The 63555-nt window shown below is 38.7% G+C and overlaps 1 protein-coding gene and 1 long non-coding RNA gene across 2 annotated transcripts; one reads left to right on the top strand and one right to left on the bottom strand.

The window, feature by feature from the left end:
- Positions 1-6257: 6257 nt before the first annotated feature.
- On the top strand, positions 6258-18914 carry LOC104236610 (uncharacterized). Its single transcript, XR_713465.2, has 2 exons — positions 6258-6431; positions 18497-18914. It is a non-coding gene; the product is annotated as an uncharacterized lncRNA (long non-coding RNA).
- A 6622-nt stretch (positions 18915-25536) lies between these two features.
- On the bottom strand, positions 25537-27807 carry LOC104231731 (protein FLOWERING LOCUS T-like). Its single transcript, XM_070147461.1, has 4 exons — positions 27550-27807; positions 26983-27044; positions 26763-26803; positions 25537-26380 (listed from the first exon to the last, which is right to left on the bottom strand). The coding sequence occupies exons 1-4, from the start codon at positions 27775-27777 to the stop codon at positions 26154-26156; spliced, it is 558 nt and encodes a 185-aa protein (XP_070003562.1). The 5' UTR covers positions 27778-27807; the 3' UTR covers positions 25537-26153.
- Between the last annotated feature and the right edge of the window lie 35748 nt (positions 27808-63555).

Below are 63555 nucleotides of genomic sequence, written 5' to 3'. Positions count from 1 at the left end.
ATAACTTTAATCCTCAAATCCATAGCCATCTACTACAGATCTGAAGATAAATGTAGTAGGTACTATAGCGCAAAAGTTTACTATTTTTATGCTTCAGTTCTCATTTTCTCTTTACCGACAACAATGGGCAGTTAAGCAGCTATGAACGTGCATCTATCTCTCACACAGTTAGTTGTGGGTGAACCACCTCCAGCAGCTATAAAGAGTGACCAAACCAATAACATACAACATACGTATGCTGCTCAATTGTCCCAACAAAGGCAGCTGCTACTTTGAATAAAAAATTGTTGAAACCAATTGAAATTATTCATGTCGTCCCAACAATCAAGTTTTCAATGAAGGAAAGGATGGAATTCACAAAAGAAGAAGGTTTACATCAAGATATTGTAGTGAAGATCTCTCCAAATGCACTAGATCTAATAGCATTAAGAAATGTACTGCCGAAACTGTTCGGAATCAAAGGACCATCTTTGATTGGTCAACTCGCACCTCGACAATTGCTTATCAGGGTGGATCAATATGAAGACTTCGTTAATTCACTTGCGAGGTTAGTTAACTACTTCAAATACAATGGTAAGGAGCATCAAATCCGAATATTTCCATGGTCCCTTGATTTTAAGGTAAATGAAGAAATGACGAAAGCAGTAGTCTGGATTTCATTGCCTAATCTACCAACAAAGCTTTTTGCAATGAAAGCTTTGTTGTCAATAGCTTTAGTTGTTGGAAAGCCTATAGCCATAGACAAAGCTACCCAGACTAAGTCGCGTCCTAGTGCTGCAAGAGTTAAAATGATTCTTGATTTAATGGACAAATTACCTGAGAAGTTGCATTTGCAATTTGTGGATAAACAAACGGGCAAGATTGTTGAATTCTTTCAAGATTTTTTTATGATAACTTACCATTGTATTGTAACTGTTGCAAACATCAAGGACATGATGAAAAAACATGTCGCAGATTAAATAAAAATACAACAAGGAACGTGCAAGGTCATGAAGAAACGGTTGATATTAATCGTGTAATGCCTGCTGAAGTTTTGGCTTTGGCTGAGGAGATGAGTAAGGTGGAAAAATTACAAGGGGATGCCAGGGATTATTTAATTGCTAAGTCGCAGCAAAAAACTAATGCATCAATTCATGCTGATATTCCAGTTGATCGATCTCTAGCTAGAGTTTCCAATGCAATGAATTTGGTTAGGGAAACAGTGCTTATGAAGGAGACTGGTCAGGTTGTTAGTGCTGGAAATGTTGATGAAGGAGCAGTATTTAATGGTGGTGTAATAGTTCCAGTTGAAGCAGCATTATACAGGATTTCTGAGGAGTTACAAGTAGATGCGCATGCTGTTAAAGATCCCAAGGATAATCGTGTTGCACTTGGGCAATTTCTACAGGAATTAACAAAACCTGCTGTTGCAATTTCTACAAGGGTCCCTAATACTAAAGTTGCTGCTCTTGAAGTAGCTGTCTAAACACCTAGTATAGATGTTGCTGGTATTAGAGGATCTGGTGTTAAAGAGGTTGGGCAATCTTGTAATGGCCAACGGCAGGAAAAGGATCAACAAGTAACACAAGAAGAAGTTAAAAAAAATGAAGCTAATAAAGGAGGAGAGACAACTAATCGTGGAGCTTTGAAACCTACTGTTGTTCTGAAACATACTGTTGATCCAGCAGTAATTGATCCCAAGTTTAAAAGTGCTGGGCAGTTGGAGGTAGTTGTCGCACAAAAATCTGATGCTCAGGGTGTGCAAAATGCAAAAGCTGGAGATTGGTCTGTGGTGCATCGATCACATCCATCTCCAAACAAAGCTACATCTGATCTTGTTCCGAATAATGCAGCAGTAGCAGGGGTTGAGGTTCCTGTCATAGCTAGGGATTCTATAAGGTCTGGCTTAGAGCAACTTCATGGTAAAACTGGGCACCAAACACTGAATGCAAATGCAGGGCAGGTATTTCTTTCATCAAGCACGAATGATGCACCTAATACTCAACAGCAATTTTCATCAAATCAAAACAATTGGACAGTGGTGAGTAAATCACCTAGCAAGAAGCAAACTCGAGCTCTTCAAAATCAGATTATACCATCAACAGTCATTGGAGTCACGAACTCTTTTGATGCATTGGTCAATGAGGGTGATGAGACAAAATCAGTTGGTGGAAAAACAAGAGTTACATGCAATGTAATTCAACAGAAAAATGCAAAGGACTTAGCTGCTAGACTTGGGACTGCAACAGATAAATATCACTTTGATGAGCAAAGTCAAGTACCTGATGATCCTACAACAACAATGCACATTTCCAATACAGAGCTAGATAAAATGGTAGAGAATGCCCATGCATCTATGATGAACAACACAACTCCAAAATATGGGCAACCACAAGCTCGAGGCAGTAACACACAACAACAAAAGTCCAAGAACACAGGTGAACGACTCATTACTTCGAAGGACATTGTTCCTGTTGATGCGCAAAATGCAGAGGCACACAGCTCCAATGCACCTACATTGCACTTCTCCAATCCACAGGTTGAACAAATCATTAAAGATGTTCAAAAAGAAATGATTATGAATAATCCCATGGTCAAACAACCTTTGGTCACCTTAAACAAATCTGTTTTTGAGGTTCCTTTGCAGTCAATGGAATCTTGTGGAGCGGTTGAAGGTGAAACTGGACTACTTATGTTATCAACGGGGAATAACAATGAAGTTACACAAGGAAATTTGAGGTTGATGGCTATCACGTCCGAACTTTGGCTAGATCAACGGGAGGATGATGATGAAGAGGATTGGGGAGATGGTTTTGCTGGTTATTCATCAGAAGAAGCTGATCGTGAGGCTAATCATGATAGTGCAGGTGAGGAGATTGATTCCTTAGCGATGGTAAAATCTGAAAGAATGCCAGCAGCAAGTCCAATGAGCAATTTGAACTCCAATGCTCCTGCTTTTATTCCCAGAAATCCTTCATCTCCAGCTATTCAAAATACAGTAGCTGGAACACCTACAACTACTGTGCAGCAGCAGCAAGTTATTCCCAACACTTCAAATGTTACTCATACTGCTGCTACTCATCAACGTGATCGAGAAGTCACAACAACGAATTTTGGACAGAACCAAATTGTTACAACCATCCCAGATATTTCAGAGGAGGAAAGAAGACTCTTGGATGCAATGGTGAGTTCTAATCCCTTAAATCCTGTAAATCCTACTGCTTCTAGCACTGGAATGTTGAGTAAGAGCAGGAACGAATTGCAAAAAATAGAACAACATCAAAGCAAGACAATGATGACAAATACACAAGGTCAATCTGCATTGGAGACAATTGTTATCGACCCAAATGTTCCACAACCTGTGCACCTGGGGAGAGACTTGTATGAAGACGGAGAGGAAGAAGCAATGTTACAACAGTGTAGAGCAGATGCAGCAAGAAAAGAGGATCTATCACCAATGCATAGTGGCAAAGGTAAGAGGACTCATACACGGAATATTAGTTGGGACGACAAGGTTAGTGATTTTTTAAATGTTAGGCGACCTCCAATGAGAGTTGCCAAACAAAAGAAGGTCGCCCCAACTACATCTACAAAGTCCAATCGTTCAAAAAAGAAATCATGAATTTTGAATACATCTTGAAGAATTGGGATTGTGATGAAAAAGAGTTGCAAATTGAAGAAATTACAAGTTCGGGCAAGAAGGGACAACATTTTAATTCTTTCATCATTTTATTCTACCAGTATATTAGTATTCTCATTTGTAATATCATCACAGAGTATGTTATAAACTCTGTGATGATCATTGAATATTTGGTACTTTCCAGTTCTTATTTTTTATATGCATGTTAGTAGGTGAGGCTATTCAAAGCCTCAATAGGATTAGTAAGGTAAGGTTTAGCCCGGTATATCCACACGACTATGAGATTATATGCCCTCGTGAGACTTTGCCGGCAGCTACACCATGAATCCTCTATATGGGGCTGCCATTATAAGGCAATGTGAGGCGCATATGAGTGATTATATAGCCAAGGCATATGGTAATAATACCGGTACTATTGTCCCCCTTATTTGTACTTTTCCTAATTATTGTATTTTTTTTCTTTTATTAATAAAAAACTAGCCCTAGACGCTTGCCTAGCGGATTGCCAAAAAAAAAAAAAAAAACCTAGTCATAATAATCTAAGAATATAGGGGTTTGAAAATATCATAATTAATCATGGACCATATCGAAGTAGCATTCTTCACAAGAGACACAGAAAATTCTCATTCGAAACTTTTACCTTAGTAGTGAAACCAACCCACAAATATATCGTTTTCATACTTTTGCAATGGATTCCCCATTACAACTTTGCATATTTATTTAGGAATCCAGCCGTCAATATTCTATATTGATTATGAACCACTTGTATTTTGCAATCATGTGATGGTCCAATATCTCATCAAAATAATATTCACTAAAACTTTTTGGGATACTAGATATATTGCAAATATGCAATTCCTGATAAAGGTTTTTGCGACAATTTTTATTGCCCTTAAATACCATTTTTTTGTTGTAGTGTTGTGAGTATTATGCTTTCCTAATTTTTTTCCCATGTATTCCTCTGATTTTTTTTTTTTTTTTGGGTATTTTACTTAAGTCCTAATTAGGTATGCATAATATTTCAGCATTTGCAAGTACTGAGAAAACTTGTTGGATAGAGAGCAAACCTTAAGTAATAGGTCGAACATGTAGAGCACTAATTATTGTGCACATTTTGTGAGAAGAAGGGAGAAAAATTGTACCAATTATGTGTCATATGTTTAAAACCAGTATTTTAAAAGGCATTTTCGGGGCGAACCCTAAGGCGAGGTGCACCAAAAATGCCCCGAAGTGATAGAGGGGGGAAAAAGTCTCAAGAGGCGTACGCCTATAATTCGAGACGTATGCATGGGCGTTGAGGCGAGTTTTTCAGTAAGGCGTAAGCCCAAGAAACTTTTTCAAATTAAAATAAAATTTATTGAATAAGTCCTTAATATAGTACCCTAAATTCTCAAAAATTACCTTGTATTTACTCTAACGTATTAAATTTAAAACACAAGACCTTTTTTTATTGGGAGAAATTAAAAAATAGCCAGATTTACAACTAGTCGTTCAAAAATAGCCCAGTTTCAAAAGTAATCGAAATTTAGCCACTTTTCATGTAAAGATAATCTGAGCGAAAACACTGTTCAAAACCCAGAAAATACGCCAATATATTATACTGGGGTTCCAACATAAGTATGCTTGAACTCCAGCATATTATACTGGAGTTCCAGCATAAGTACACTAGAACTCCAGCATAATATACTAGAGTTTCAGCAAGTATAATTATCCAGTATAATATACTAGAGTTTGGAGCACCGATGCTCCAGTATATTATACTGGAGTCAGCAACGTATACCGGTCAAGCATAATTTTTTAGTAGTTCATATACAGGTGCACCGAACTCCAGTATATTATACTGGACCGGTCTCTGTTGCAGCAAAATAGTGGTTATTTTTCATTAAACGTTGACTATTTTTGAATGACTAATCCGAAAATTAGCTATACCGTGCTATTTTAACTTTTTTATTGCTAGAAGCCCAAATTTATGGTCTTTCCCAACTCTTTATCTTATCCCCTAATCTGTTACTATATCTCCTAAAAACAACAAAACTCAATTTTTTTTTTTGCAAAATACAAAGGACACTCCATCATAGCAGCAAGTTCAAAGTTCAAATTACAAGTTAGTCATCCTTTTTGTTCCTCCATATAGAAAACTTTATTCTTTTCCGCTCAAATTATTTGTGCTTGTAAGTAACATATAATAGATTATTTTGACTAGTTTTTTGTAAGGATGGAGCACATCTATATATTTTTTTTAAATTGTTTATAGTTTTCTTCAATTTTTATGCAATTTTACCTATTTAAAATTTTATTGTAATTATATTATTTTATGAAATAATAAAAATTAAATACACATGGGGCTTACGTCTTGTGCCTCGGGACTTGCACCTCGCTGAGGCATATGTAAAATGCCTCGCCTTACGCCCGCTCCTTTTAAAACACCGGCTAAAACTACTAAAAAAATAAGAATTCGTTAGAAAATTCATCGCTAACTATATCGCTAAATAATTCGTAACTAATAGATTTTTTGTATAATTCGAAATTGACATTAATTCGCTGCTAAATCAATGAATGTTGTTGTTTACCGATAAATTTTATCTGCCACTAATTCCTGTTTATTTTCTTTTTTTGTGAACATTTCTATTAACCGCGAGTAATTGATAAGTGCCCTTGTAGTCTTCAACTTGTTTCTTCCCTAATGTTTTAATCTTTCACTCTCTCATTTCTCTCAGGCGATTCTCATATATTTTAATACTTACTTTGCTATATAGGTATTTCAAGCACAACAATTTCTCAAGTTTTATCCGCCAGGTGTGTGTGTATTCATGTAAGTGTTTTTACTCATTTCCAGTTTAGTTATTCTTTTCTAGATTATGAGTATTTTATATGTGGTAGCTATAGTTTTTGATAAATTAGTTAGGCTTTCTAAATATCCTAATTAAATTTTGAGTTGTATGTTGTTAATTCCGCTATAATATGGTAAAGAATTTCATTATTATCTTAGAAAAGACTAACTAGAAGATCTAATTACCCAGAAAAATTGACAATGTTTATTGTTTTCTGTCATTAATTTGAAATGATTGAATTTTTCCAATTTGATTAAGGGCCATAAATTCTGGATTTTTTGGCTTCATCTTCGCAATCGAATATAGAACATACAAAATGCCCCTTAACTTTTGAGAATCTTTAAATACTGCTCTTTTAGGCTCAATTATGGTCATATTTTTGCTGAAGTTGGATTTCATAGGTTATATTTCAATACCTAGTAATTACCACAATGAAGTTATTTAATGATGGATGCAACGAGCAAGGCTTACTAATAGGTTGTTTAACCAAAAAATGGGATTTCGGTCAAAGCTTTAATTTAGAAGAACTCGGATTACTGATAATCAAAAGAATATATAAAAGAAAGTAATTTGGCTAGCAATAATATAATCAGAAGAAAAACAAGTAAATTAATATATTCAGATAGTATTTCTTGCCCTACAATTGATCAGTTATCTCCCTTTTATAGCTATTTGGGAGATATGCGTTTTGCCCTTATCATAATTAGGCTATTATGAGTAATTAAAGAGGTTGAATGCTACGTTACACAATTATTATATTTAATACAGATTCTCTAACGTATTCAGTATTTAATGCTCATTAAATACTGTATCTGTACTCCCATATATTGTCAGATTCATTCTCCTTGATTCCTGGACCTAAATGACTTAAATAGGTATGGGCGGCGAGTCCTTTGAATATCTGCCTGTGCCTCTTCCTTTGCCTTTGCTTGTATCTGTTGCAACTCGTGTCTCTTTGCCAGCTGTAACTCTTTGACGAGTCTACGTGTCTTGACACGTCATCTTTATTCCACTTTAATATGTAAACTCAATTTTTCCCAATACAGATGGTCCCCCCACTTGCCACTTATTCATCAATTGAATATTTGGGAAGTGAATTTCATTAAAACGAGAATTTTTGTCACCATTAATGCTATGACAATATTGACGCTTCAATTGTCACTTCCATTTAATGCTCTTCACACGTGTCACCTTTTCATTAGTTCTGCAGTTTTGCAGCCCCTTTTAAGGCTTTTTCACAGCTCCACTATTTACGAAGCATCAGTTATCATTATTATGGTACTTCCATCATTACTCTTTTTCCTTCGGTGGTTGCTTATCAGTATAAATATAATTTCTTTATTTGTCTTTTCCACATAAAGTTTACTGAATATTCAATCTCTCAAATCCCTGTTTGCTTCTTCATCGTATCATCCTCCTTCGTCATGTCTTCTTCAAATTCTAACTCTAGAAGGGTTCCCATAGTTGATACCTTCCCTAATGCCCCCATTAGAAGCAGAAGGGGAGGTAGGCTTCGTAATTTAGGATCTGTTCACGGCTCTTCCACTCCTTAACCTAGTTCTGGCCCTTCTTCTAGAACTAGGGGTTCATTTTCACAAAGATCTTCTTCAAGAGGTAAAGAACCTTCTGAACCTCTTCGTGAGCCTACAGTAGAGGAGATAGTTCCTACGGAACTATCTTTTTATCATGACAAAGAATCTCTTAGGAACCAAGTCTCTAGTTTAGATCGTGCTGATATTTATCCCACTCAAATTACAGAAGGTTTGATTTCTGTAGTTCGTAGAGACTGTCATTGGAGTAGTGATTTCCCTTTTATTATCCCTAATCCAAATCAAAGAATCACCTCTTACATGACATGACTTTCTTTTGTTTATACATACCCTTTCACCGTAGGGTTTAAACCATCTATTGACCCTGTTATTGTCACGACCCATTTTCTGAACAAGCCGGGACCGACACTCAATTACTAAACATGACCGAACAAACCATCTCTTCTTATTAAATCTATTATAACTCCAAACTTTATATGTAACAAGGTAATACTCTAACCAAATACTTTTGATTAATTTAAACATTTACATAAATCAACTTCAAAACTTTATTCATAGTAACCAATAAAATACTACTAAGTTATAATCAAAAACATCTGAATCTTAACCCAACGACTATGTCTATGAAGCCTCTACTGATAAACTGATGCACTACTTAGGACATGAGATTTCCTGGCCAGTTCTCTAAGTAAACAAAGGAATAGCTAAATAAAAATGACTCTAAGGAATACTCCACGAACAAAAGCGGAGCTCACCAATAGCACTGGAAGAGAAGAATTCCTAACTCGTAGCCTGCTCGCCTGCAAATCCGGTTCCTACATTGTACCGCAGACCAACGTAGGTTCCCAAAAGAGAACGTCAGTACCATCCATTGTACTCAGTGAGTCTCAACAACCGGGGGAGAAACTTTAATAACATATACATTATGAGCAAAGGTTCTAAATGCATGTAAAACATAAAGCTTATAAGAATAATTCTAAATAATTGCATAATAGCAGTTTTTTTGAATATTCTACAAGAAATTCTTTTCTTTTTCTTTCTTAAAAAAATATACTTCACTTTATACTTTGGGAGTTCCAACTATCCTGACTTAATTCTATATCAGTCACCGTGTGATCGGCACGGGTTCGATCCCAACCTTATCGAATAGGCCCAATCCACGAGGTGTCACTCGCTTTATGGTTCTCAACACTCATGTATCATATCTTATCATGGCGAAGTAAATTCTCAGCAACGAGACTCTCGGCTCGTGTGCTCCCTACTTTGGTACAAGTAGTTTCAGGAAGTCAACGCCTTGGTCAGGACCCTAGGCCTGGACGATGACCCCTTCTCAGAATAAAGGATACTCCCAAAAATTTCTTCTTTCTAAAACTTCTTCTTGTGACTTTGCAAGTCTAAATCTTTTATACATACTCACATTGGTATCCTTAAATGTAAGGCATGACATAAGAATGGAATAAACATTCAAAAGTATTTATAAAGATTATTGATCCTTCATGAATTTTCAACATGAAGATGGCATATAAGAATAACATAAAAACCTAAAATTTATGCACATAAATCCAAATAATCATCTAAACTTTAGCTAGAAAATAATTCTAAGCTAATAGGCACTTACTACTCTAATTAAGTATATATTAACTCTTTTATGCAATTCATCAAATACCTTGTGTGCGTGCTTTTGTGAGTTAAATCACTTTAGTAAAGGGTTATATCAACTCACCTCAAAACTCCTTGAGCCAATACGTAGACCCCAGTCCAATTTATACTCGTCAAACAATCGATTCTACAACAACCAATACATTTTAGTCAATTTTAAAGTTTCACACCTAAACATGGAATTTACTATTGATATAGAGGAAGAAGAAAATTAACTATTCAATTCTTACGTGTTACTACTTTAGGATAATTGACAATAGGAAATTTTTTATGCCTGAGTTCGAGAATAAGTGAGTTATAATGAACCCTAGAATTTTTCCATGAGTGAGCAATTCCTGGCTGCCTCTGTTCGTAAGGCTTTAAACGTTTTCTATGCCTGTCGTGAATAAACAGAACATTAGTTCTGTATTGCTTTAAGGCTTTAAGCCTTTGCTTTTTGAATGACACACGTTTCTTACCCTTTCCAAGGCTTTAAGCCTTTTTTTTGTTTTATTATTTTTGTCTTTTTGTTTTGTTTTGCCTTAACTAATAATTAATGATACCTACTTTTAAATATAACTGATATTAAAATTATTAATTTTCCCCTAATTATATATCCAATTATTTATATATATATATATATATATATATATATATATATATATATATATATATATATATATATATATATATATTTCATTATAGGCAAGATAAAATAATAGTAATAATAATAATTCAGTTCTATAATTAGCGTATCTTGAAACTTTTATAAATTTGAGGAGTGTTACAATCTTCCCTCCTTAAAAACATTCATCCTCGAATGTTGCTAGGGCCTTTTTTCTTAAGCTAACAATCATTCTGTTAGGTCCTTGAACCTCTTAAGTTTTCCTAGCACTACTCACTTTTCCAAAGGACTCAAAATTTTGGCTAATTCCCTAAATTTTCAAAATTTTCGGCAGAGTTTCCCTTGTAAATTGGACTATCCAAAAAATATCCCTGTCACAAATACCACAACTACACCACCAACAACCAAATATACCATAACAGGCCATTCATAAGCACCATACACAACTCATAAATTAATTACTCACACTCTGGCAAGGAGGTACCACAATAACTAACAAGAATCTAAAGCACAACACTTTCTCAAAAGTAAATCACTTTAATGAATTAAATATACTCTAGCATAAACTAAATCACTACAACAACTAAATATAATCTAGGAAGGACATAAACACTTGCTAATTGTATTTAATAAATGAAATATAAATGTCAAGCCAAACCTAGGTTTACATACCTTGTTACTCAAATAAATAAGGATACTTCTTCCTCATATCTTCCTCGACCTCCCGCGTAGCTTCTTTTGAGTCATGATTACTCCACAAAATTTTTACCGATGCTATATCTTTTGTTCTCAACTTCCTTACTTGTCTATCGAGAATTTCTATAGGTACCTCTTCATAAGTCAAGCCTTCTTTAATTTCTAATTTATCGGCATGTATTGTATGCGATTTATCATGAATGTACTTTCTAAGCATAGACACATGAAAGACAGCATGAACAGAGGACAACTCAACGGGTAGCGCTAGCTTATAAGCCATGTTTCCTTTCCTTTCTAGAATTTCATAAGGTCCGATAAATCTAGGGCTAAGTTTCCCTTTATTACCAAATCTCATAACTCCTTTCATTGGTGAAACTTTCAAAAACACCTTATCACCAACCATGAACTCTAACTCACGATGTCTCTTGTCAGAATAAGACTTTTGACGACTCTGATCCGCTTTAAGTCTTTCTCTAATTAGCTAAACTTTCTCCAAGGCCTCACAAACAAACTCTAGACCAATCAACGACACCTCTGCTAGTTCAAACCAACCCACTGGAGACCTACATCTCTGCCCATACAACGCTTCATAAGGAGCCATACCAATACAGGCCTGATAGCTGTTATTATAAGCAAATTCTATAAGTGGCAAGTGATCATCCCTATTACCTCCAAAATCTATAACACACGCACGCAACATATCTTCGTGAGTTTGAATGGTCCTTTCTGCCTGGCCATCGGTCTGTGGATGAAAAGCGGTGCTTAAATTGACCTTTGCACCTAATCTTTTCTGAAATGCCTGCCAAAAATGCGCCGTGAACTGAGGGCCTTTGTCAGATATGATTGAAACTGGAGTACCATGCAATTAGATTATTTCTTTGATGTACAACTACGCATACTGCTCTACGGAGTCTGTCGTCTTTACTGGTAGGAAATGCGCGGACTTTGTTAGTTGGTCTACAATAACCCAAATTGAATCATGTTTACGGTATGTGCGAGGTAAACCTACTACAAAATCCATATTAATAATCTCCCACTTCCACTGTGGTATCTCTATGTATTGAGGTAGGCCACCAGGCCTCTGATGCTCGGCTTTGACTTGCTGACAATTTAAACATTTAGCCACATGATCTGCTACTTGTTTCTTCATGCATTTCCACCAATACAACTCTTTCAAATCTAGATACATTTTGGTATCACCTGGGTGGATAGATTACCTCGAACTTTGAGCTTCCTCCATTATGGCCTTCCTAAGACCATCTACATCAGGCACACATAACCGATCATTCAACTTCAAAACTCTGTCACTTCCTAGAGTGAAAGCAGTGATTTCTTTGCTTCTGACTCCTTCTTTTAATTTCACTAAGTATGGATCTTCGTCTTGCTTAGACTTAACATGTGCAACAATGGAGGATTACGCTAAGGCATAAGCAGTTATATCTCCTTCTTCGGTTTCATCCAATCTAATTCCACCATTTGCTAGTTTTTGAATTTCTCGACCCAAAGATTGCCTTTGTGCTGCAAGATGGGCCAAGAAACCCATTGACTTCCTACTAAGTGCATATGCTACCACATTAGCTTTGCCCAGGTGATAAAGGATATTGATGTCATAATCTTTCAATAGCTCGAGCCACCTTCTTTGTCTCAAATTTAGTTCTTTTTGCTTGAAAATATACTGGAGACTTTTGTGATCTGTAAACACTTCAGAATGCTCGCCATAAAGGTAATGTCGCCATATTTTAAATGCAAACACCACTTCTGCAAGCTCCAAGTCGTGTGTGGGGTAGTTTTTTCATGAGTCTTTAACTGCCTGGAAGCATAAGCAATAACATTTTCATTTTTCATAAGAACACAACCAAGGCCCACCCTGGAGGCATCACAATACACTGTAAACCCACCCAAACCTGTCGACAAAGTTAACACAGGTGCAGTGGTCAACCTCTTCTTTAACTCTTGAAAACTCTGCTTACAAGTGTCTGACCATTGGAACTTAACTGCTTTCTGAGTCAACTTAGTTAATGGAGCTGCAAATGACGAAAATCCCTCTACAAACCTTCTATAGTAGCCAGCTAACCGTAAGAAGCTCCTAATTTTGGTTGGCGTTGTCGGCCTAGGCCAGTTCTTGACTGCTTCTGTCTTCTGAGGGTCTACTTTTATTCCTTCGCTAGATACCACATGGCCTAAGAATGCCACTGACTGCAACCAGAACTCACATTTTGAAAACTTGGCATAAAGCGCATTCTCCTTCAAGGTCTGCAAGGCTATTCTAAGGTGTTCTGCATGTTCTTCCTTGCTCTTAGAATATACCAAAATATCATCTATAAACACAATAATAAAGGTATCCAGGAATGTCTTGAAAACTCTGTTCATGAGATCCATGATTGCAGCTGGAGCATTTGTCAACCCGAAGGACATCACTAGAAATTCGTAGTGCCCGTAGTGAGTTCGAAAGACTGTTTTAGATATATCCTCTTTTCTGATTCTCAATTGATGGTACCCCGACCTCAAGTCTATTTTTGAAAAGTACTTTGTACCCTGGAGTTGATCAAATAAATCATAAATTCTTTGTAGTGGGTACTTGTTCTTAATGGTAACTTTATTCAACTACCGATAGTCGACACACATTCTGAGAGACCCATCTTTCTTCTTGACAAACAGGAACGGGGCACCCACGGTGAAACGCTCGGTCTGATGAAACCCATGTCAAGAAGGTCTTTTAATTGTTCTCTCAACTCATTAAATTCTGCTGGAGCCATCCTATAAGAAGGTATAGATATGGGCTGAGTGCCTGGCATGAGATCAATGCCAAAGTCTATGATTCTTTCGGGATGAAGTCCGGGAAGGTCAACTGGGAAAACTTTTGGAAATTCTCTAACAACTGGAAAAGACTAAAGAGTTGGTGGTTCTGATTCTGGATTAATGATGTGAGCCAAATAGGCGAGACACCCCTTACCGATCATTCGTTGTGCCTTAAGATAAGAAATAAACTTACCTACAAGCGATGTTGAACTACCCTTCCACTCTAAGACTTCTTCATTTGGAAATTGGAATATGACTATATTGGCATGACAATCTAACATCGCATAGCAGGAAGACAACCAGTCCATACCCATGATCACATCAAAATCCACCATTTCTATTTCTATGAGATTGGCTTTGGTGTTGCGACCTTGGACCGAAACTATACAACCTCTATAGACTCTGGTGACTTTCACTGACTCGCCAACTGGAGTAGATACTAGGAACAACTTACTAAGTTGTTCAGGTTCTAGTCTGAGGTTAATGGCAAAGTATGGAGTCACATATGAAAACGTTGAACCTGGATCCATTATGGCATAATCATTATGTGAGTAGACTAAATGTATACATGTAATAACTTCTGCAGATACTTCTGCACTCTGACGATCAAGTGTAGCAAACAAATGGGGTTGTCCCCCTCCCTGAGTAACTCAGTCTGCACCTTTTCCTTCTCCATGCCTCGGTCTGATTATGAGAACCACGAGCCTGAGGGGGTGCAACTGCAGTAGCTGAGGAACTAGAAGGACGAGTTGATCCACTACTGAAATTACGTCGCAACTTTGGGCAGTTGGCCTTTATATGACCAATGTGTCCACAATGGCAGCAACCATGAAACCCGAGCTTGTACTAACCTGAACGTTGCCGCTTACATGTTCCACAAAGACTTTGCTGGTGTGAATGTTGCTCAGCAAGACTCTGGCTATGTGAGGATGATGTCCTAAAATTCTGATTTTGGCGAGACTGATTTCTATAACTCTGAGTACGTCTGAAGGATGGCCCACTACCTGACTGATGACTGGACTGAGCTGGTGCTAATGACTCCTTATTAGAGGAATCCCTTCCACCTCCGCTGGATGTACCATTAAACTTTCCCGTTGTCCGGGCCTTCTTGTTATGCTCTTTTTCTTCTCTCCTTAGTTGTCTGTCTTTCTCTAAGTGCTTGGCAAATTCCACAATAGAGGAGAAGGCTTACATCCCTACTACTGCAGCTGATATCATATCCTTAATATGGTAAACTAAACCGCCAACAAACCTGCGAATCTTTTTTGCTTTTTCAGTCTTCAACATGTGAGGAGCATGTTTAGCTAACCTTATAAATTCCATGTAGTACTCTTGCACACTTTTATTCTCTTGCTTGAGCTATTCGAACTCTGTAGCCTTAGCTTCCCTATCCTCTTCTGGGATAAAGTTAGCCATGAAGGGCTCTTCAAATTCTTCCCAAGTAGGCGGACCATCATCTTCATCTCTTTCCTTTTCCCACATATCAAACCAAGCGCCGGCCACATCTCTAAGTTGGTAAGCAGCTAGCTCCACAACTTCATCATCAAATGCTTTCATCACTCGGAGGGCTTTCTTGACACCCTCCAACCACAACATCGGATCTTCATCAACTATAGAACCATGGAATACTGGAGGACTCAACTTTAAAAATTCATTCACTCTTGAGGACTCAGAATTGCTCTATCTATTTGATTGAGGTGGAATCTCATCTCTTCTCTCATTCTGGTTGGCCATAAAGGCTTTAAACATCTCCATAGCACTGTTGACAACATTAAACATCTGACCCACCTCGGGAGATATAGTTGCCTGAGTCGGGGCTGCTGTTGGGGGCGGTACTGGATCCTGAGGTACTAGATCATCATGATCCACCCCTTCTTCTCGTTCAACCCGGGGTATTTGGACTCCCTTTATGGATTTGCCCCTCCTTTTCTGAGTCGAAGCCTTCTTGGTTCTACCTTGAGCCACAATAGTAGAAATAGTTTCTTGAGTAGCATCCTGAGTATCGGTGTCAGAGTTGCGAGTATGAGCCATTTCTATGAGTTTTGGAGAAACGAATAAATTAGATAATTTCTTAGAGGTAGACTCTATTGCACGATCTAAAGTATGAAAAAAGAGACTTTTCCTAAATTCTTGTAGCTTCATGTTTATAAGTATGGCGCGCTTCATACACAGAAACAAGACTCCACTAACACGGCTTCATAGACCCTTAGGACTCCATAAACCTGAGGCTCTGATACCAAGTTGTCACGACCCATTTTCTGAACAAGCCGGGACCGGCACTCGATTACTAAAAATGACCGAGCGAACCATCTCTGCTTATCAAATCTATTATAACTCCAAACTTTATATGCAACAAGGCAATAGTCTAACCAAATACTTTTGATTAATTTAAACATTTACATAAATCAACTCCAAAACTTTATTCATAGTAACCAATGAAATACTGCTAAGTTATTATCAAAAAACATCTAAATCTTAACCCAACGACTATATCTATGAAGCCTCTACTGATAAACTGACGCACTGCTCAGGACATGAGATTTCTTGGCTAGTTCTCTAAGTAAACAAAGAAATAGCTAAATTAAAATGACTCTAAGAAATATTCCACGAACAAAAACGGAGCTCACCAATAGCACTGGAAGGGAAGGAAGTCCTAACTCGTAGCCTGCTCGCCTGCAAATCCGGTTCCTACGTTGTACCGCAGACCAATGTAGGTTCCCAAAAGAGAATGTCAGTACCATCCATTATACTTAGTGAGTCTCAACAACCAGGGGCAAAACTTTAATAACATATACATTATGAGCAAAGGTTCTAAATGCATGTAAAACATAAAGCTTATAAGAATAGTTCTAAATAATTTCATAATAGCAATTTTTTTGAATATTTTACAGAAATTCTTTTCTTTTTCTTTCATAAAAAAAATATACTTCACTTTATACTTTGGGAATTCCAACTATCCTTTATTCTTTCTCAGTCACTATGTGATCGGTACGAGTTCGATCCCTACCTGATCGAATAGGCCCAATCCACGAGGTGCCACTCGCTTTATGGTTCTCAGATCTCATGTCTCATACCTTAGCATGGCTAAGTAAATTCTCAGCAACGAGACCCTCGGCTCATGTGCTCCCTACTTTGGCATAAGTAGTTTCAGGAAGTCAACGCCTTGGTCAGGACCTTAGGCCTGGACGATGACGCCTTCTCAGAATAAAGGATACTCCCAAAAATTTCTTCTTTCTAAAACTTCTTCTTGTGACTTTTTGAGTCTAAATCTTTTATACATACTCACATTGGTATCCTTAAATGTAAGGCATGGCATAAGAATGGAATAAACATTCAAAAGTATTTATAAAGATTCTTGATCCTCCATGAATTTTCAACATGAAGATGGCATATAAGAATAACATAAAAATCGAAAATTTGTGCACATAAATCCAAATAATCATCTAAACTTTAGCTCGAAAATAATTCTAAGCTAATAGGCACTTACTACTCCAATTAAGTATATATTAACTCTTTTATGCAATTCATCAAACACCTTGTGTGCGTGCTTTTGTGAGTTAAACCACTTTAGTAAAGGGTTATATCAACTCACCTCAAAAATCCTTGAGCCAATACGTAGACCCCAGTCCAATTTATACCCGCCAAACAATCGATTCTAGAACAACCAGTGCATTTTAATTAATTTTAAAGTTTCATACATAAACATGGAATTTACTGTTGATATAGAGGAAGAAGGGAATTAACTATTCAATTCTTACCTGTTACTACTTTAGGATAATTGACAATAGGAAATTTTATATGCCTGATTTCAAGAATAAGTAAGTTATAATGAACCCTAGAATTTTTCCGTGCGTGAGCAATTCCTGGCTGCCTCTGTTCGTAAGGCTTTAAACGTTTTCTATGCCTGGCGTGAATAAACAGAACATTAGTTTTGTATTGCATTAAGGCTTTAAGCCTTTGCTTTTGAATGACACATATTTCTTACCTTTTCCAAGGCTTTAAGCCCTTTTTTTTGTTTTATTATTTTTGTCTTTTTGTTTTGTTTTGCCTTAGTTAATAATTAATGATACCCACTTTTAAATATTATTTATATTAAAATTATTAATATTCCCCTAATTGTATATCCAATTATTTAAGTATATACACACACAGACACACACACACACACACACACACACACACACACACACACACACACACACATATATATATATATATATATATATATATATATATATATATATATATATATATTTCATTATAGGCAAGATAAAATAATAATAATAATAATAATTCAGTTCTATAATTAGCGTATCTTGAAACTTTTATAAATTTGAGGAGTGTTACAGTTATTCTTGAGTTCTGTCGTTTCTTCAATGTTTGTTTGGGTCAAATTGGCCCAATCATATGGAGGGTTGTTGCCTATTTGAGGCATTTTACCAACCCAACCGGTGTTCCCTTTACATTCCCTCATTTGATTTACCTTTACTCCCCTAGACTCTTCCGTAATGGTGTTTTCACACTAGTAGCCAGGAGCAAGAGAGTATTGGAGAGCCCTGAGGATCACAAAGACCGTGGCTGGTATGCCAGGTTTGTTGCTGCCCCCACTATTGGTTTAGTGGGTGATAATAATGTTCCCTTCCCTGAGAAGTGGAATTTTGCACGCAAGTCTTTTTAACTTTCTCATACCTTTTTTTCTTCAAGTTTGTCAACTTTTCTAATTTTGCTTTTTTTTTAGCAACCACGGGAGTTGTGAAAGACGTTCCCAATTTTCGTGATTGGGTAGAAAAGTTATTGAGGAAGCTCATCAAACTCAAAATTTTCCTTCTCCCGTGGCCGAAGCTTCCGTGAATGTTGAAGTCGATACGGGTATCCCAACTATTTCATGCCTAGTCGAGCATGTTGCTATAAGTCAAGTTGAGCCCGCAACCGTTGATACTACTGCCCAAGTTGAGCTCGTTGCTGGTGATGCTCCTGCTTCAGTATCTTCAACTTATCAGTGACCAGCTTTAGTTGTTTGAATATCTTTGTTTTGGTTTTATTCAGAAAATTGTGATCAAACCCTTGGTTTCATTTGAGGGTTTATTTTGAAAACGCAAGTCCCCAGACCTTTTCATGGGGCAATTTGTATAAACAATTCGTAGCTTTACAACTAAGTTCGTACTTAGTCTTAAGTTTTTTAAAAAAAAATATTAATAAGTATTGTTGTTATTACCTTGAACTTCTGTTTACTTTATTCTTGCATTTATTTCTAAGGACTTATAGAATAATTTGCATTTTCATTCTTCAAAAATGCTTTTGTTAACCTCATGACTAATTAATTTAAACATGAGTTTTATAAAAGAGGGCCCTTTTATATTCGACACTTAATGAAGAAGACGTCTCAACTCCATAATGGTGTTTAACATAGGATAAAAGAAATAGGAACACACACGTTTCTTTTAAATAACTTTGACAAGTTTTTATTTAAACCTTGTCTAATTTTGAATAACTCTTTACATTATTTGAATTACATCTATAACTTTCTCGTAACTGTTTTTCTTGTAATAGATTTCAAAAAGTAAAAATAATAAATACGAGGTTTTTATTTATAACCCGTTTCAGTACATAGCTTTTACCCTTACTATAGTAAGGTTTTCTTTGGCCTTAGTTCGTGACTTTTACTCTGCACTTGACTTTTTCAGGCTTGAACTTTGATTTTTCTCAATCTTCTTTGTCTTCTTTATACACATACCTGTGTATATTATGTAGTCCCCCAAGTATTTGAGTGTTGAAGTATAAATCCTCGAGCACTTGATTATTCCTCTCATTTGGTCCTTTCCCTGAAAAAGGAAAAACATACAGGACTCGGAGGTACGATTATAGATGAAGAATGCTTAATCCGTTTTGAATTTCTATCAGCATATTTGTAACCCTGGGCCGGGAAGTTTAATGTATTCCACGTGCCTTGCAGGTCGTGACTCATCATTTAGTACGAGCTAGCTTTTTGCCTATCATATAAAATCGTTAGTAAAATTTTAACAATTCGAAAATAGAATTTTAAAACATAGATACCTGACCGTGGGTATTCCTTAGAAGTAGTATCTCTTCAAATGAATAACATTCCAATGTAAAGGTAGTATTTTGCCATCCATTGTTTCCAGTTCATATGCTCCTTTACCTGCAATATCATGAATTCTATAGGGTCCCTCCCGTGTTGGACTTAATTTCCCCGAGTTAGATGCCTTCGTAGATTGAAAAACCTTTAATGAGCATGAAGTCCCCAATTTTGAAGAATCTGAGGCGTGCTTTTCGGTTGTAGTATCGTTCTATAACTTGCTTCTGTGTTGCCATTCTTATTAGTGCACCTTCTCTTCTTCCTTCAAGTAAATCAAGATTTACACGCATTTCATCGTCATTAGATTCTTCAATCGCCTGTGAATCGTGTACTTGTCTCTCCTATCTCAATTGGAATTAAAGCTTCAGCTCCATAAACCAATAAAAACAGTGTTTCTCCTGTACTTGTTTTTGCTATTGTGAGATATGCCCATAAAACACCAGGTAATACTTTTGGCCAATTACCTTTGGATTCCTCCAAACGTTTCTTTAAATTGTTGATAATGACTTTGTTTGTTGACTCATTTTGCCCATTACCCACTGGATGATAAGGTGTGGATGTAATCCTTTTGATTTGCCAACTTTGAAAGAACTCTGTGATTTGAGCGCCTATAAACTGAGGGCCATTATCAAACACGATTTCCTTTGGCATACTGAATCAGCATATGATATTCCACCAAGTGAAATCTCTAACTTCCTTTTCTCGCACCTGTTTGAATGCTCCTGCCTCTACCCATTTAGTAAAATAATCAGTGAGTACGAGGAAAAATTTTACCTGTCCTTTTGCTTGTGGTAATGGACCCACGATATCCATTCCCCATTTCATAAATGGCCACGGTGCAATGACCAGATGTAGTAACTCCGCAGGTCTATGCATATTGTTACCGTACCTTTGACATTTATCACATTTAGCCACGAAACTCTCTGCTTCTTCTTCCATTTTAGGCGAATAATACCCTGCCCTAATTAGGGTTCTTACCAATGATCTTCCTCCTGCGTCTTCCTCCTGCATGATTCCCACAATGTCCCTCGTGTATTTCTCTCATTACGTATTCCGTCTGAGAAGGTCCGAAGTATCTTGCTAAGGGACCACCGAACATTTTTCGGTAAAGATTGCCTGGCTTTAGGCAATACCGAGCAGCCTTTTTTCGAAGCGCATGAGCTTTTTTCTTATCTTCAGGGACGGTACCATACTGCAAAAAAGAAACAATCTCGTTCCTCCAATCCCACGTTAAGTTATTAAAATTTACCTCATTCTTGTCGGGGTCGAGAACTGAATGAAACAAATGAATAACTGAAGCGTTTGCATCACTTGCCACGTCAGCCGCATATGCGAGATTAGCTAGGGCGTCTGCTTCAACATTTTCATCCCTTGGTATTTGTGTAACTTTCCAATCTTGAAATTGTTTTATCAAATCCCGTACCTTTTCCAAGTACTGTTGCATCCTTGCTTCCCTGGCTGTATAAGTTCCCAGCATTTGATTAACTATGATTTGTGAATCACTCTTAATTATAATCTGATTTATGCCAAGTTCTCGTGCCAATTCTAAATCTACAATCATAGCCTCATATTCCGCCTCATTGTTAGTTATATAATGACATTTTATGGCTTGTCGAATGGTTTCACCCGTAGGTGGTACCAATGTGATCCCTAAACCTACACCTTTTACATTAGATGAACCATCAATGAATAACGTCCAAGTTCCTGGGTTAGCTCCATTGAACACCTGTAATTCTTTTTCTGCTTCTAATTGCATCCCTTGGCTAAAATCAGCCACGAAATCAGCTAACACTTGAGATTTTATAGCAGTTCTATGTTGGTATGTGATTTCGTATTCACTCAATTCTATATCCCACTTAGCCAATCTACCTGCTAACTCATGCTTATGCAATATATTACTTAAGGGATAAGCAATTACTACAGTAATAAGGTGACACTGAAAGTATGGTCTTAATTTCCTAGATGCCATGATTAATGCAAGTGCAAGCTTTTCTAACTGAGGATATCATGTCTCTGCATCTAACAAAGATTTACTAACATAATAGATCGGAGATTGTTTACCTTGGTCTTCTCGGACTAAAACAACACTTACCGCTACTTCAGAAACAACAAGGTAAATGAGAAGTTTTTCCTCAGCCTTTGGTTTTGCCAGCAATGGTGGATTTGATAAGTACGTTTTCAAATTTCTGAGCGCTTGCTGACATTCCTCATTCCATTCAAAATGATCCTGCTTTTTAAGAGGTGAAAAGAATTTAAAGCACTTTTCTGATGATTTGGAAATGAATCTTCCCAAGGCTGCAATTCTTCCAGTTAATCTTTGAACTTCTTTTTTACTTGATAGCATATCAGGGATTTCTTCAATGGCCTTAATCTATGCGGGATTCACTTCAATACCACGGTTAGAAACAAGAAAACATAAAAACTTACCTGATACAACACCAAACGCACATTTATCGGGATTTAACTTCATATTAAATTTGTGCAGAATTTGAAAAGTATCAGACAACTGTGATATGTGATCTCTCGAATGCTGAGTTTTAACGAGCATATCATCTATATAAACCTCCATGGTTTTTTCCCAAATGTTCTTGAACATTTTAGTAACCAGCCTCTGATATGTTGTACCAGCATTTTTGAGACCGAAAGGCAATACTTTATAGCAGTAAGTCCCTTTGTCTCTTATAAATGAAGTTTTTTCTTCATCTTCCGGATCCATTTTGATCTGATTATAACCTGAATATGCATCTAAAAAGCTTAATAGTTTATGCCCTGCAGTTGCATCAATCAACTGATCTATATGTGGTAGGGGAAATAAATATTTAGGGCAAGCTTTATTAAGGTCTGTGTAATCTACACAAACTCGCCACATACCATTCTTCTTTGGAACTACGACAGTATTGGCTAACCAATTAGGATATGTTACCTTGCGGATGGATCCAATATTTAGCAATTTTTGAACCTCTTCTTGAATCACCTAATTCTTGAAAGTTCCTTGCTTTCTTTTCTTTTGCTTGATAGGAGGGTATGATGGGTCTTCATTTAATTTGTGAGTCATCACCTCCGGTGGTATCCCTGTCATGTCAGTGTGGACCAAGCAAAACAGTCTACATTAGTTTTTAGAAATTCAATTAACTTACCTCTCATGCCTTGGCTAAGATTGGCCCATACGTAGACTTTCTTATCAGGCCATTGAGCGAATAACACAACATGCTCCAATTCCTCATTGTTGTTTTGATATTTTCGTTTTCTTCTGGTTCTTGAATGGTGTCAGGCCTTGAATCCACATCTGTTCGTCCTTGTTCAGTTGAAGTTTGTGTTGTGGTGCCCTTAACTGTCTTCTGTAATTGCTATTTTCCTTCATTTTTTGTACTTGAATTTGCTACAGAATTGATGCTCCTAGATGTATGTTGATCTCCATGAATTTGACATACTCCCCAAAGTGATGGAAATTTAATGACTTGATGCAAGGTTGAAGGAACAACATCCATTTCATGGATCCATGGTCTCCCAAGGATCATATTGTAAGCCATCTCCATATCTACTACTTGAAACTTTTTATCTTTGATGACTCCTTCTGCGAATGTGGTGAGTGTTACCTCTCCTTTCGTCACAACACTAGAATTTTCAAATCCAGGTAGAGTATTGTCTTTGGTATTATTCTATCTTCTGCTTGTATCTCACGTAATACTCTTAGCAAAATAATGTTCACGAAACTACCTGGATCAATGAAAACTTGTTTTACATTAGTATCATGTACAATTAGAGATATTACTAGTGCATTGTTATGAGGGGTTAATACGCCATCTGCATCTGCATCATCAAATGTAATGCTTTCTTCCTCTATGACATGTCACACCCGTTTCCCTTGGGCAATTGTAACTTTGGAAATTTTGTTAGTTGTAGTGGATGATATGCCATTGATGCCTTTACCTCCGCTTATAATGTTGTCGGTTCTTTTGGGAGAAGGTGGCTTCGGGGGCTCCTGCCTGTTCTTCATGTAAGCTTGCTTACCTTTCTCACTGAACAACTCAGTAAGATATCCTTATTTTGATAAATGATCTACTTCACTTTGTAAAAACCTACAATCTGCCATTTTATGCCCATGGTCATTATGAAACTTGCACCAATGATCAGGGTTGCGCCTCTTTGGATTCGATATCATCTCTTTTGGCCATCGTACCTTATCTCCCATGCTTCTCAAAATAACTACGAGCTCGGAAGTGCTCACATTGAAACTATAACCGCCAAATCTCGCCTTCAAATTTCTATCATCATCTCGTGACTCATAGGTATTTCGATTCCTTGATCTGTGATCATACCTTTGATTGTCCTGCTTTGATCGTGAGTCTTTTTCCGCAGGTCCCATGTATGGCTCGTACCTATTTTTACCGGATCTTTTTTCGGTCTCCGCACGTCTCAAACTTACCTTTTCTTCCTTTTGAAGTCGTGGAATAATATCTTCTTCTATCCTCAGCTTTGTGTTATACCTGTTGTAAATGTCATTCCACGTTGTAGCTGGGAGTTCACGAAGGCTTTCTTTGAGTCGCCTCGTAGCTTCTGAGCTTTTTTCATTCAAATTGCTTGTGAAAGCTATAGCTTCCCAATTATCTGGTACACGTGGTATCGTCATTCTTTCACGTTTGAATCTATCCACGAACTCTGTAAGCAATTCTGAGTCCCCTTGCTTGATCTTGAAAATATCTTCCATTCTTTTTTTGACTTTTTGAGCTTCCGAGTGTGCTTTGATGAAAGAATCTGCAAGCTCAGCAAAAGAATTTATAGAATTTTTGGGTAAAAGAGAATACCAAGTTAATGCTCCCTTGGTGAGTGTTTCACCGAATTTTTTGACTAATATTGATTCGAACTCCTGCTTAGTCAAATCTTTGCCTTTTACGCCTGTTGTGAATGCAGTCACGTGTCTTGTGGGTCTGTTGTTCCATCATATTTTGGAATATCAGGCATTTTGAATTTCTTTGGAATTAGGAGGGGAGCCGCACTTGGCTTCCAGGGTTGCTGTGAATATTTATCCATGTCTATCCCTTTGATTACGGGAGGCACCCCGGGTATTTGTTCTATGCGGTCACTTTGCTCCTTGAGCAGTTTCTGCAATGTTAGTACTAAATTTTGTATATTAGAATTGACTAAGTTATCTCGTTCTCCCTCTTGTAATTCACTGGGGGTTCTACCACTACCTGAATTAACAAGCCCGGACCGAGGGTTCTCCAAAGTGTTGTTATTTGGAGTGGGTGTTGTTGGTAGGTAACTGGCTAGCAAAAGCCTCAAGAGCTTTATTGACCTGAGCAGCAATTAGTTTTTGCAAAGCTTCATCGATAGCTTCAACATTTTCAAATTGAGCGTTTCCATTTGTATGAGATCCGTCAGGAGTGCCTTCACGAGACTGCCGAGGAGAGCCTCGTGGAGAAGGGACCGGGTGTGAGTACCCTGTGGATCTCCCTGAAGTTGTTGGTTTCCTTGGATGCTGTCATTATTGTTCGACATGATTGATGCAACAAGGAAAGTTAAGCCAAAAGAGAATAGATTATCAGATTCCCGATAACGGAACCAATTTGTTTAACCAAAAAATGGGATTTCGGTCAAAGCTTTAATTTAGAAGAACTCGGGTTATTGATAATCAAAAGAATATATGAAAGAAAGTAATTTGGCTAGCAATAATATAATCAGAAGAAAAACAAGCAAATCAATATATTCAGATAGTATTTCGTGTCCCTACAATTGATCAGTTATCTCCCTTTTATAGCTATTTGGGAGATATGCATTTTGCCCTTGTCATAATTAGGCTATTATGAGTATTAAAGACATTGAATGCTACGTTACACAATCATTGTATTAAATATAGATTCTCTAACATATTCAGTATTTAATGCTCATTAAATACTGTATCTGTACTCTCATATATTGTCAGATTCATTCCCCTTGATTCCTGGACCTAAATGACTTAAATAGGTACGAGCGCCGAGTCCTTTGAATATTTGCTCGTGCCTCTTCCTTTGCCTTTGCTCGTATCTGTTGCAACTCGTGTCTCTTTGTCAGCTGTAACTCTTTGACTAGTCTACGTGTCTTGACACGTCATCTTTATTCCACTTTAATATGTAAACCCAATTTTTCCCAATACATAGGTAACATGAAAAGTTATATTGCAACTAATACAAGTATCATATGCTAACCAATATTTAATAATAATTATATAGCAAACAAAGTGCAGATATTTCTGCAAAACTTTTTAGTAAGATTTCACGACATAATAACAATAAAGCTTTATATATATATATATATATCTTTAATATGCGCGGCGGCCACCAGTACCACTCTCCCTATGGCAATTGAAGTAAACAGCAGCAACAGGCAAACCAAGATTGTAAAGTTCTGCAAAGTCTCTTGTGTTGAAATTCTGACGCCAACCTGGCGCATACACAGTTTCGCGACCCAATTGTCGAAACAACGCGAAAACAAAGCGATGAATTCCCATTGATGGTTGTGGACTCTCGTAGCATACAACTTCATTTCCTGGAGTGCAGCAAAATATAAAGTAAAAAGGATTTTAGTTATATATACACTGATACAGTAAATAAATTTACATTTTAAGTGTTTATAATATGTTGCCTATAATAGATCTGAGTAGGCTATCAATTAAGCTATTATCTTATAAATGAAACCTAACCGTGCAAATATTTTTTACCGTGTGAGTGCATAACACTAAAACTCTACCTGAAAATGTTGATTAGTCCAAAACCCATCTAACCTAATGAGTTGCTTCTTTTTTTGGTTTGTGTTTTTTTGGTGGGGTGAAGGGGGAGTTGGGAGGTTTGTAAATGACAAACTAATTCGCAAGCAGAATGGATTTTAGTACAAAGAAGTAATTCATGATCTGTAATATAGGAGAATTTACCAAAGCTTGTATCTGTAGTTGCTGGGATATCTGTGACCAGCCTGCAAAAAAATTAATAAAGCTAGTATTAGAAAGAAAAAAAGAGGGTGGGGTTGGGTGGGGGAGGGGGTAGGGGTACGTAGATGTATAGTGATAGTGATTTACTTTTAATGAGCGTTATAAATTTAAAAAGGAAAACTACAAGAAGGGTTATGTGGTGAACTTATTAAGTTAGACTAACCAGTGTAGATACTCCCTCAGGTTAGGGTTGCTTGGGCTTGGAGCATCAGGATCCACCATAACCTTGGGGAAAAAGAGCACAAAATCTTAAATGTCTTAAATAAATTCCACATTAAGAAAGATAGAGAAATTAAAACTAAACACCACCGTTTATATATATACTCCTTCCTTTCCATTTTACTTGGTGGGAATTGGAATATGATGTCAAACTGCTTAATTTTCAATGTGAATCATATATAACTTAAAGTTTTAAAAATAAAATCTACATATTTAGAAACTACATAAAAATTACTATAAGTGACAATAGTTAATAATTCAAAATATTTAAAAGGTATTTGAAAAAATTGTATGACCAGAATGTCGTGGGTTCAAGCAACATAAACAATCTTTTGAAGAAATACAAGGTAATAAGACCCAATGGAGTCTGATGCTTCCTTGGGCTCCGCAGAGATGGAGCTTCCAGGTGTCTCTTTTTTATTTTAAAAAAATTGCTATTAGAGAAGAATCTTTTTAATTTTCGAAATAGTAATAGTGACATATAAAATAGAATAGAAGGAATATAATTAACCAGAGTGTAAAAGTTGCGAAGATCATCCCCTCCAATTTGAACCCTAGGTTGCGTAACAATTTGAGAAGGTTTCAAGCCGCATGCATTGTTGACTTCCTTATTATTATAAACCACTCTAAGGTCAACAGACCTTGTGAATGGATCTAAAACATCTCCTACCACACCACCGACTATCAAAGGATCTATTCTTGGCATGATGATAGAAGATGTATTATATATTATCACCATACACTAAAATACTTCACTTTTCTCTTTCAAAGTTATTGCAATTCGTGATCAGAGGAGGAGCTAGCTATGGCTATTTATATGAGCAGTATTGTTGATATTGTGTGGTGCCTATATGCTTAATTGTTTTTTGTACTATGCCAAGAATCCTACCTTTTTATGGTATTCTCTTACTAGAAAACCTTATTCTTAGTTGATGCCGATCTTTGTAAGACAATGAACTGAGGAGAATATGCATCTCAAGTTCAGGTGACAAATGTGTGGGTTAGATTGTGACACTTTAGGCGAATCTAAACACAGGAGAAATGTTAGGTATATAAGTAAACAAGCTTTAGACTCTAATAATGCGTTTTAAAACCGTGCGGGCCTCAGCCCAAAGCGGACAATATCACTAGTGAGTTGGGATGTTACATATGGTATCAGAACCACTCACGTGGAACCTTGAACGGTGGTGGAGTTTGTATGAGAACAAGATACGAACTACGCACACTATTCGAAGTTTCGAAATACAGAATTTAAGTTTAAAACTATAAATGACCTATCATAATCATGTCATAGACAAGAAAACGTCATGGATTCTGTGAACCTAGTCATAATAATCTAAGAATATAGAGGTTTGAAAATACCATAATTAATCATGGACCAATATTGAAGTAGCATTCTTCATCAGAGGCACAGAAAATTCTCATTCGAAACTTTTACCTTAGTAGTGAAACCAACCCACAAATATATCGTTCTCATACTTTTGCAATGGATTCCCCATTACAATTTGCATATTTATTTAGGAATCCAGCAGTCAATGTTCTACATTGACTATATTATGAACCACTCGTATTTTGGAGTTGAGCCGACGGAAGCGGGAGTTGAAGTGAGGCTTGACTCTCAAGTCATTTCCAAGAAAGATAGTTTCAAGTACCTTGGATCGGTTATTCAGGGGATCGGGGAGATTGACGAGGATGTCACACACCGTATCGGGGTGGGGTTGATGAAGTGGAGGTTAGCGTCGGGAGTTTTGTGTGACAAGAAAGTGCCACCGTTACTAAAAGGTAAGTTTTATAGAGCAGTGGTTAGGCCTGCCATGTTGTATGGAACTGAATGTTGGCCGGTAAAGAACTCGCACACCCAGAAGATGAAAGTAGCAGAGATGAGGATGTTGAGGTGGATGTGCGGGCATACAAGGATGGATAAGATTAGGAATGCAGATATTCGAGAGAAGGTGGGTGTGGCCCCCATGGAGGACAAGATGCGGGAAGTAAGACTCAGATGGTTTGGGCACATTCAGAGGAGGAGCACTGATGCACCGGTGAGGAGGTGTGAGCGACTGGCTGTAGTGGGCACGCGGAGAGGTAGAGGGAGACCTAAGAAGTATTGGGGAGAGGTGATCAGACAGGACATGACGCGACTTAGGATTACTGAGGACATGGCCCTTGATAGGGAATTATGGAGGTCGAGCATTAAGGTTGTAGGTTAGGGGAGAGGGTGAATATTTCTACAGCACAACTGAGAGAGACTATCTAGTTAGGAGTTAGACTAGGAATGTCAGTGGTCGTCTATTGATGCAGGGCTTTACCTTCTAATTGTACTATACCAGCCATCTATTTCGTATTTCGTATTTCATATCCTGTATTTCATATTTCGTATCTCCGATATATTGTTGTTATTTTATTACGTATTTTTATGGTACTAATATATTATCTCGTATTGCTTTTTTGAGCCGAGGGTCTTCTGGAAACAGCCTCTCTACCCTTCGGGGTAGGGGTAAGGTCTGCGTACATATTACCCTCCCCAGACCCCACTTGTGGGATTATACTGGGTCGTTGTTGTTGTTGTTGTTGCGATGGCCCACTAAAACATTTTTGGGATACTAGATACTATTGCAAATATGCAATTCCTGGTAAAGGTTTTTGCGACAATTTTTATTGCCCTTAATACCATTTTTTTTGTTGTAGTGTTGTGAGTATTATGCTTTCCTAAATTTTTTTCCATGTAATCATCTTGATTTTTTATTTTATTTTTTTGGGTATTTTACTTAAGTCCTAATTAGGCATGCATAATATTTCAGCATTTGCAAGTACAGAGAAAACTTGTTGGATAGAGAGCAAACCTTAAGTAATTGGTCGAACATGTAGAGCACTAATTAATGTGCACATTTTGTGAGAAGGAGGGAGAAGAATTGTACCAATTATGTGTCATATGTTTAAAACCAGTATTTTAAAAGGCATTTTTGAGGCGAGCCTTGAGGCGAGGTGCACCAAAAATGCCCCGAAGTGATGGAGGGGGGGGGGGGGGGAGGCAAAAGTCTCAAGAGGCGTACGCCTATAATTCGAGACGTATGCACGGGCGTTGAGGCGAGTTTTTCAGTGAGGCGTAAGCCCAATAGACTTTTTCAAATTAAAATAAAATTTATTGAATAAGTCCTTAATATAGTACCCTAAATTCTCAAAAATTACCTTGTATTTACTCTAAAGTATTAAATTTAAAACCCAAGACCTTTTTTTTTTTATTGCTAGAAGCCCAAATTTATGGTCTTTCCCAACTCTTTATCTTGTCCCCTAATCTGCTACTATATCTCCTAAAAATAACCAAAAGTCGAATTTTTTTTTGGCAAAATACAAAGAACACTCCATCATAGCAGCAAGTTCAAAGTTCAAATTACAAGTTAGTCATCCTTTTTGTTCCTCTATATAGAAAATTTTATTCTTTTCCGCTCAAATTATTTGTGCTTGTAAGTAGCATATGATAGATTATTTTGACTAGTTTTTTGTAAGGATGGAGCACATCTATATATATTTTTAAATTGTTTATAGCTTTCTTCAATTTTTATGCAATTTTACCTATTTAAAATTTTATATTGTAATTGTGAGTACGTGATTTTTGTTTTACACGACAATCGCTCCAAAAGAATTAAAAAATAATAACAAATGGTCCTGCTGTACTAATTGGATTTTTACATGGCACTTTGTTAATTATTTATGATTTTTGCCCATTTTTATTAAAACAAAATACAAAAAATGTGTGTGTCATGTGCTGTTTGAACCGAAATCCGGTTGTTAAATAAAAAAATCATAAATATGCATCTTTGTTCCGTGATTGTTGTTTTGTTCGATCTTGCCTGCTTTAAATATTTTGATATATGTGTGCAAATAATTGTATTAAGTGTTTATGAAATTTTATTTTTATTTACTTAGGTTTTGTTTTAAAAATAAAATAAAAAAAATATATAAAAATAATAAAAAAAAAGGAGATGCAGAATGGGGTTTAAAACTCGGTTGGGCCTATTTTTATTTTTAATTCAAAGCCCAAACTCAAACCCAAAACCCCATGTGTAACCCGGTCCACACCAGCTGACACCCAGAACGTCCAAACGACGCCGTTTTAATCCAATCTGATCTGGGCCGTTGATCTCAGATTGATCAACGGCCGAGATCACTTCCCCATAACCCATAAACAAAACCCGACCCATTCCACCCGGACCGACCCAAACCCCTTCAGGTTGAAACGACACCGTTCCCCATCAGCCAAAAGATCTTGACCCTTCATCTCACCCCATCCAACGGCCAAAAATCGATCCCTCACTAACTATATAAGCCTAGAACCTTTACCCTGCCTCCCCCCTATCCAATACCCCGGCCTTCGTCTTCACAGACCCTTCCCCTTCAAACCCTAGCCGCCCCCATCTCCCTTCACCAGAAACCCGGCGGCATGAACGCCGGTGACCTTCACCTTAACACCCTAGAATCCCCTTGCCATCCTGAACATGGATCTGTTAACTACTTAACTCGAATCCCTTCCCACCTTCTCGAATCTTCGTTTGATGATTTGAGTTGGAACTTGACTTACACCGTTTAACCCCAGTTTCACACCAGACACTCCCCAGACCCCCCTCGTGACCAAACCATGCTTGGATTGGTCCAAATCTGACCAGGGAAGCATGAATCCCAGATCTGATTTTTGGAACCATAGGGTTCCTCGTCGATGGTCCGTGTCTTGTTCAAGCCGAAGAGATTAAGGTCTAATGGACCTTAATCGAAGTGTTTCTCATCTGAGAAACACTTCGATTAAAGTCCGTTCAGCCTTAAGAAAGGTCTGTTCGAGTCCAAGCTAGGGTCTTTTGATTTTTCGGGTTTTAAGGTGAGTTTTGCTTTCTTTTCTTTATTTGTTTTAGTCCATGAGATTGTTCTAAAGTTTGTTCATGTTTCGTGAAATCTGTGTTTTGAGTTTTATCAACTGTGTCCTGCCCACTTTGTTTGAACCTACGTGTTTGATTAGGTCCCTTTTCTGTTCACTGATAATGGCATGTGTAAGCTGTACAATCAAATGAATATTGAATTGGTTCGTTCATTTAGTTCCTAGGGCCTTTCTGTGTTAACATTGCAATATGAACCCCTTGTGTGATACTGTTAAATGTCTGATTTTTGGTTACGATTGTACATGTTATGACTAATATAGTCGAGTCGACATGTGTCGTCAATTAGTTTCAATTGCCTGAACAATAACAAATCGATTTGCTTCTGGACACATTTGTTTGAATCAATTAGGAACTGAGTTTGTTTACTTATAGTTGTTAATTTGAATCAGAAATGTAAAAGGAATGTTTGTTTAACTTCTGAATTGGAGGGCATGTGCACTTGTGCACAACATGTGCATTTGTGCACCACAGGTGCATTTGTGCACAGCCTGTGCCCTGCATAAGGGCTTTTGAATAAAATAATTGACAGCACATGCTGTCAGATATATTCTGCTGCCCATTACCCTGCTTTAGTTTAAGAAGTATTAAACCTCTTTCAAAAGAGTAAGTCTGCCAGGGAATGTGATGGGGTTCTAATACTTAAATAGCTAAGTGGAACTGAAAAGAAGAGAGCACATGGGAGGGTGTTTGGTGATTGATGAACAGGCTGTTAAAGGGCAGACCTTAGGCTTATAAAAGGAAGAACTTCCATCAGAGAGGGGGGGACTGAACATATTTGAGAACTAAGTTCTGAAAGACAGAAAACTGGAAAAGAATTCTCTTTGATAACACAGACAGGCAGAATTAGAAATTACATTTTTTGATTTGCTGTTTTGATTTCACTAAATCTTGACCTGTTTGTGCAACACTGATTTCTCCCAAATCCCAACTGAGTCTGCTTGGTTGTTGTTGTTTTACTCGGGAACTTGGTCTAGTTGGGGTCTTGATCCCACTCCAATTGTTTCGTGAGTTGTTGCTGCTGCTATTCTGTTTCCTGTTGCTGCTGCTATTCTGTGTCCTGCTGCTACTGCTAATTCTGTTTCTTGCTGCTGCTGATTTCCCTATCTTCTTCCTCTTCTCCTTTGCATTTTCAGTATTTCCAGGTACACATCTCGAGTCTCACATTGGTGTAGCTGATTGTAACATTGAAAAGCATGAATAGAAAGATTTGAAGGAGTTACAATCACCTGTTATTTACTGACTGCCTCTTCATAAATGTTGTTAAGTTGTGTAAATTTTAGTTTATAGCTAATAGAGAATACATTGGTAAGTTTGTACTTAAGTAAAGTTTATGTTAATCTGAAACTGCGGTATTTGATTCGTTTAGTTAGCATACAGGATGTAAATACGATCCATGGAATGTGACACTATTTATACAATTGTTAAACTTAAACTCATTCTTTTAGCATGTTTGAATAGGTAGGGGCAAATGGCTGTTAAATCTAGCCAAATATAATACAGTTTTGAATCATCCAGTTTCGATTTCTTTAGGCAGTTTATAGGACTAGTTTTGAACATCATCAGTAACATCTTTTAATAAGGAACTCTATTAATCCTGTTTAAGCAATTTGATTTAGATTCAACTTAAGGATGTTGTCGGATTAAGTATTGCATTTCATCAATCTCATATGTAATTTCTTTGTTCAACTAAAGCATTTTCGTAAGGTATGACGTCTTTTCACTTTATAAGTAACTAATCAGAAATTGATAGGAGTCCGGTTTAGGCCAAAGCATATACTTCGATTAGCATACATCTTTCTTTCTTCTATTTCTGGAAACAAAATAATAGAAATGTAGTCACTTTAGGATATCCTCTTCTAAAATAATGAGACGAGCCTCGCTAAATAAAAAATGCAAATTGCGGGGCCCTCAACAACTAATCATAATATTTAGAATTCAGGCTAGGCCGTTTAGTGAATCTCATGGCCTTCTCAAAAAATAATAACGCGTTAGACTCTTTAGGCGCGGCTTAATTAAATCATATTCTTAAATTCGGGTGCACATTGATGTGACCCAAATCCAAATCTCAACGAAGTCAAAATGTGTTGACGATCACGGGCGCATTGATTGTGACGTGGTTCGAGATGCATTTTCACGACGTTGCAATTCTATAAAAATAAGTGATAATGATAAAAGCGGTTTAAACTTAATAAAAGCACGTAAGTCATAACATGTATTTAAATCAGATATTTAGCCATTATAACAATTTAAGCGACCGTGCTAGAACCACGGGATTCGAGGGTGCCTAACACCTTCCCTCGGGTCAACAGAATTCCTTACTTAGAATTTCTGGTTCGCAGACTTCATTTGGAAAAGTCGAAAATTTCCTCGATTTGGGATTCAAGATAAACCGGTGACTTGGGACACCAAAAGCCAAACCTTTCCCAAGTGGCGACTCTGAATTAAATAAATAATCCCATTTCGAATATTGTCACTTAAATTGGAAAAACTCCCTCGCGCATTTAACCCTTTGGGGCGAGCGCGCAAAAAGGAGGTGTGACAGCTCTGGCGACTCTGCTGGGGACATATTAACCCAGAACCACTGGTTCAGGGTTCAAGAATTCGAGCTTAGAATAATTGTTATATTTGGCTTTATTATCTGATCTTTATTACATGTTTTTGCATAACGTGCTAAATGTTGTCTTTTACCGCTTTGATATTATCTGAACTGTATATAAACTGTGCCGAAACCCTTCTCTTCTTACCTCCGGGGAGAAGCTCGCTGGTCGAGACTCCCTATTCTGTTAGTGTCAATACCTGAAATAAGAAAGAGGTCGGACAAGTTACAAAGCCGGACGATCTCGCGGGTCCCCGGTACGTAGCCCCCTCCTCGACTCGAGTTGTCCGCTCGGGTACACAGTCTAGAACAAATACCCAGGTTACGAACCTAGAATAACTTGACTTCATGCCGGATCCCTAGTAGGAACGCTTATTTGCATCATGTTGCATTTGACTTAGGGGACTCAACACAGGGGTTGGGTCCGTCTAGGACTAGCAACCTGAAATGAAAAGACCATCATGTTGCATTCCTATCTGTGTTGTGCATTTATTTGCTTCGGTTCCGCATGCCGACCGGTTTCTAAAAAAGAAAAATAGCAGCGTAAGGAGATAATTACTTATTTTGGAAAAATAAAACCAATGTCCAAGTAGTGTCAAAACCTCGCCGGAATTTTTCTAAAAAAAAAGAGATAATAAAAACAAAATTTGTCTTCTTAGTTTGAGTTATTAAAAAAAAATAATATAAAATTTTTTCTTTTTTTTATCACTTCCAAAATCAAAAAAAAGAGAAGGTATTTATTTAAAAGTAAAAAAAAAACGGAAATTCATAATTCAAAAAAAAATGTTGTCTCTTTCGTAGTACCCCTTTTATAAATTCAGACTAATAGTCCAAATATTTCCTAAAAAAAATAATATTTTCTTTAGTCTTTATCTCTTTGCAAAAGAAAAAATATAATAAAAATACGTATTCTTGATTTCTAGGTTTATTTGATTTTTTTTATTTACGATATTCGAGAACTACGCCGGTTTGATTCTCACCGGATGTGAGATACGTAGGCAACCCTCATCGGTCCAACCCCACATGTTGCTAAAATAGCCAAAAATCAATCAATAAATAAAAACGTGTCAAATTTTAAATTTTGCCATAAATAAGTGGGGTGGTGTCCAACCTTCCCTTTTGCTAAAAATAGCCAAAAATATATGTCAAATTTTAAATCTGTCATAAATAAGTCGGGTGATGCTGTTTTGTCGTAAATAGCCGAATGTTCCCGAAAGGAACGCCGGAAGGTTGACTTTGCATAAACAGCCACCTTTGGGTCATTTTTTAAGGTTTGGTCCAGTTGACCCACACAACCTTAAAATCTTTGTCACTGAGGCGTTGAAAGGTCGTGTTGGCAATATTGAGTTTTCTAATTTGAAAAAAAAACGATAAAAAGAGTCATAAATAAGTCAGGTGATGTTGTTTTGTCATAAATAGCCGAATGTTCCCGAAAGGGACGCCGGAAGGCTGACTTTGCATAAACAGCCACCTTTGAGTCTTGTTTAGTATTTTTGTCCAGTTGACCCACACGGCCTTAAAATCTTCGTCCTCAAAGTGTTTAAAGCCGTGTTCAAAACTTGATCCCCTTTGTAAAATATTTTTGAGTCAAAGTCATTTTTGTTGAAATCACCTTAATAAATGTGCAGGATGAGCACGATGCAAAATGAACATTTTTCAATAATGACCAAAATCCCTGTCAAGTTACGGCTATGGTGGAATGATCTAGGTGCTGAAGGACAAAATGAGGTCAAGAAATATCTGAAAGGTCTTGTGGGTTTGTTGGAAATCCAGCCTCGGGGAGATATCATAAGAGCTTTGGTTACCTATTGGGACCCGGCGCACAATGTTTTCCATTTCTCTGATTTTGAACTCACCCCGACTTTGGAAGAAATGGCCGGATACATCGGGAATACTGAACTTCCCTTGAGGCAAAAATACTTGGTCGCCCCAAGAGTTGTCACGGTACATAGGTTCCTAGATTCATTGAAGATACCTAGAACAGTCCACAACCCGGATCTGGCAGCCAGATTTTGTACTCCATGCTTCATATATGATAGGTACGGTCATGAGGGGGGATTCAATAATCCAATCAACAAACTGTGCAGCAAAGGAGTTCGTCAGAAGTGGGACAAGCACAGACGGGTAGCGTTCATGATGATGTTCCTGGGCCTTCTGGTATTTCCAAGGAAAGACGGAAACATTGATTTGAAGATATCCGGGGTCGTCAGCACTTTACTCACGCAAAGTGACAGTACTCTCGCGCCTATGGTGGTATCTGACATCTTTCGAGCTCTTACAGCTTGTAAAGCTGGGGGAAATTTCTTCGAAGGTTGTAACTTGCTCCTACAGATATGGATGACCGAGCACCTCTGCCATCATTCCGAGATTTTGAGCCATGGTTCCCCGGAAAAGACTTGCATAGAAGAATCTTACACGAGAACCAAAGAGATCAGTTTGCCCAAAGGAGTCCTGGCATGGACCTCGTTCTTTCAAGCTCTTACTGCCAGCCAAATACAATGGACGCTAGGATGGTTGCCTGTTGATGAGATCCTATATATGTCGGCAGCTAAAACTTATTTCTTACTGATGGGGCTTAAGAGCATTCAACCTTACGCACCCTGCCGAGTTTTGAGACAGTTCGGAAGATGCCAGACAGTACCTCATGAGGAAGATCTTAGCACTCAAGCAATTGAGATAAGTCCTAACGGACAATTCCCAGAAGCAAAGATTCGCCAAATCTGGAGTGAGTGTCAATATTTGAAATCAGATACTTGCGTGCGGGATCGAGCCAAAGGAGAGACAGCGCCAGGTTACCTTGCATGGTATAGAAGGGAATTTGAGCATGAAAGGCCGGCTAAGAGACCCCACATCCGGAATTTCACCGAATCATCGCAAAGGCAGTGGGATTGGTTAGCAAAGGAAAGAGGCTATTGCGCCGAAATCAGCAGGTTAAAGCAACAAGTAGAAGGCTTGAAATATGAGCACAACGTGCAAGCTGCTACCAATCTGGGAGAGCGGAACAGGTTAATTCAGGAAAACGAAATGCTCAGAGCCCAGATCAAACAGATAAGGGTGGATGCAGATAAACAGCCAAGGCGTCGATCAGACGAGCAGCTGATAAAAAGGTTAAAAAGTGAAATCAGGGAATGGCAAGATGGTTTGGAGAAATCTGAAAACGTCATAGCGGAGCTCAGGGCACAGTGGGATACAAGAACAGATAAGCATCGCCGATATTTGAATCAATTGGAAGGCGACCACGAGAAAACTGTTGCTAAAATAAAGAGAAAGATGGCTGCACTTGAGATCAAAGCAGCTAATCAGGCCAAGGATTTCCAAATTGAGAGCAGATACTGGTACGACTCAATAGCCCAGATGAAGTTGGAAGTACGGCGACTGAAGCATCAGCATATACAGGATACTCAAGTATTCAAGATATGTAGCGATCAGATAAAACGCCTACTCGTAGAGAAGAAGCAAACCAGAGATAGGATCAAGGCCATTGCCCATGCCATCACCAGACGATGTCTACGATGTGAGAACATGTCCAGCGTTACCGTCCTCTCGGCAGTGATGGGTTATGTCAAGCAGACTATGCATGAGCTGGAGCAACTTGAGAGGGATATCACGCCTAGGACCGCGGCGAGGCCGAACGATGCCCCGCGGACACCAATTTTCAAAACCATAATGCACTCATAAGTCAAGCCTGTATCTTAGCATCTTCTGCCTGTTTTTCCATCAGGGTGATTTTTAGTCTATTTTGAGTCTAGGTTTATTTTCAAAGTTTGCTCTTTCTTTTGCAAAATGTAGTTTGTAATAGACCATTTCAACAATAAAGAGGTTGCTTCTTTTACGCTCATTTGTGTTTTTCGAACTACGTAATGATCTGATTCACGTAGGCATCGTGATACGTAGGCAATCCTCATCGGATCCGGTCGCATTTCTTTTACTGCAAAATAAAAAAATAAAATAAAAGAAAAACAAAAAAAAAGAAGAAAAAGAAAAATATAATAAAAAGGGGAAAAACTAATAAAGAGGAAAAATGTCGGAATGACGCATGCTCTCGTAGCAAACATGTAGTAATTCACTTAACTGTATAGGTGCATCATGACCAACGTGAGATCAACTACCTGTTATTAGCTGCAAATTAACCGTGCGTTTGTCGTTGAGTATCCAGGGTTTTGAAAAGACGGTTGGTTTGGTGACAGTCTGGCCTCGCACTCATACTTCACGTGGTCAAGGAGAAGTGTTCAACTACCTGTTGTTAGGACCAGAAGCAGTACTCACACTTACTTCACCAGGTCAAAAGGAAGTGTGGAAATGTCTTCAGAAATTCCATTGCAAACAATCCCTGTTTCTGAGGAGAGCTCAATCTCAGCCGTCCTCACACCTGAATCCGCAACTGCGGAGGAAAATAGAATCCTACGGCTCCGCATGTTGGAAATGTTGGACGACTGGAATAATGGGAAAGAACCGCCAAGTGTCGTCCCCGGATTCCCTGAATTATTCTCCAGGTCGAGTGGGACTTCTAATGTCCCCATAAATTATCCTGCTACCCCATTCGGGTACCCAGCCACCTCAGCCTTCTCTGCTGGATCGCCTTCTGAGCCTCATCCCCGAATGTCATCCACTGATGCAAGCATGAACATCTTTACTGCATCGCCTTGCCCGATTACGGCACAGCCTACCACGTACAAGCCAAGCTTTGACTCATCCTCTTTTACATTCCAAGCACCATCGTTCTCAATGGAACCAACTAGGTTCGCTACCAGCACTAATCCTCTACCGCCTCAGTGCGAGCTTGCACCCGGGCAGGATCAGAACCCCAGAATTGCAGAACAAAATGAGATTGCCAAGAGAATGAGAAGCCTTGAACAAAGTTTGAAGAATATGCAAGGATTGAGCGGACAGGAGAGCGTCTCTTACGCCGACCTGTGCATGTTCCCTCACGTGCACCTGCCAACGGGTTTCAATACCCCAAAGTTCGAGAAATACGATGGGCACGGTGACCCCATTGCACATCTTAAGAAATACTGCAACCAATTGCGAGGAGCCGGCGGAAAAGAAGAACTGCTAATGGCATATTTTGGGGAAAGTCTAGTAGGGATAGCCTCGGAATGGTATATGGACCAGGAAATGTCCCGATGGCATATATGGGATGATCTCGCCAGAGATTTTGTGAAACAATTCCAGTATAACATCGACATTGCGCCAGACCGAAATTCTCTGTCGAATTTGAAGAAGAAACCTTCAGAAAGCTTCAGAGAATATGCTATTAAGTGGCGTGAACAGGCGTCAAGAGTAAAGCCTCCCATGGATGAAGTGGAAATGGTCACTACCTTTCTCCAGGCTCAAGAGTCTGACTATTTCCAAAACATGATGTCAGCCATGGGTAAGCCATTCGCGGAAGCGATCAAGATTGGAGAGATGGTGGAAAATGGTTTGAAAACAGGTAGGATTCTGAGTCAAGCAGCCATAAGGGCGACCTCCCAGGCCATCCAAAGCGGGTCCGGAGGAACGACAAGAGGGAAAAAGAAGGAAGAAACGACTATGGCAGCCTCGGAAACAAGGGAGTATCGTCATCCCAGGCCCCGTTTTCCGGAAAGAACCCCACAACACTACTACCCCCACTCAAATTTGGCATATGCTCATCAACCTTATATGGTCATGAATGCCCAACCTTATACCCATCCACCACAACAAGCCAACCGAGGCCCAGCTCCACCTCCCAGAAATCAGCTTCCTTACCGCAACCACTATAACCCACAACCCCCGCAGAATAACTTCCGCCCTCAGGAGCCACCCAGAAGGCGGACTTTCACGCCCATCGATGAACCATACTCAACTTTGTTCCCAAAGCTGGTCCAGTTGGGTTTCTTGCAACCAATCCCTCAAACAAGGCAAAACCCGACATCACCTTCTTACAAAGCTGGAGTCAGATGCGCCTATCATTCAGGGGCCGAGGGACATGATACAAATGACTGCTGGTCGTTGAAAAGAGTGGTCGAAAATTTGATAGAGCAAGGGAAAATAGTGCTAAGGGACGAGGAGATCCCGAATGTAACTAACAATCCATTACCTGCTCACAATAATGGGCCACTGATCGGAATGATTTGTGAAGACAAAGAGTTCGACCCCGCTCTGAAAGCCATAATTGCCATTGTCGACACAGGGAAGAGGCCCGAAGTAGACCAGAAACCAAAAAAGGGGGAGGAGGCCAAATCTATAAAGAAAGTGCATGAGAAGAAGGTGGAGAAGAAAGTGGTACCGGTAAAGGGTGGGGTTCTTTACATACCACGAGGTCGAGCTGAGAAGACGCAGAACTTTGGAATCAAAAAGACAAAACCTATGTACGTGCCGAAAGGGGCCTATGTGGTCCGGGGGACGATTCAACCACCTCGGCTGAATGAGCCAGTGGTTATCGGATGCGTGCCGCAAAAGCCAATGACCAACCCATCCACAGTGCCGTGGAATTATCAAAAGACATTGGTAATGTACAAAGGAAAAGAGGTCATGGGAGAACTTCCAGAAAATACTTTCATTGGAAGGTATTCAAATACCCAAGAACTGAACGACGCCACACAAAGGCGCTTCCCGCCAAAGAAGCCCGTAAGTGTTGAAGAAGCGGAGGTGTTCTTCCAACAAATGAAAATGCCAGATTACGAAGTGATAGATCAACTGCGAAAGTACCCCGAGCAAGTGTCCATGCTGTCATTGTTAATGAGGTCGACCGAGCATCAAAAGATCTTACTGAAGACTCTGAATGAAGCATATGTGCCAGTTGAAACCTCGGTAGAACAATTAGAGCGGATGACAGAAAGATTCTTCGCCGTCAACCAAATCTCTTTCAGCAAGAACGATCTACCCCCGGAAGGAGCGGCACACAACAAGGCTTTGCATCTAACAGTTAAATGCGAAGACTATTATGTCAAGCGGGTAATGTTGGATGGGGGCTCAGGCGTTGACATTTGCCCGCTCTCCACGCTACAAAGAATGGAAATTGGGACCGGAAGAATCCGACCCAACAATGTCTGCGTAAGGGCTTTCGACGGCATCAAGAGAGATACCATGGGAGAAATAGACCTGTTGTTGGTCATAGGACCAGTCGAATTTCAAGTAACCTTCCAGGTGCTCGACATGGATACATCCTACAATTTTCTCCTTGGCAGACCTTGGATCCATGCGGCAGGAGCCGTGCCTTCCACTCTTCACCAGATGGTGAAGTTCGAGTACGAAGACAGAGAGATCATGGTCCATGGGGAAGATGAGCATGCTATTTATCGGGACCCATCCATCCCATATCTGGAACCGAGAGAAGGGAGCGAACATACGGTCTATCAAGCTTTTGAGATTGTACTGGCAGAGCAGCACGAAGAGGGAATACCCTGCCCCCAGCCTTTCTTGTCTAACGCCTCGGTTATGGTGTCCAAAGAGATGATCCGGCACGGATTTAGGCCAGGGAAGGGGCTTGGACGAACCCTTCAGGGAATAACAGAACCCATTACCTTGCCAGTCACCAAGAAACCTTTTGGACTAGGTTTCAAACCTACTCCAGCAGACGAAGAGTGGGCAAAGAAAAGGAAAAATGAGGGTTGGAAGTTACCTCGACCACTGCCGGATTTATATGCAACTTTCATCAGGCCAAGGTACGCTAAAGAAGAAGATCATGAGGTCTTCACAGCTGAGGAAATCGAGGAGATATGTGGGGCGATGAGAAAGATGCTCTACGAGGTCCACATGGTTCAACCAGGTGAAGGCACAAGCATTGCTGAGATGATGTACATGGGGCCGAACGCCAAACTTCAAAACTGGGAGGCTACGCCATTCCCGACTAGACGGAAGTCCGGGTAGACCTGTCCTGCCACCTTTCCTGTGTCACAAGTTATCTCCAGGACATAACTTGAACGTTTTCTTCTTTTCAATTGTTGTTTTGAATTCCTAAGTTGTAAACATTGTTGTCTTCCAACTTTCCAAAGAAAAATAAAAAAAAATCATCATTGCTTTCCCATTCTTTCTTTTGTTCTGATTTTTGTTATTTTTCCTTTTATCTTTCTTTTCAGTCATAATAATGCGGCTTTAAATATGACATGCTTGCGGACTTCACGCCCAGATCACAATGAGCTATTTAACTGCGAATTAATGAACCCAGAACCAGAATATGATGCGGAAGAAGCTTTTAGGGAGATAAACCGAGAGTTGGAATATTTCGAGAATAAACCTAAGCCAAATCTGAATGACACTGAACCGGTAAATTTAGGAACCCCGGAAGAAATCCGGGAGACCAAGATAAGCATTCACACGGACAAGAAAACGCGAGAGGCGATAATTCAACTTCTTTTTGAATTTAAAGACGTGTTTGCTTGGTCATATGATGACATGCCGGGACTAGGTGTTGATCTAGTGGTTCATAAATTGCCGATTCATCCTGATTGTCCTCCAGTTCAACAAAAGCAACGAAAGTTCAAAACTGAGGTCAGTGACAAGATTAAAGAGGAGATCACCAAACAACTGAAAACGGGAGTGATTCGGGTAGTCCAATATACAACATGGTTGGCGAATGTGGTTCCAGTACCAAAAAAGGACGGGAAAACTCGGGTATGTGTAGATTACCGAGATCTGAACAGAGCAAGTCCTAAAGATAATTTCCCGCTGCCCAACATCCACATCCTCGTTGATAATTGCGCCAAACACGAGATACAGTCTTTCGTAGATTGTTACGCTGGGTATCATCAGGTATTGATGGATGAAGAGGACGCCGAGAAAACTGCCTTCACCACGCCTTGGGGCACCTACTGTTACCGGGTCATGCCATTTGGTTTGAAGAATGCTGGGGCTACTTACATGAGGGCCATGACTGCCATTTTCCATGACATGATGCATCAGGAAATAGAGGTGTACGTGGACGACGTGATAGTCAAGTCCAGGACACAGGATAATCACATCCAAGACTTGAGGAAATTCTTCGAGAGATTAAGGAAGTATGACTTGAAGCTAAACCCAGCCAAATGCGCTTTCGGAGTTCCGTCGGGCAAACTTTTGGGCTTCATCGTAAGCAGGAGAGGTATCGAGCTAGATCCAACTAAGATAAAATCCATCAGAGATCTGCCTCCCCCGAGAACAAAGAAAGACGTGATGAGTCTGTTGGGCAGGTTGAACTACATCAGTCGGTTTATTGCCCAGCTGACAAGCACGTGTGAGCCCATATTCAAGCTGTTAAGGAAAGATGCGGCGATTAAATGGACAACTGAGTGTCAAGAAGCCTTTGATAAAGTCAAAGAATACCTTTCGAATCCCCCGGTCTTGGTCCCTCCAGAACCGGGAAGGCCACTTTTCTTGTATCTGACAGTCTTGGAGAACTCTTTCGGTTGCGTCCTCGGGCAACACGACGTAACCGGAAAGAAGGAGCAAGCAATCTACTACTTGAGCAAGAAATTCACCGGCTACGAGGCCAAATACACTCTGCTGGAAAGGACATGCTGCGCTCTCACATGGGTTGCTCAAAAGCTGAGACATTATCTCCAAGCCCACACTACGTTCCTCATAAGCAGGTTGGATCCTTTGAAGTATATATTTCAGAAACCAATGCCTACTGGGAGACTGGCTAAATGGCAAATCTTGCTTACGGAATTCGACATAGTCTATGTCACTCGCACGACAATGAAAGCCCAGGCGCTAGCAGATCATTTGGCCGAAAATCCGGTCGATGAGGAATACCAGCCATTGGATACCTACTTTCCAGATGAAGAGGTAAATACTGTAGAAGTAATCTCGGAGGACGCTCATGTTTGGAAGATGTTCTTTGATGGAGCCGTGAATGCCAAAGGTGTAGGAATTGGGGCAATTTTGATCTCGCCCTCCGGTCAGCATTATCCCGCCACAGCTAGACTGCGTTTCTTTTGCACGAATAATACAGCTGAGTATGAAGCCTGCATCATGGGCATGCATATGGCAATCGATCAGGATGTCGAAGACTTATTGATTATGGGAGATTCTGACCTGATTATCCGACAAGTCCAAGGTGAATGGGAAACTCGGGATGTCAAACTTATCCCATACCGACAGCATGTAGAGGACCTCAGCAAGCGCTTTACATCAATAGAGTTCAGGTATATCCCGAGGTGTCACAATGAACTGGCAGATGCACTTGCTACTTTGGCTTCAATGCTACCCTACCCGGGCAACGCCCACGTCGATCCTTTGGAAATCCAAATCAAGGAAAGACACGGTTACTGCAATGTAATCGAGGCGGGATCAAATACGCAGCCTTGGTACCATGACATCAAGAGGTTCCTGAAGACACAAGAATACCCCGAGCACGCTACTGGAGATCAAAAGAGGACCATTAGGCGACATGCAAGTGGTTTCTTTCTGAGCGGTGAATTGTTATATAAGAGGACCCCGGACCTCAATCTCCTAAGATGTGTCGATATCGAGGAAGCGAGGAAAATCATGCACGAAGTACACGCAGGTGTGTGCGGACCTCACATGAACGGGTATGTCTTAGCAAAGAAAATCCTTCGAGCAGGTTATTACTGGATAACCATGGAAAAGGATTGCTTTAGCTTCGTTCGGAAGTGTCATCAGTATTAGGTGCACGGTGATCTGATTCATGCACCTCCCACAGAACTGCATCCCATGTCTGCGCCTTGGCCATTTGTCGCATGGGGCATGGACGTCATTGGACCAATCGAACCAAAGGCTTCGAATGCATACAGGTTTATACTGGTTGCCATAGACTACTTCACAAAATGGGTAGAGGCTGTCACTCTCAAGTCGATCACTAAGAAAGCTGTGGTGGATTTTGTACACTCAAATCTTATTTGTCGTTTCGGTATTCCTGCAACTATCATTACAGATAACGCAGCAAACTTGAACAGTCATTTGATGGGAGATGTATGCGAGCAATTCAAAATAACGCATAGGAATTCTACGCCTTATCGGCCAAAGGCCAACGGCGCTGTAGAAGCAGCAAACAAAAACATCAAGAAGATTTTGAGGAAAACCATCCAAAGTTCCCGACAGTGGCATGAGCAGTTACCATTTGCACTGTTGGGGTATCGCACTACGGTACGCACATCAGTAGGAGCGACTCCTTATCTTCTGGTTTATGGGACCGAGGCTGTAATACCGGCAGAGGTAGAAATTCCTTCGCTTCGAACCATTGTCGAAGCAGAAATCGAAGACAGCGAGTGGGTCAAGACTCGGTTAGAGCAATTGACTTTGATTGATGAAAAGCGAATGGCCGCGGTTTGTCACGGACAGTTGTACCAACGAAGAATGGCCCGTGCTTACAACAAGAAAGTCCGACCCAGGAATTTCGAAGTAGGTCAGCTGGTACTGAGGCGTATTCTGCCGCATCATGAGGAAGCAAAAGGGAAGTTTGCTCCAAATTGGAAAGGCCCATACATCATAAGGAAGATATTGTCGAGAGGAGCATTGTATTTAGGTGATATCGAAGGAAACGACCCCGACACAGCAGTAAATCCGGATGCAGTCAAGAGATACTAGGTCTGAATTATACTCCAGCAGTCTTGACGCATTTGAAACGACGAAGGATTTATTCCCCGCTACTCCCCAAACACTACCCAATTCTCTCTACCAACCTTTGAGCCGCTTACAAAAAAAAAGAAAAAAAAACCAACAATTGATTGAGCCTGAACTACGTTTGACTTGATTCCGAAAGGATACGTAGGCAGCCTCTCCCTGAGGTTCAGTCACACCAACAATAAAATCCCATTCGCCCTGAAATGGAAACCGGGGCACGTCGAGCAGTTGAGAAGTTAGTATTATCTACCTCTCTTTACCAAGCACAAGCCTTCAAATCAATTACCAAAGATGGTGGGGAACCAATAAGCGTCACAAATGGAGACCGGCACACTCTGAATTGAGAGAGATAAAATGAGAGAGTCTCGTCGGTGAAAACCTTCGGGCACCACGAGGCGACGGGAGTAGAGAAACCAAAATGAGAGAGCTTGTTTAGTAAAAACTCACAAAGAGTGCTATCAAGCGATGACAGGAAGAGAAATGAGAGAGGTCAGCCGGCGAAAACCCGCAAAGGGCGGCTGTTGGCCGAAAAGAATGACTCCACCCCAAGGAGGTCTCGGCAAAGTTCCACCGGTTTGGAATCACAGATCCGTTCTGGTTCAGGGAAACGCAAGTTCATGGAAGGTCAGGCGTCCAGTCCAAAGAGCATGTCATGTCATTTAAAGCCAGCGTTATCTTCCTCAGATAAGTCTTTCTCGTCCCAAAAGGGACACTCCCTTCCTGAAATTTGTTTTCTCCTTTCTTTGTTTCTTTTCGAATCTCTTTTATGTTTTAACCCCAAGTTCAGGATACACCGGAGAGGGTAGGTGGCAGGTTTGTTTTCACGGAGTTCCGTTTCATGAAGGAAAACACCCCATTTCGTTGGTACGTCTGTCCAAACTTGATGAATCATGACGTTTGATGGCGTTCGAAGTAAAGAGGAAAAAGAGAAATTTCCCCCAGCAAGTCCGCCTTCGGACGAATCCCCACAGAGTCTCTCCTTGTACAATCCTCCCACAGAGTCTCCCCAATATAAAAATAAAAAAAAGAAAAGAAAAAAAATCCTGTTGGAATTTCCCCAGCACATCCCCAGCGAGTCCCTTTGTAAAAATTCCCCAACAAGCTTACCCCAACAAATCCTAGAAAGCCCGCTTTGAAACAAATACCCAGCATGCCCCATTGTACAAAATCCGCACAAAGAATCCACTTTGTAAATATTCCCCCTCAGAGCTTCCTTTTGTACAAATCCCCACCGTATACCTCCAATAAAACCCCCGTTGAGAACCTCCAAGCAAAACGGGACAAAAAAAAAGAGAAAGAGAGAAAAGAAAAAGAGCCTTGTGAGGCGAATCATCACGGAATCTGGAAATACAAGCCTGAGCAGTCTAAAAGGTTCCGACATATGAATCAAATCAATGGCGGGACTTCGCAACAGAAATGAAGACGCAACAAAGCAACCGGGAACGATCAAGGTCACCAAACCGACCGTCATTTCCGAACTAACAAATGTTCTTTGTCTGAAAAGTTGAAACAGGTTTAATCCAAGACAACCGTGCAAGAAGCAGGTGTCGCCCAAAGAAGAAGGTACATGGGTACAAGAAACATTTCGGCAATAAGGAATTCACTCGAAAGGTAAGTTTCCACGAAACTCCCTTTTATCTTCTACTAAAACAAGAAAATTCAAAAAAAAGAAAGAAAAGAGGTTAGTTGTTGTTCTCGAATTTTGCCCCCAGCCATCAGCATTAGGGTTTTGAACCCTAAACTGAACTTTTTTCATTCAGCCAGCATTAGGGTTTTAAACCCTAAACTGAGCTTTTCCATGCAATCAGCATAAGGGTTTTAAACCCTAAACTGAATTTTTCCCTTTAATCAGCATTAGGGTTTTAAACCCCAAACTGAACTCTTTTCCTGTCAGCCAGCATTAGGGTTTTAAACCCTAAACTGAGCTTTTCCATGCAATCAGCATTAGGGTTTTAAACCTTAAACTGAATTTTTTCCATTCAGCCAGCATTAGGGTTTTAAACCCTAAACTGAGCTTCTCTTTTCAGCCAGCATTAGGGTTTTAAACCCTAAACTGAGCTTTTTCCTTTCAGCCAGCATTAGGGTTTTAAACCCTAAACTGAGTTTTTCCTTTCAGTCAACATTAGGATTTTAAACCCTAAACTGAGCTTTTCCATGCAATCAGCATTAGGGTTTTAAACCCTAAACCGAATTTTTCCCTTTAATCAGCATTAGGGTTTTAAACCCCAAACTGAACTCTTTTCCTGTCAGCCAGCATTAGGGTTTTAAACCCTAAACTGAGATTTTCCATGCAATCAGCATTAGGGTTTTAAACCTTAAACTGAATTTTTTCCATTTAGCCAGCATTAAGGTTTTAAACCCTAAACTAAGCTTCTCCTTTCAGCCAGCATTAGGGTTTTAAACCCTAAACTGAGCTTTTTCCTTTCAGCCAGCATTAGGGTTTTAAACCCTAAACTGAGCTTTTCCTTTCAGCCAGCATTAGGATTTTAAACCCTAAACTGAGCTTTTCCATGCAATCAGAGTTAGGGTTTTAAACCCTAAACTGAATTTTCCCTTTAGTTAGCATTAGGATTTTAAACCCTAAACTGAACTTTTTTCCCATTCAGCCAGCATTAGGGTTTTAAACCCTAAACTGAGCTTTTCCATGCAATCAGCATTAGGATTTTAAACCCTAAACTGAATTTTCCCTTTAGTCAGCATTAGGGTTTTAAACCCTAAACTGAACTTTTTCCCCATTCAGCCAGCATTAGGGTTTTAAACCCTAAACTGAGCTTTTCCATGCAATCAGCATTAGGGTTTTAAACCCTAAACTGAATTTTTCCTTTATCAGCATTAGGGTTTTAAATCCTAAACTGAACTTTTTTCCCATTCAGTCAGCATTAGGGTTTTAAACCCTAGACTGAACTTTTTCCATTCAGCCAACATTAGGGTTTTAAACCCTAAACTGAGCTTCTCCTTTCAGCCAGCATTAGGGTTTAAATTAGGGTTTTAAACCCTAAACTGAATTTTCCCTTTAGTCAGCATTAGGATTTTAAACCCTAAACTGAACTTTTTTCCCATTCAGCCAGCATTAGGGTTTTAAACCCTAAACTGAGCTTTTCCATGCAATCAGCATTAGGGTTTTAAACCCTAAACTGAATTTTCCCTTTAGTCAGCATTAGGGTTTTAAACCCTAAACTGAACTTTTTTCCCATTCAGCCAGCATTAGGGTTTTAAACCCTAAACTGAGCTTTTCCATGCAATCAGCATTAGGGTTTTAAACCCTAAACTGAATTTTCCCTTTAGTCAGCATTAGGGTTTTAAACCCTAAACTGAACTTTTTCCATTTTAGTCAGCATTAGGGTTTTAAACCCTAAACTGAACTTTTTCCATTCAGCCAGCATTAGGGTTTTAAACCCTAAACTGAGCTTTTCCATGCAATCAGCATTAGGGTTTTAAACCCTAAACTGAATTTTCCTTTTAGTCAGCATTAGGGTTTTAAACCCTAAACTGAACTTTTCCTTTCAGCCAGCATTAGGGTTTTAAACCCTAAACTGAGCTTTTCCATTCAGCCAGCATTAGGGTTTTAAACCCTAAACTGAGCTTTTCCATGCAATCAGCATTAGGGTTTTAAACCCTAAACTGAATTTTTCCTTTAGTCAGCATTAGGGTTTTAAACCCTAAACTGAACTTTTTTCCCATTCAGCCAGCATTAGGGTTTTAAACCCTAAACTGAGCTTTTCCATGCAATCAGCATTAGGGTTTTAAACCCTAAACTGAATTTTTCCTTTAGTCAGCATTAGGGTTTTAAACCCTAAACTGAACTTTTTCCATTCAGCCAGCATTAGGGTTTTAAACCCTAAACTGAGCTTTTCCATGCAATCAGCATTAGGGTTTTAAACCCTAAACTGAATTTTTCCCTTTAATCAGCATTAGGGTTTTAAACCCTAAACTGAACTCTTTTCCTGTCAGCCAGCATTAGGGTTTTAAACCCTAAACTGAGCTTTTCCATGCAATCAGCGTTAGGGTTTTAAACCCTAAACTGAATTTTTCCTTTAGTCAGCATTAGGGTTTTAAACCCTAAACTGAACTTTTTTCCCATTCAGCCAACATTAGGGTTTTAAACCCTAAACTGAGCTTTTCCATGCAATCAGCATTAGGGTTTTAAACCCTAAACTGAATTTTTCCTTTAGTCAGCATTAGGATTTTAAACCCTAAACTGAACTTTTTTCCCATTCAGCCAGCATTAGGGTTTTAAACCCTAAACTGAGCTTTTCCATGCAATCAGCATTAGGGTTTTAAACCCCAAACTGAATTTTTCCTTTAGTCAGCATTAGGGGTTTTAAACCCTAAACTGAACTTTTTTCCCATTCAGCCAGCATTAGGGTTTTAAACCCTAAACTGAGCTTTTCCATGCAATCAGCATTAGGGTTTTAAACCCCAAACTGAATTTTTCCTTTAGTCAGTATTAGGGTTTTAAACCCTAAAATGAACATCTCCTCAGCTAGTCGGTATTAGGGCTCCAACCCTGAACTGAGCATTTTTATCTTCCTTCATCAATTTTATGAACTTCCTGGCGAATAATTCACGAAATTTTCCTAGTGAAACTGGGACAGAAAATTTCGTTCGTTTGTTTGTTTTCTCCCGCAGGTCTAACCTCGAGCCACCCGATTCGAAATGACCCACGAGATGAGTCTCAACTCAGAATCAAAGAAGAAAAAAGACAAAAAGAAGATGTCCCGAGAATATCAAAGTAAATGGAAGGCGGATCGACTCCAACATTTGACTAAGGTCCTGAACTCTGCCAGTCGCGTTTCACTCAGTATCCCAAAGATTGAACAAGTCGCCGCAACTCGCAAGCATCAAGATTCGGATCAAAGTCTCCAAGCACAATCAGCTAAGACCCAAGATCAAGTCGCAAAAGAATCATAGATAGGAATCTTGTAACTCGCAGTTGACATGCATATAAGTAGTTAGTTCAGTTCCAATTTTCCTTTGGTTGTAATAAGGCGGTCAGTGACGCAGCAGTGGCAACAGCAACAGCAGTAACAGCAAGCATTGCAATCCCATGGTAGTCCCAGCTACCAAAATTTTCCCGAACTACATTGACCTGATTCCTGTTTAGCCCAGGATATGTAGGAAATCTTTGAAGCAAGATTCGGTCAGATCTTTCAAAAACATGCTTCACACGGAGTAGTCCATAGGCAAAAATCGCTCATACACGCTCACTTTATCTTTGCACGAAAACTCTTCGTGTTTCCGAACAAAGAGGGGCAGCTGTGAGCACGTGATTTTTGTTTTACACGACAATCGCTCCAAAAGAATTAAAAAATAATAACAAATGGTCCTGCTGTACGAATTGGATTTTTACATGGCACTTTGTTAATTATTTATGATTTTTGCCCATTTTTATTAAAACAAAATACAAAAAAATGTGTGTGTCATGTGCTGTTTGAACCGAAATCCGGTTGTTAAATAAAAAAATCATAAATATGCATCTTTGTTCCGTGATTGTTGTTTTGTTCGATCTTGCCTGCTTTAAATATTTTGATATATGTGTGCAAATAATTGTATTAAGTGTTTATGAAATTTTATTTTTATTTACTTAGGTTTTGTTTTAAAAAAAAATAATAAAAAATATATATATAAAAATAATAAAAAAAAGGAGATGCAGAATTGGGTTTAAAACTCGGTTGGGCCTATTTTTATTTTTGATTCAAAGTCCAAACTCAAACCCAAAACCCCATGTGTAACCCGGTCCACACCAGCTGACACCCAGAACGTCCAAACGACGCCGTTTTAATCCAATCTGATCTGGGCCGTTCATCTCAGATTGATCAATGGCCGAGATCACTTCCCCATAACCCATAAACAAAACCCGAACCATTCCACCCGGACCGACCCAAACCCCTTCAGGTTGAAACGACACCGTTCCCCATCAGCCAAAAGATCTTGACCCTTCATCTCACCCCATCCAACGGCCAAAAATCGATCCCTCACTAACTATATAAGCCTAGAACCTTTACCCTGCCCCCTTATCCAATACCCCGGCCTTCGTCTTCACAGAGCCTTCCCCTTCAAACCCTAGCCGCCCCCATCTCCCTTCACCAGAAACCCGGCGGCATGAATGCCGGTGACCTTCACCTTAACACCCTAGAATCCCCTTGCCATCCTGAACATGGATCTGTTAACTACTTAACTCGAATCCCTTCCCACATTCTCGAATCTTCATTTGAAAATTTGAGTCGGAACTTGACTTACACCGTTTAACCCCAGTTTCACACCAGACACTCCCTAGACCCCCCTCGTGACCAAACCATGCTTGGTTTGGTCCGAATCTGACCAGGGAAGCATGAATCCCAGATCTGATTTTTGGAAACTTAGGGTTCCTCATCAATGGTCCGTGTCTTGTTCAAGCCGAAGAGATTAAGGTCTAATGGACCTTAATCGAAGTGTTTCTCATCTGAGAAACACTTCGATTAAAGTCCGTTCAGCCTTAAGAAAGGTCTGTTCGAGTCCAAGCTAGGGTCTTTTGATTTTTCGGGTTTTAAGGTGAGTTTTGCTTTCTTTTCTTTATTTGTTTTAGTCCATGAGATTGTTCTAAAGTTTGTTCATGTTTCGTGAAATCTGTGTTTTGAGTTTTATCAACTGTGTCCTGCCCACTTTGTTTGAACCTACGTGTTTGATTAGGTCCCTTTTCTGTTCACTGATAATGGCATGTGTAAGCTGTACAATCAAATGAATATTGAATTGGTTCGTTCATTTAGTTCCTAGGGCCTTTCTGTGTTAACATTGCAATATGAACCCCTTGTGTGATACTGTTAAATGTCTGATTTTTGGTTACGATTGTACATGTTATGACTAATATAGTCGAGTCGACATGTGTCGTCAATTAGTTTCAGCTGCCTGAACAATAACAAATCGATTTGCTTCTGGACACATTTGTTTGAATCAATTAGGAACTGAGTTTATTTACTTAAAGTTGTTAATTTGAATCAGAAATGTAAAAGGAATGTTTGTTTAACTTCTGAATTGGAGGGCATGTGCACTTGTGCACAACATGTACATTTGTGCACCACAGGTGCATTTGTGCACAGCCTGTGCCCTGCATAAGGGCTTTTGAATAAAATAATTGACAGCACATGCTGTCAGATATATTTTGCTGCCCATTACCCTGCTTTAGTTTAAGAAGTATTAAACCTCTTTCAAAAGAGTAAGTCTGCGAGGGAATGTGATGGGGTTCTAATACTTAAATAGCTAAGTGGAACTGAAAAGAAGAGAGCATATGGGAGGGTGTTTGGTGATTGATGAACAGGCTGTTAAAGGGCAGACCTTAGGCTTATAAAAGGAAGAACTTCCATCAGAGAGGGGGGACTGAACATTTTTGAGAACTAAGTTCTGAAAGACAGAAAACTGGAAAAGAATTCTCTTTGATAACACAGACAGGCAGAATTAGAAATTACATTTTTTGATTTGCTGTTTTGATTTCACTAAATCTTGACCTGTTTGTGCAACACTGATTTCTCCCAAATCCCAACTGAGTCTGCTTGGTTGTTGTTGTTTTACTCGGGAACTTGGTCTAGTTGGGGTCTTGATCCCACTCCAATTGTTTCGTGAGTTGTTGCTGCTGCTATTCTGTTTCCTGTTGCTGCTGCTATTCTGTGTCCTGCTGCTACTGCTAATTCTGTTTCTTGCTGCTGCTGATTTCCCTATCTTCTTCCTCTTCTCCTTTGCATTTTCAGTATTTCCAGGTACACATCTCGAGTCTCACATTGGTGTAGCTGATTGTAACATTGAAAAGCATGAATAGAAAGATTTGAAGGAGTTACAATCACCTGTTATTTACTGACTGCCTCTTCATAAATGTTGTTAAGTTGTGTAAATTTTAGTTTATAGCTAATAGAGAATACATTGGTAAGTTTGTACTTAAGTAAAGTTTATGTTAATCTGAAACTGCGGTATTTGATTCGTTTAGTTAGCATACAGGATGTAAATACGATCCATGGAATGTGACACTATTTATACAATTGTTAAACTTAAACTCATTCTTTTAGCATGTTTGAATAGGTAGGGGCAAATGGCTGTTAAATCTAGCCAAATATAATACAGTTTTGAATCATCCAGTTTCGATTTCTTTAGGCAGTTTATAGGACTAGTTTTGAACATCATCAGTAACATCTTTTAATAAGGAACTCTATTAATCCTGTTTAAGCAATTTGATTTAGATTCAACTTAAGGATGTTGTCGGATTAAGTATTGCATTTCATCAATCTCATATGTAATTTCTTTGTTCAACTAAAGCATTTTCGTAAGGTATGACGTCTTTTCACTTTATAAGTAACTAATCAGAAATTGATAGGAGTCCGGTTTAGGCCAAAGCATATACTTCGATTAGCATACATCTTTCTTTCTTCTATTTCTGGAAACAAAATAATAGAAATGTAGTCACTTTAGGATATCCTCTTCTAAAATAATGAGACGAGCCTCGCTAAATAAAAAATGCAAATTGCGGGGCCCTCAACAACTAATCATAATATTTAGAATTCAGGCTAGGCCGTTTAGTGAATCTCATGGCCTTCTCAAAAAATAATAACGCGTTAGACTCTTTAGGCGCGGCTTAATTAAATCATATTCTTAAATTCGGGTGCACATTGATGTGACCCAAATCCAAATCTCAACGAAGTCAAAATGTGTTGACGATCACGGGCGCATTGATTGTGACGTGGTTCGAGATGCATTTTCACGACGTTGCAATTCTATAAAAATAAGTGATAATGATAAAAGCGGTTTAAACTTAATAAAAGCACATAAGTCATAACATGTATTTAAATCAGATATTTAGCCATTATAACAATTTAAGCGACCGTGCTAGAACCACGGGATTCGAGGGTGCCTAACACCTTCCCTCGGGTCAACAGAATTCCTTACTTAGAATTTCTGGTTCGCAAACTTCATTTGGAAAAGTCGAAAATTTCCTCGATTTGGGATTCAAGATAAACCGGTGACTTGGGACACCAAAAGTCAAACCTTTCCCAAGTGGCGACTCTGAATTAAATAAATAATCCCATTTCGAATATTGTCACTTAAATTGGAAAAACTCCCTCGCGCATTTAACCCTTTGGGGCGGGCGCGTAAAAAGGAGGTGTGACAGTAATTATATTATTTTATGAAATAATAAAAATTAAATACACATGGGGCTTACGCCTCGTGCCTCGGGACTTGCACCTCGCTGAGGCATATGTAAAACGTCTCGCCTTACGTCCACTCCTTTTAAAACACCGGCTAAAACTACTAAAAAAATAATAATTCGTTAGAAAATTCGTCGCTAACTTTATCGCTAAATAATTTGTAACTAATAGATTTTTTGTATAATTCGAAATTGACATTAATTTGCTGCTAAATCAATGAATGTTGCTGTTTAGTGATAAATTTTATCTGCCACTAATTCCGTTTTTTTTTTTTTTTTTTTGTGAACATTTCTATTAACCGCGAGTAATTGATAAATGCCCTTGTATTCTTCAACTTGTTTCTTCCCTAATGTTTTAATCTTTCACTCTCTCATTTCTCTCAGGCGATTCTTGTGAGTAATATTATAGTAAAATATTTTAAATAAATAGTGTTATTTTTTTAAAAGTTGTAGTAGTCTCTTGACACTACTAAGTTGTACTATTATAGTGGTAATATTGCTCCGCTCGGGAACTGCATTTTACCCCCATTAAGAGTTGTTGTCGCTGTTACTCTCTTGTGTTATTATTATTTGTTGTGGATATTATTCCTAGGCGAGATTATTGTTTTTTCCCAACAACGTGGTATCAGAGCCATGACGAATAATGGTCCGTTGTTTTTTCAGTACCCCCGTCTCACAAAAGATAATTATGAAAATGGTGTCTACGTATGAAAGCCATTCTTGGCTCTTAGGATGTATGGGAAATCATAGACAGAGGGTATGCAAAACCTGATAATGAGGAAGCTCTGCCTAAAAATGAAAAAGAGGTCTTGGCAAAGACAAGGAAGAAGGATCAACAAACTCTCACGCTCATCCACCAATGTTTGGATGATGCCATGTTTGAGAAGGTTACTGATGCTACAACCTCAAAGGAAGTTTGGGGAAGTTTACAAAATTCTCTTCAAGGAGTTGACAAGGTGAGGAAGGTAAAACTTCAAACTTTAAGGGCTGATTTTGAAGCTTTAAAAATGAAAGAATCCGAATGCATCTGGAATTATTTTTCAAAAGTGAAGGCTGTTGTAAATCAACTAAGAAGATACGGGGATGACATAGAAGATGTCCGTGTTGTAGAAAAGATCTTTCGCACTTTAACACCTAAATTTGATTTTGTGGTGTGTGCTGTTGAGGAGTCTAAAGATTTAGACTCTATGATGGTGGAGCAATTGGAGGGTTCTTTACAGGCCCACGAAGAAAGATCAAAAGGAGACAAGAAGTGTCATTGGAGCAACTTCTTAAAACTAAGGCATCATTCAAGGATTATGGAGGTGAAAAGAGCTATCGAGGAATCGAACGAGGCCGAGGCGATCATGGAAGAGGAAGAAGTAATGGTAACAACTTCAACAATGAAGTTAAAATCCACCAAACATTTAGAGGTCGTGGTCGTGGACATAGAGGAGGAAGAGGACGTGGTTACTACCAAGAAAATAATGGACAAATGTATGACAAATCAAAAATTGAGTGTTTTAATTATCATAAATTTGGCCATTACTCTTGGGAATGTCGTAGCAATGTTGAAGAAAAAGCTAACCTTGTTGACGACAAGAAAGAAGAAGTTGAGTCAACGTTGTTGATGGCACTCAAGGAAGAAGACAAGGATGATTGCAACTCGTGGTATTTGGACAATGGAGCAAGCAATAATATGTGTGGATGCAAAGAGAAGTTTGTGGAGAACAATAAAACTGTGAGAGGTAATGTGTCCTTTGGAGATACCTCAAAGGTTCAAATTGAAGGGATATGTACAATTCTGATCTCCTGAAAAGATGGTAGTCACAAGTTAATTCAAGATGTTTATTATGTGCCAAAATTAAAAAGTAATATTTTGAGCTTAGGCCAATTTCTTGAAAAGGAATATGACATCCACATGAAAAATATGCATCTTTGGCTTAAAGATTCAAGTGGAATTCTAATTGCTAAAGTGCATATGGCTAAGAATAGGTTATTCTCTCTGAATCTTAAGACAATTGATGCAAAATGTTTGAAGGCTAATGTGAAAGATGAATCATGGTGTTGACACATGCGATTTGGGCACTTGAATTTTGAAGCACTCAAATCAATGGTAGAAAAAAATATGGTACAAGGCATACCATCCAAATCAATTGTGTGAAGGTTGTCTTCTTGGGAAGCATGCAAAGAGGAGTTTTCTAAAGGAGGCCATATCAAGATCAACCAAGCCGCTCCAGCTTGTCCACACTGATGTGTGTGGACCAATCAATCCACCTTCTTTTGGTAAAAGAAAATACTTTCTGCTTTTTATTGATGACTTTAGTAGAAATACTTGGGTTTATTTCTTGAACCAAAAATCTGAAGCTTTTGCTGCTTTTAAAAATTTCAAAGTACTTGTGGAGAAAGAAAGTGGCTATGAAATTAAAGCTCTAAGGTCTGATAAAGGATGCGAATTCACTTCAAACGAACTTAATGACTTCTGTCAACTTCATGGAATTCGTCGCCCTCTAACGGTGCCTTATTCACCTCAACAAAATGGTGTTGCAGAGAGAAAAAATCGAATGATTCTTAATATGGCTAGATGTATGTTGAAAGCTAAATGTATGCCCAAGGAATTTTGGGCCGAAGTTGTTTCTTGTGCAGTTTATTTGAATAACAGGTCTCCAACAAGAAATGTTAGAAATCAAACCCCTCAAGAAGCATGGAGTGGAAGAAAGCCAAGTGTCAAGTACTTGAGAATCTTTGGAAGCATAGCTTATGCTCATATGCCACATCAAAGGAGAACGAAGCTTGACGATCGAAGTGTTAAGCATTTGTTTATTGGCTATGATACGAGTTCAAAAGGCTATAAGTTATACAACCCAAGCAGTGGCAAGGTGGTGGTAAGTCACGATGTTGAATTTGATGTAGAATTGGCATGGGATTGGGAAGCTCAGGAAGAAACTTCATATGATTTTCTTCCATACTTTGGTGATGAAGAAGAACCAGAGACCGTGGAACCTGTGCAGTTACAATACCACCTCATTCTCCAACCAATGTTGCATCTCCATCTTCTCAAGAAAGTTCAAATGAACAACCGCAAAGGACAAGGAGTATTCAAGAGCTCTATGAGGACACACAACAAGTTACTAATTTTGATTTTTTATGTTGTCTCTTTGCTGACAGTGAACCAATGAACTTTGATGAAGCTGTTACAAACAAAAAGTGGAGACAAGCCATGGAGGAGGAGATTGAGTCAATAGAGAAGAACAACACTTGGAAGTTAACAACTTTTCCCAAGGGCCATCGAGCAATTGGAGTGAAATGGGTATACAAGAAAAAGAAGAATGCTGATGGAGATATGAAGAGATACAAGACACGACTTGTGGCTAAAGGTTACAAGCAAGGCAAGGAATTGACTATAAAGAAGTCTATGCACCTGTTGCCCGCATGGAGACGATTCGTTTGCTGATCTCTTTAGCAGCACAAATAAAGTGGAAGATCCATCAACTAGATGTCAAGTCAGCCTTCTTGAATGGCTATCTTGAAGAAGAAGTCTATGTTGAACAACCATTATATTTTGTGGTCAAACAACATGAAGATAAAGTGTTGAAGTTGAACAAAGCTTTATATGGATTGAAGCAAGCCCCGGGAGCATGGAATAGTTACATCAACAAGTATTTTCAAGACAATGGATTTACTCGTTGTCTCCATGAATATGCTCTTTACCTTAATGTTCATAATAATGGAGATATCTTGTTTGTTTGTCTTTATGTTGATGATCTTATTTTCACGGGTAATAACCCAAGTTGTTTGAAGCTTTTAAGAAAGATATGGCCCGTGAGTTCGACATGACAGACGTAGGGCTCATGTCATACTACTTGGGCTTAGAAGGGAAGCAGATGGAGGATGAAATTTTTATCTCTCAAGGAAACTATACAAAAGAGATATTGAAGAAGTTCAACATGCTCGATTGTAACCCCGTGAACACACCGATGGAAAGTAGGACAAAATTATCCAAGTTTGATGAAGGAGAAAAGGTGGATCCCACATTTTTCAAAAGTCTTGTGGGAAGTTTGAGGTACTTGAGTTGTACCAGGCCAGATATACTCTTTGCAGTTGGAGTAGTAAGTCGCTTCATGGAAGCTCCTACCTCCACTCATTTGAAAGTTACTAGAAGAATTCTTCGTTACCTAAAAGGTACGATTGACTTTATGTTATTTTATACTTCTTCTAATGATTTTTACCTTATGGGATATTGTGATAGTGATTATGCGGGAGATATTGATGATAGAAAAAGTACAACTGGTTTTGTATTTTTCTTGGGTAGTTTTGTTATTTCTTGAAATTCAAAGAAAGAATCTATAGTTACTCTCTCGACTTGTAAAGTCGAATATGTAGCAGCAACATCATGTACCTGTCATGCTATTTGGCTAAGAAGATTATTGAAGGAGCTCAATTTGCCACAAATTGAAGCTACAAAGATTTGTATTGATAACAAATCTACACAGGCACTTATCAAGAATCCGGTGTATCACGATCGAAGCAAGCCTATAGATATAAGGTATAACTTCATCAGAGAGTGAATTGCCAATAAAGAAGTCGGGCTCAAATATGTGAAATCTCATGATCAAGTTGCAGACATTTTTAGAAAGCCTCTCAAGTTTGAAGATTTTCAGAGTTCGAGAACAAGACTTGGACTGAAGAAGAAAAATCAAAATTAAGGGAGAGATTTGTGGGGCTCATTTTGAAGAAAAATAAAAAAAAGAAAAATGGGATATGAGGTGCCTAACTTTGTTGACAAATTTGTTGAAAAAAAATGGGATGAGAGGTGCCTAACTTTGTTGAAAATTTATATGACTAAATCCATCTTCTTTGTAGTAGTTGGATGAAAACTCTTACTATAAATAGAGGCATCCATTCTTCATTTCAAACACACCAAAATAAGAGAGAGTAATCGACAGATTGTAGTCTGTGACATAAATAGTGAGTGTGAGTAATATTGTAGTGAGATATTTTAAATAAAGAGTGTTATTTCTTTTGAAGTTCTAGTAGTCTCTTGACACTACTAAGTTGTACTATTATAGTGGTAATATTACTCCGCTCGTGTACTGTATTTTACCCCGTTTAAGAGTTGGTGTCGCTATTACTCTCTTGTGTTATTATTATTTGACGTAGATATTATTCCTGGGCGGGATATATGTGTATCACGATCGAAGCAAGCATATCGATACAAGATATCACTTCATCAGAGAGTGCATTGCCAAGAAGTAAGTCGAGCTCAAATATGTGAAGTCTCATGATCAAGTTGCAGACATGTTTACAAAGCCTCTCAAGTTTGAAGATTATCAGAGATTGAGAACAAGACTTGGACTGAAGAAAAAAAATCAAAATTAAGGGAGAGATTTGTGGGGTCCATACCTCACCTACTAAATAAAAAAATGTAGTAAATTTGGAGAAGACAAAATAGGAGGCTGAAAAATTTGCAAAAGTTTGGGCGGCTGGACTTTGTAAATTTTGAACCAATCAGATTGGTTAGGTAGGTGAAAATTGTGCCTATAAAAGGAGCTATTCGTTCCTCATTTAAGACACACCAAATCGAGAGAAGCAATAGAGAGTTAGAGAGAGTAATCCACAGATTGTAGTCTGTGAGATAAATAGTGAGTGAGAGTAATATTGCAGTGAGGTGTTTAAAATAAAGAGTGTTATTTCTTTCGAAGCTGTAGTAGTTTCTTGACACAACCAAGTTGTAATATTATAGTGGTATTATATTGTTCCGCTCGGGTATTGTAATTTACCCCGTTAAAATATTTGGTGTCGTTATTACTCGCTTGTGTCATTGTTATTTATCGTGAATATTATTCCCGAGCGGGATATATTATTTTTTATCCCAACTATATTATTTTTTATCCCAACAATTCTCATATATTTTAATACTTACTTTGCTATATAGGTATTTCAAGCACAACAATTTCTCAAGTTTTATCCGCCAGGTGTGTGTGTATTCATGTAAGTGTTTTTACTCATTTCCAGTTTAGTTATTCTTTTCTAGATTATGAGTATTTTATATGTGGTAGCTATAGTTTTTAATAAATTAGTTAGCTTTCTAAATATCCTAATTAAATTTTGAGTTGTATGTTGTTAATTCCGCTATAATATGGTAAAGAATTTCATTATTATCTTAGAAAAAACTAACTAGGAGATCTAATTACCCAGAAAAATTGACAATGTTTATTGTTTCTGTCATTAATTTGAAATGATTGAATTTTTCCAATTTGATTAAGGGCCATAAATTCTGGATTTTTTAGCTTCATCTTCGCAATCGAATACAGAACATACAAAATGCCCCTTAACTTTTGAGAATCTTTAAATACTGTTTTTTTAGGCTCAATTATGGTCATATTTTTGCTGAAGTTGGATTTCATAGTTTATATTTCAATACCTAGTAATTACCACAATGAAGTTATTTAATGAAGGATGCAACGAGCAAGGCTTACTAATAGGTAACATGAAAAGTTATATTGCAACTAATACAAGTATCATATGCTAACCAATATTTAATAATTATATAGCAAACAAAGTGCAGATATTTCTGCAAAACTTTTTAGTAAGATTTCACGACACAATAACAATAAAGCTTTATTTATATCTATAAACCTTATCGCGTAACTCATCATCGAGTTCTAAGGTTTTCAGCTTTTGAAGCTTGCAATTTGGAAAAATATGACCAAACTTTCCACACTTATAACACTTAATATCAGTGAGATCTCTCTTTGATCTATTCTTCGTAAATCGAGTAGATTTTCGATGCGCTTTTCTAGTATCACGCTCTTCCTTAGACCTATATCTAGACCTTTTTTTCTTATACGGACTATCCGGGTTAGGATACCTATGATATCTGTTTTTCTTCTTCTTCCTACTTTGAGTAGAGGTTCCGGGTAAACTGAACTGGGTACAGAAGTCACCTAATTGGGATAGTCATTAGAACTATAATAAAATTCCCGTATATTTCGAATCTTTATGTGACGACCCAAGGGGTCATCACCGTAATTCTTCCTTGTTCCGTGTTCCCGAGGCCTTGAAAACCTCGCTTTTAGTCGCCTCGATTTGCATGCGCAGTTCGGGCGCGTAGCCGGAAAGTTTTTATGTTAGAATATGTGGATTTTATGAAATATTTGATGAATTTTGGTATTAATATGCATAATGTTGACTTTGGTCAACATTTTGGCTAAACAGACCCGAACCTGTGATTCGACGGTCTCGGAGGTTCCGTAGGAAAATATGGGACTTGGGCGTGTGCCCGGAATCAAATTCCGAGGTCCCAAGCCTGAGAAATGAATTTTTGAAAGAAATTATTTTCGGAAATTTGATATGAAAAGGAGTTAGAAAATATAGGTATCGGGCTCGTATTTTTGTACCGACGCCCGGTACAACTCTTAAATATGTGTTAAGCACTATCTGTAAAGTTTGGCTAAAAACGGACGTCATATGACGTGTTTCAGACTTAAAATGGAGAATTTGAGTTATGAAAGTTGAAGAAAGAAAATCATGTGTTTGAGGCTTGATCTTGTGTATATGATGTTATTTTGGTGATTTGATCGCACGAGTAAGTCCGTAAGATATTTTTAAGGTTATGTGCATGTTTGGTTTGGAGACCCGAGGGCTCGGGTGAGTTTTGAATGGGGCCCGGGGGTCTTGGACTTAAGAAAATGCAGGTTCAGGTGTTGCAGACACCAGCGCGGCCGCGGTCATTCCGCGCGGCCGCGATGCATTTTTTTGCGGTCCGCGTGGCTAAGTCTGAGGGCTAGGGTTTCAGGTTAACCAGCGCGGCCGCGTACCAAAACAGTGCGGTCCGTGCTGGAAGGGTTCAGAGAAGCCCCAATTTTTCTCCCACTCGGCGCGGCTGCAACACATTTTTGTGCGGTCCGCGCCAGGTCCTCAGAAAGGTATACAAGTTCGGAAAATCTCAGTCATTTTTCACTTTTCAAAAACCCAAAACCTAAGAGGCGATTTTCCCAACAACTATTCTTCCCCAAAATGATTGGTAAGTGATTTCTAACTTAATTTATTTTATTCCTTAACATCTTTTAACATAATTTCAACTTCAAATCAAAGATTTTCTTGGGGAAAATTGGGTGTTTTGGGTAGAACCTAGGTTTTCTACAAATTGAGAAGTTGGACCTCAATTTGGGGTCCGATTTAAAAACAAATCATATATTTGGATTCATGGGGGAATGAATAACCGGGTTTTAGTCCAAACCTCGAGTTTCGACCACGTGGGTCCGGGGGTATTTTTGACCTTTTTGGGAAAAACCTTGAAAAAAAAATCTATTTTCATGCATTGGG

Source organism: Nicotiana sylvestris, chromosome 5, assembly GCF_000393655.2.
Source record: "Nicotiana sylvestris chromosome 5, ASM39365v2, whole genome shotgun sequence".
Lineage (NCBI taxonomy): Eukaryota > Viridiplantae > Streptophyta > Magnoliopsida > Solanales > Solanaceae > Nicotiana > Nicotiana sylvestris.
The sequence above is the reverse complement of the archived record's forward strand: the minus strand, read 5'-3'. Positions and strand labels throughout refer to the sequence as shown.

Coding starts and splice junctions, on each gene's coding strand:
- LOC104231731 (XM_070147461.1), bottom strand. CDS start 27,777: ATGGTGATAATATATAATACATCTTCTATCATCATGCCAAGAATAGAT. Junction 27,045..27,549: donor TTCGCAACTTTTACACTCTG/GTTAATTATATT, acceptor TTTTTCCCCAAG/GTTATGGTGGATCCTGATGC. Junction 26,804..26,982: donor CTGAGGGAGTATCTACACTG/GTTAGTCTAACT, acceptor ATTTTTTTGCAG/GCTGGTCACAGATATCCCAG.